Source organism: Hirundo rustica, chromosome 32 (assembly GCF_015227805.2).
Source record: "Hirundo rustica isolate bHirRus1 chromosome 32, bHirRus1.pri.v3, whole genome shotgun sequence".
Lineage (NCBI taxonomy): Eukaryota > Metazoa > Chordata > Aves > Passeriformes > Hirundinidae > Hirundo > Hirundo rustica.
The window spans coordinates 361,378-432,186 of NC_053481.1; the positions used below are offsets into that span (position 1 = coordinate 361,378).

Consider the following 70,809-nt stretch of genomic DNA (forward strand, 5'->3'; position numbering starts at 1 on the left):
GAGATGAAAAATTCTTTGCCTTTGAGTCATGCATCTTTAAAATGTGACACCTCAATATGTGAAAGTCTACCGCCTATATGCAGTCACAGGAAAGGCTACGTGATATAGGAGGTCCTCAACTGCAAAAGTTCCTGGGTGGGCTGCTTTTGTGAGACGTGGAGGCAACAAGCAGACTGTTTCTCCTGTGAAAAGTTACCAGAACAAATAAGGAAAACCTTCTCTCTCCTAAAAAACTGAATGAAACACTATTTTATAAGTAGTACTGACCTGGAGTTTTAAGTTTTGCCTCTTTGCATTCTTTGTAAGAAAGTCAACAGTTTCTAAGGGAAGGGAAGGGTATTTTGGAAGTTTCATTTGATTCTTCTTTTTTTATAGTGTGTTAATAAACCTGTCTTTATGTCCCTTAAGTTTCATCCTGCTCTGCTTCTCTCCTAATCATATCTTACAGTAGAACAAAAAATAATAAATTATTCTATTAAACATTAAACCACTACAGGTAAATTGAATAGACTTCCTTTCCTCCATATATTCTTTGTTTCCAGAGGTCACAGTGAAGACGTTGAGTGCGGCTTTGACGGAGGGAGTGAAGGTGGTGGGGAGTAGTGGGGACAGGAGCCACAGGGATGTGGGACAGACATCAGAGGGGCCCAGGCAGCTGGCAGGGGGCAAGGCCTGTCCCCCTGGCCCAGCAGCAGCCCCGTGCCCTGTCCAAGGTGCTCCTACCAGGGGCTCGGCCCCAGAGGCAGGGGGAGAGCCCAGTTCTGGGGGCGGCATTTCTGCCCTGACCCCCGTCCAGCCCAGCCTCCCCCGTGTGTGCAGTGACCGCTGGCACGGGCTGCACTGGACAGTGTGACCTGCTGGGGACATTGAGAGCTGCCCCACTGTGACACTGCCCTTGGCATTTCACAGGCACCAAACAAATCACAGCCAGCCCAGCCCACTGTCATGTCCCACACACCAGAGAGCATCACAGCCAGCCCTGCTCCTTGTGGTGTGACAGGCACCAGAGCACATCCCAGCTCTGATCCTTGTGGTGTCAGAAGCCCTATGAGTGCATCAAGCGTGAGAAGAGTTTCTCACAGAGCTCAACCTTGAACGAACACCAACAGAGGCACCGCTAAGGGAAGACCCATGAGTGCCACGAGGGCAGGAAGAGCTTTGTGTGCTGCTCCATCCCCCATGGGAGGATCAGCGCTGGATGATCCCCAGGGATCCCAGGCGGGCAGAGTGATCCGTGGCACCGGTGATCTGTGTTGGGAGGACACCTGGCTGGGGGCTCCACATCCTCCTCTCTCCCCGTGGCAGGATTCTCTTTTTGTCCTTTCAATACACCCAAAACAGAGTAAAAGTAAAGATTTTGGACTAAGACAAGGACGGGGACATGGGGGGACCTACCAGGGGATGTGGGCGCAAGGGAACTGAGGGTTCCTGGCAGGGACTTGGGGGTTGCTCAGGGCTTTCAGCTCCCCAGGCCAAGGAGATCCAGCTGCTCTGGGAGACACTGGCAGAGGTTCTGGGGCAGCTGATCAAGGACCCCCTGCCCTGGAACTCTCAGAATGTCCCCTCATCCCAGTTCCCAGTGTCCCCTGTCCAGGATGCCCCTCTCCCAGCTGTCCCCTTTGCCCCCCACCAGTTCAGTGTCAACCCAGTCGTGCTCACGGGCTGTCCCCATCTCCAGATCCCATTCTTGTAAACATTCCCAGTCCCTGTTCCATATTCTCTGGTTGCCATTCCCATATTCCCAATTCCATGTTCCCTGCACTGTGCCCATTCTCATATTCCTGCTCCCCTTGTCAGGCCCACATTTCCATTTCTATATTCCTTCTCCTGTTCCCATATTCCAAGTCCTGTTCCGGTATTCCCATCTCTGATCCCAGTCCCATCTTCCTAATCCCCAGCCCATGCTCTCCCTACACTTCCTGTTGCCAAATTCCCTGTGTTGTCCCCATATTCCTACTCCCAGACCATTCCAGGTCCTTTGCCCATATTCCTGGCCCCAATCCCAGACCCAGTTTGGTACTCACTGTGCCATTCTTAGTCCCTGTGCCATTCCCAATGCCATTCCCCAGGGCCACCTCTCACATGGGGCCCTGAGGGCTCCACATCTCGGGCTGGCGGTGGCACACGAACCGTTCAGCCCCGCTGCTGTCCTTGGCCAGCTGCAGAGAGCACAAGGCTTTGGCCATTTCTCAGAGGCCTCCAGCTGGCCAGAGCAGCCCCTCCTGCCAGCACCCGCTGTGCCTCAGAGCCCTCCCTCATGCTGGGGACATGGAGCGGACATGGGCCTGCAGGAGGCTCCTGTTCTTGAGACAGGAGCAAGGCTGCAGCTCCGGCCTTTGGGCCCTGGGCCGCAGCAGCCCAGGGGAGGCCCAGCTGTAGAGCTCGCAGCCCCGGATGGGTTTCAATGGAACACTTTGGAACATTAATCCCCATCCCATGTTCTCTCTGCTGTCGCTGTTTCCATATTCCCGGTCCCTGTCCCCATTCCCGCTCCCTGTCCCCATTCCCGGTCCCCTCTCCCCTCACCAGACGCCGCCGCCATCGCTCCGGCCCTCCCGTAACCACGGAAACACCGCGCTGCTCCCGACCACCAACCACAGCGCGCCATCGCTCCCGTATTTGCATAACCACGCCCCACGGCCTGCCCCCGCCCCTCCCCGCCTGCAGCCGCCTCCGGGCGCTGTTTGCTCCCAGTTCCCTCCCAGTGCTCCCAGTAAAAGCGATACTGGGAGGGAAAGCGCTCCCAATTCCTTCCCGCTGCTATCAGCATCGCTGTCGGTGCTCCCAGGATCGCTCCCCGTGCCGCGCGGATTGCGCCCGCTTTGGAACCCCCACCCAGGGCAGAGCGCAGCTGCTTTTAGGTGTCGGCACCGCCCGGGCCGGGCTGGGAGCGGAGGAGGAGCGGAAGGAGGAGGAGGAGCGACAGAGGAGGAAGACCGGGGAAGGCGAAAGATAAAGAGCGGAAGGGCAGGAAGAGGAGGAGCAGGAAGAGGAGGGACAAAAGAGGAGGGAGAGGAAGAGCAGTACCAGCACAAACACCACGGGGTTGTCCCGCCCGCTCGCTCAGACCACAGGTCCCCCGGCTCCGGCAGTTTCGCCTCCCCGGAACCCGCAGGTGAACGGAGAGAGGGCGATCGCCCCAAATCCATCGGGGCGGGGGGGCTCCGAGAGGTTTTTTTTCCTGGGCAGGGCATGTTTGGATCTCGCAGGACCTCAAAGCCGAGCCGGAAAAGGACCTGGAGGGATCTTAGCGGGTCGCATGTGGCGATTGCAGGAGGGCAGAGCCTGGAGATGAGCTGGACACGGGGCCCTTGAGACTGAAAGGGGCACTGACTGCTGCAGCTGCACTTGGGCAGCGGGACCATCAAACTGAACACGCTCAGCCCTTATTTATCCCCACAAAACAGGATTTCCCGTTCCCAAACCTTGGCATGATCGAGGAGGAAAGGGCCACGAGGAAGAGGAAGATGGACCAGGAGCGCCAGGCAGGTGAGGAGAAGTCAGTGCCGCTTTTCCCCTCCCTCCTGCTCTGTCCCCCAGCCCAGCCTGTTCCCTGGCTGCAGGACAACATCTCCTTCCCCTTCCCTGTGCACGGAGGCAAATCCCATCCTCTCCTTGTCCTTCCTCCTCCAGACAAGGAGCTGAGCACGGAGACCAGGGAGGAGAAATCCCCGCGGCAGATCCTCGTGGAAGAGGCCGTTTTGAGCGGATCCGCAGCGCAGGAATCCAGCGGGGCGGAAAAGCCGCAGAAATCCCACACGAGGAGGGGCTGCAAACGCAGATCACGGGGATCTGAGGAGGAAAGATCCACCCTGGGCCGGGAAGGCGGCCAGAGATCGGAGCTGGGGGTTCCTGAGCAGCTTCAGGATGGGGAGAAGCCCCACAAGTGCTCGAAATGTGAGAAGAGCTTCAGGTGGAAATCGCTCCTTCTCCAGCACTGGAGAATCCACACGGGGGAACAGCCCTATGAGTGTGGGGAGTGTGAGAAGAGCTTCCTGTTGAGCTCGGATCTGATCAAACACCAGAGGATGCACACCGGGGAACGGCCCTATGAGTGTGGGAAGTGTGGGAAGAGCTTCCGTTTTAGATCCAATCTGATTACCCACCAGAGGAGCCACACCGGAGAGAGACCCTACGAGTGTGACCAATGCAGGAAGAGGTTTCAGTCCAGCTCCCATCTCCTCGTGCACCAGCAGATTCACACGGATGCAAGGCCCTTCTGCTGCCCCGACTGCGGGAAGGGCTTCAAGCAAAACTCCAGCCTTATCAAACACCGGAGCGTCCACACCGGGGAGAGGCCTTACGAGTGTCCCAAGTGTGGGAAGAGCTTCAGAATCAGCTCCCATCTCACTGTCCACCAGAGGAGCCACACAGGGGAACGACCCTATAAATGTGGGGAGTGTGGGAAGAGCTTCAGCCAGAGCTCCCACCTTATGTGCCACCAGAGAAGCCACACTAGGGAGAGGCCATACGAGTGTGATCAATGCAGGAAGAGGTTTGCCACCAGCTCCAATCTCCTCAAGCACCAGCGGACTCACACAGAGGACAGGCCCTTCCGCTGCCCTGATTGCAAGAAGGGCTTCAAGCGAAACTCCTGCCCTCGTCAGCCACCGACGCATCCACACTGGGGAGAGGCCCTACGAGTGTCCCGAGTGTGGGAAGAGCTTCAGCGATAGCTCTGCCCTGCTCGTGCACCAGAGGATCCACACCGGGGAACGGCCCTACCAGTGTGCAGAGTGTGGGAAGAGCTTTAACCAGAGCTCCCACCTGATTATCCACCAGAGGAGCCACACTGGGGAGAGGCCCTATGAATGTGACCAATGCAGGAAGAAGTTTCAGTCCAGCTCCAGTCTCCTCCTGCACCAGCGGATTCACACAGATGAGAAGCCCTTCCGCTGCCAAGACTGTGGGATGGGTTTCAAGTACAACTCCAGCCTTGTCATCCACCGGCGCGTCCACACTGGGGAACGGCCCTACAAGTGTCCTAAGTGTGGCAAGAGCTTTTCCAGGAGCTCCCGCTTGACCCAACACCAACGGAGCCACCACTAAGGGCAGCCCTGTGAGTGCCCTAAGTGCAGGAAGAACTTTGTGCACTCCTCCAGTCCCACCCCCATACATGGATCCACACTGGATGATCCCCAGTGACCCCCGGTGGGCAGAGCCCTGGTGGTCCGTGGTGCTGGTGATCCGTGTTGGGAAGATATCTTGCTGGGGGCTCCACATCCTCTTGGCCCCCTGTGGCCTGGATTTTAATTTCATTTCCCTTTTTCCTTCCAAAACACCCCAAACTGGCATAAAAATAAAGATGTTGAACTAAGACAGGTACGGGGATATGGAGGAATCTTCAAGGGGATGCTGCATGCCAGGGCGTTGAGGGTTCCTGACAGGGACTTGGGGGTTGCCCAGGGCTTTGAGCATCCCAGGCCAAGCAGCTCTGGTGTACTGGTGGAGGTTCTGGAGCAGCAGATGACAGATCCACTGCCTGGGAAATGTCCCTTGTCTAGGATCCCCCTCTCCTTGCTGTCACTCCCCTTGCCCCCTGCCCGTTCTCATGTCACCCCTCTCCTGGTCCCATCCTGCTCCCATCCCAATCCATATCCCTTTCTCAGTCTCATTCCCTGTCTCTTACTCTGTGTCTAGTTGTTGTTCCCATATTCCTAGTCCCATATTTCCTGCCCCGTTCCAGTTCTCGTATTCCCATTCCCCTTGCCAGGCTTGCATTTCCATTTCTATATTTCCAGTTCCGTTCCCATATTCCAGTTCCCAGTCCCGTTGCCATGTTCTCATTTCTGATCCTGCTCCCGCCTTCCTAATCCCCAGCCCATATTCTCCCTGTGGTTGCTTTTTCCATGTTCCATGTCCTGTTCCCATATTCCCATTGCCAGTCCCATTCCCGGTCCCTGTCATTTCTAGTCGCATTTCAGTCCATCTCCATATCCAGGCTGTATCCCATATTCCCTGACCCAATCCCATATTCCTGGGCCCTGTCTCTTTATTTCTAGTACCAATCCCTGTCCCGATCCTTTATTCCTCATCCTTGTCCCCACTCCAGGTCCTTGTCCCATATTCCTTGTCCCTGTCCCCATTCCAAGTCCCAGTCCAGTATTCCTGGTCCCATTTGTGGTCCCTTTCCCCATTCCCTATATCATTTCCAGTCTCATTCCCAGCCCCTGTCCCCATTCCCAGTTCCAATTCCTAATGCCTGTCCCCATTTCCAACACGATTCCCCGTCCCATTCTTGGTCTCTCTCTCCATTCCCTCTCCCCATTCCCGGTCCCTGTCCCCATTGCTGGTCCCCATTCCTGGTTGTTGGTGGTTAGATTTGTTTCTTTCTTACTTAGAGAATTTTTCCCATGAATTGCTAGGAAACTAACTACTGGGTGCTCGAGCAGAACCAAGGGGCCAAAGGAGAGGAATTGTAGCACATAGCTACAATTCTTTTGTCTCTGGGAGTTTCCCCCGGAGAGGGGAGATAAACAGACTTTTTGGACCAGGTAAAGGACAGGGCTGGGAGCAGCTTCTCTCTCTTGCTCTCAGCATCGGAGAGAGGATGGCCAGGCTGCTGCTTGCTGCGGGAGAAGTCCACTGCCAACAGAAAGTCCGATCCTGGGAAATCTACCATCATCTGCTCGTGTGTCCTGGAATTCTGAGCTCCTCCGCCTGCCCTGCTGGAGCTGGGCCAGCCCTGTCCCGCCATCGCGGCTTCTTCGGCACTGCTCTTTGTGCTAGGCTGTAGTCCCGCACTGCCCTGCCCTGCCGAGGCATCCTGCCTTTCCAGCGACCAGCCCAGGACTTTCCACTGTTGCAGCTTGGTGCTCTGAGAGTCCTGCAGGGGCACTGACACCAAATTGTCCTGGGTTTTGTGAAGCAAAGCCTTTGAGGTTCTTGGTTCTGTTTTGTTGTTAATGACTGTAGTTATTGTTTGTTTTGCTTTGTTTTACATACCAGTAAAGAACTTTTATTCGTATTCCCATATCTTTGCCTGAAAGCCTCTAATTGCAAGATTATAATAATAGGAAGGGAGGATGTTAATATCCTCCATTCCAAGGGCAGCTCCAGCTTTCCCTAGCAGACACCTGTCTTTCAAACCAAGACACTGGTCCCATTTCCAGTCCCTATCCACATTCTCTGTTGATTACCTATCCCCAGTCCCTGTCCCCATTCCCAATCCCATTCCCAATGCCATTCCCCAGGGCTGCCTCTCACATGGGGCCCTGAGGGCTCCACAGCTCGGGCTGGCGGTGGCACACGAACCGTTCAGCCCCGCTGCTGTCCTTGGCCAGCTGCAGAGAGCACAAGGCTTTGGCCATTCCTCAGAGGCCCCCAGCTGGCCAGAGCAGCCCCTCCTGCCAGCACCCGCTGTGCCTCAGAGCCCTCCCTCATGCTGGGGACATGGAGCGGACATGGGCCTGCAGGAGGCTCCTGTTCTTGAGACAGGAGCAAGGCTGCAGCTCCGGCCTTTGGGCCCTGGGCCGAAGCAGCCCAGGGGAGGCCCAGCTGCAGAGCTCGCAGCACCGGATGGGTTTCACTGGAACACTTTGGAACACTAATCCCCATCCCATGTTCTCTTTGCAATCGCTGTTTCCATATTCCCTGTCCTGTTACCATATTCCCATTCCTGGTCCCATTCCCGGTCCCTGTCCCCTTCCCCGCTCCCATTCCTGGTCCCAGTCTCGTATTCCGTGCCTCAGTCCCAGTCCCAGTTCCAGTCTTGTACTCCCTGTCCCATTCCCAGTCCCAGTCACAGTCCCAGTCGCATATTCTTCATCCCATTCCGATCTACATCCCCATTCACGGTATGATTCTAGATCCCTGTCCCTAGTTCCGGTCGCATTCCTTGTCCCGGTCCCGGTCCTTGTCCCTATGCCCGGTCCAATTCTCGGTCTCGGTCCCGTAGTTCCGCTCGCTGTCCCCATTCCCGATCCCATTCCCGGCCCCATTCCCGGTCCCGTTCCTAGTTCCTGTCCCCACTCCCGGTCCCATTCCCGGTCCCTGTCCCCTCTCACCGGACACCACTACCATCTCTCCTGCTCTCTCCGCGGCCCTCCCGTCACTCAAGGAAACCCCGTGCTGCCCCCGCCCACCAATCACAGCGCGCGATCGCTCCTGTATTTGCATAACCACGCCCTTGGGTTTGCTTCTTCCCAGTTCCCTCCCAGTGCTCCCAGTAAGAGCGATGCTGGGGGGGAAAGCGCTCCCAACTCCTTCCCGCTGCTCTCAGGATCGCTCCCGGTGCTCCTGGGATCGCTCCCAGTGCCGCGCGTGGCGGGACCGCTTTGGAACCACCCCAGGACAGAGCGCGGCTGCTTTTGGGTGTCGGCACCGCCCGGGCCGGGCTGGGAGCGGAGGAGGAGCGGGAGGAAGAGGAGGGACAGAGGAGGACGAGGAAAGGCAGGAGCGGCACGAAGAGGAGGAGGGCCAAAAGAAGAGGAGAAGGGGGAGCAAGAGCAGCAGGACCCGAACGCGGTTCCTCCGCCCGCCCGCTCAGCCCGCATTTCCCCTGGCTCCGGCAGCATCGCGCCCCCGGAACCCGCAGGTGAGCGGGGAGGGGGAGATGGCACCTAATCCATCGCGGGGTCTGTGGGAGGGGTTTTTTTCGGGGCAGGGCATGACTGTGTCTTGCAGGACCCCAAAGCCGAGGCGGAAATGGCCCTGGAGGGATCTTGGCCTGTGCCATGTGGCGATCGACCGGCAGCGGCGGGCAGCGGGGCGATATCGGGTTTGGGGATGGCCGGGAGAGCCGGGGGGGAACGCGGGAGCCGCGGAGCGGGGAGAGCGCAGAGGGGCGATCCCGGAGCTGGGGGACCCACGGCAGCGTGGAGGGGTGGGAGGAGACTGGACATAAGCGGGCTCCAGGCCCCCCGAGGCTGAAAGGGGCGCTGACTTCTGCAGCTGCACTTGGACAGCGGGACCATCAAACCCGAAGCGCTGATCCCTTGTTTCCCCCCTAACCAGGCTTTCCCCTTCTAAAATCTTGGCCCGATGCAGAACGAGGATGCAGCGAGGAAGAGGGCCGGGGATCCCCAGGCAGGTGAGGAGGAAGTCAGTGCCCCTTTCCCCCTCTCTCCTGCTCCACCTCCCAGCCCAGCATGGCCTCTGGCTGCAGGACAACCCTGCTGCCGACACCGTCCTGCCGGGGATGCATTTGCAGGGATCTCCATCCCCTTCCCTGCGGCACGGAGGCAAATGCCATCATCTTCTTGTCCTTCATCCCCCAGACAGGGAGCTGAGGACGGAGTCCACGAAGGACAAATCCCCACACCAGATCCTCATGGAAGAGGCCGTTTTAAGCAGCTCCACAGCGCAGGAATGCAACGGGGAGGAAAAGCCCTGGAGATCCCGCACGAGGAGCGGCTGCAAACGCAGATCACAGGGATCTGAGGAGGAAAGATCCACCCTGAGCAGGGGAGGTGACTGGAGATGTGGCCAGAGCTCAGAGCTGGGGGTCCCTGAGCACCTTCACGATGGGGAGAAGCCCCACAAGTGCTTGAAATGTGAGAAGAGCTTCAGCCACAGATCCTCCCTGATGCGCCACTGGGGAATCCACACTGGGGAGAGGTCCTACAAGTGTGGTAAATGCAAGAAGAGGTTCCAGTCCACCTCCTGTCTCCTTAAGCATCAGCAGGCTCACACAGAGGAGAAGCCCTTCTGCTGCCTTGAGGAAAAGCCCTTCTGCTGCCTTGAGTGTGGGATGGGCTTCAAGTACAACTCCAACCTCGTCACCCACATGCGCATCCACACCAGGGAGAGCCCTTATGAGTGTGACCAATGCAAGAAGAGATTTCCCACCAGCTCCCGTCTCCTCGTGCACCAGCGGATTCACACAGATGAGAAGCCCTTCCGCTGCCCCGACTGCGGGATGTGTTTCAAGCACAAGCCGTCGCTCATCAACCACCGGCGCATCCACACTGGGGAGAGGCCCTATGAATGTCCCGAGTGTGGGATGAGCTTCTCACAGAGCTCCACCCTGGTTGCCCACCAGAGGAGGCACACCGGAGAACGGCCCTACGAGTGTGTGGAGTGTGGGAAGAGCTTCAGGACGAGCTCTGAACTGATCATCCACCGGAGAAGCCACACAGGGGAACGGCCCTATGACTGTGATGAGTGTGGGGAGAGTTTCAGCCGGAGCTGCCACTTGATCTGCCACAAGAGGAGGCACAAGGCCCCTGTGGCCCACAAGAAATGGCCCAACGAGTGTGGGAAGTGTGGGAAGACCTTCAGGTGGAGCTCTGAACTGATTGTCCACCAAAGGAGCCACACAGGGGAACGGCCCTACGAGTGCAGGGAATGTGGGAAGAGATTCATGTCAAGGTCCCACCAGGTTGCCCACCAGAAGATCCACACAGGGGAACGGCCCTACAAGTGTGACCAGTGTAAGAAGACGTTTCCCACCAGCTCAAATCTCCTTGTACACCAGCGGATTCACACAGATGAGAGGCCCTTCCGCTGCCACGACTGCGGGAAGGGCTTTAAGAGCAATTTCACTCTCATCAGCCACCAGCGCATCCACACTGGGGAGAGGCCCTTTGAGTGTCCCAAGTGTGGGAAGAGCTTCTCGAGCAACTCAGCCTTGACCAAACACCAACAGAGGCACCTCTGAGGGAATCCCTGTCAGTGCCCTGAGAGCAGGAAGAGCTTCGTGTTCTGTTCCAACTCCATCCCCCATGGGAGGATCTGCACTGGATGATCCCCAGTGACCCCCGGTGGGCAGAGCCCTGGTGATCCGTGGTGCCAGTGATCTGTGTTGGGAAGACACCTGGCTGGGGGCTTCACATCCTCCTGGCTCCCTGTGGGCATCTGGACACATCCACAGACCAGCATCAGAAATCCATTGTGGAGAACGATTTGTTGACTTCTAACCCCAGAAAAATCTCACTTCGCATCTTCTGGTGACATCAAGAAATGCTGCATGACCTTGGAGGTCTTCTCCCACATAAATCCATTGTTTCAATTCTCTCTGTCCCATGAACATCTTCCACAGCAAACAGGGACGGACTGGGATCAAAATCCACCATTTTGGATTCAGTGGGGTACCAACCCCTCCAAAAAGGTTTTCCCACTCACCCGAGCACATGGATGCTCTGCTGGCAGGGACACATAAATCCTTTTGTTTTGGCCTTGAAACAAAAAGGTTTCCGTTCATCTCTTTGAAAGCCCTGAAACTGGCGTCAAAATAAAGACATTGAACTAAGGCATGGATGGGGACATGTGGGGGACAAGGACATGGGTGGGGCCATTGGGGGACATGGATATGGGTGGGGACATAAACAGGGTCGTGAACTAGGACAGCATCAATGCCACCACCTGTGCCACCACAGTGCCACCAGCACCTTCATCTCAGCCATGGCGAAGCGCTGCCCGATGCAGTTCCTGTCACCACGTCCCACTGTCACCACCGTGCTGTTCCAGCTGAATGTCACCCCCTGCCCAGGGTGGGACAGGGAACTTGTTCAGCTGGTGACAAATGTCCCGGAATCGAGTGACAGCCACCCAGGTGTCTCAGGGCCACTGTGCTCAGGGGACCCCAATCAACCCTGGGGACAGGGCAAGGGTCAGTGTCTCCTGTGGGGTCAGGTAGCCAACGCTGAGTGTCATTGGAGGGGTTCTGGTGGCAGCATCCCCACAGGTGTGGTGACATTGTCCCCTGATGAGTATCCTGATGGCATTGTGTCCCCTACTCTCCATATGTCCCCATGCCCCACTGGTTCTCTTTCACCTCTCTGTGTGTCCCTGTCCCCACTGTGAGTCCCTGTCCCCATCTCCCCTTTGTCCATGTCCCCTACCCCCAGTGTAGCCAAAGTCCCCGAGGTCCCAGGGCCATCAAGATGTCCCGGTGTCCCACAGGGTGTCCCCTTGTGCCTCAGGATGTTCCCGTGGCTGCTGCTGACACTGAGCATCTTCCACTGTCCCGTCACAGGTAGGGACATCCCACGACACCCTGTGACACTCCACAACATCCCATTGACACCCTTTGTCCTCTGATTTTGGGTCCTTCCCCTCTCCCCCATTTTAGGTCCTTTCCCCCTGTTTTGGGTCTCTTCTCCCTATTTTCTGCCTTTTCCTCTCTATTTTGGATCCTTTCCCTCTTTCCCCATCCTTTCCCCCAATTTTGGGTCCCTTTCTCTTGACTTTGGCACATTTTGGGGTGCAGCCCCCCACCTTCAACCCTCAGCCTCCATCCCCTGTCCCCACAGGCATGTCCCCAGCTGTGTCCCCAACTGTCCCCCCATGCCACACGGACTTGGTGCTCGCCATCCTGGATGCCCTTGAGTCCCCAGTCCAGGACTGTGGATCTCCTCTTCCAGGAAATTCAGAGCTGGACAGGCTTCCTGGGGACATCGATGGCCCCAGGGCTCGGGGTGGGTGGCCTGGTGGGGTTGGTGGGAGGGGGTTTGGGGTCATCTTGGGGCTAACTGTGGGTATTGTCCACTCTGCTGTGAGGAGCGGCCCCCAACCAGGGAGTCTGGGATGGACGAGGACAGGAGAGGTTGGATGCTGGTCCAGATGGACACCAGAGCCAGGGATCCCACTCTGGATGGGCACTGGTCCAGATGGGCACCAGACCCATGGATTCCAGATGAACTCTGTTCTGGACAGCCCTGGCCCACCACCCTGACCCACCAGCCCATTGCAGCAGCCCCAACCCCAAAACCCCCCAAAATAAACCCAATATCAGAACATCAAAGCCAGTTGGTACGTGCAGAGCAAGGGGGAAACTGAGGCACAGGCTGGACATGTCTGTGGTGATGGGAAGGGACATCATGACCCACCCTGGAGACCCCTAAATGAGCATGCACCCCCCCAAATTGTCATCCAAGGACACTGAGCTGTCACATCGGGGGAACTCCAGGAGCCACCACAACTCTGCAGTCTCTTTGTGGGCTGACACACAGTGTCTCCCCTGGTGTCACCAGCGTGTCCTCAGTGGGAGAAGGGACATCACCTCGAGGACAAGGAAGAGAAGGAGAAGGAGGAGGAAGAGGTGAGGGTGTGACTGAAATTCCTGCCTGGTCACAGCGGGAAGCCGCGACAGGAACAGGGCCGAGCGCGTGCGCAGCAGCGGAGGTACCAAGGGGGACTGGGGGTAGGGACACGGGGACAGTCCCCAAAGTCTCTAAGGTCACTTTGGGAAATGCAGTGCACAGGGGGTGCGGGGTCATGCGGTGTTCTCAGGGGGATGTGGGGGGTGGAAGTAGTGAGGGTGACCCCAGTAATGTTGTTCCCTCCCACCCCCCACCCCATCCTGTAGGATGTGGGCCACCCCCTGCTTTGGGGCGCTTGTGACAAATAATCTCATTAGTGCCGACACCACCTCCACATTCAGGGTGGGAATACTTACAGGGTCTCCCACCTCTTAATTTAACTGATCTGGAAATAACTTGGATATCCCAGTTGCCATGTATGGCACTGTTTGGTAGCAGTGTGCTGACCTTGACCATCTCTGCGTTCAATCCGGTTTAGGGCTATACACTCTACATCCTCTCATTCTCTCACTAAGATTCCCTACCTCTCATTTCCATCACCAAGCTCTGCCTGAGGCCTCCTCATACCATCTGACTTGGTGGTGAGCAGCACCACTGCCTGCAGCTTCTTTTCCTTCTCCTGATCATGCTCAGCAACAATACAGCCTTCCCCAAAGCCTGCTCTCCCTCTCCAGGGGATTTCAATCCCCTGAACAACAGACAGCCCTCTGCCTGTGGCACCAGGGCTTAGGAGGATCATTTACCCTTAGGAAAAGCCCTGGTTCCCAGGATCCCTGCACTTCCTCTTCTGCAACTTCTTTCTGCTCCCCAGCAGCTGCTGCCCACACTTCTGCTGTCTCTGCCTGCCCTTCCACAGCCTCTCCCTTTTCCTTAGGTGCCTCTTCTTCTCTTTCTTCCACTGCCTGCTCTCCTGCCTCTCCCTTCTCTTCCACAGCCACTTCTCCAGCTTCCTCTCCTTGTCCCACACTTCTGTCTTTTTCTCCTTCTCCTCTGTCATGGGTTAGTACAGTTTGGTTTTTTAGTTATAGAGGAATGTAGTATGATTTTCTGGGTCAGGACCTGGAAATTGCTTTAGAAAGGACAGGGACCTATCAGAGGGTTAGTTGGAATATTGGCATCTGTTTTGACCACTGAAAATTGTTGGCTATGACTTTGGGAAGTACCATATAAACCCCCTTGGTTTGCTGTAGGTGGGTCTTTTTCCTTTTTTCCTTTGGCCAGAGAGAGACAGGTAACATCCAGCTGGGCCTGCTGGTCTCCCCTTTTTGGGGTGGAGCTGGCCTGAGGCCTGGCCGGATTCCATCGGCTCCCGGGTGTGGGGGGAAGGAGAGGTTGTTGCTTTACAACAACTACCTTCTCTAAACTTCCCTGGAGCAGACAGAGATCTCTGCCGGGCCCCTGATAAGAGCTATAGGCACCATCTAGGCTGAGGCTGCCCCAATTTACACCAAGGGGTGGGCTGAGAAGGCATTTATGATCCTGCCTGGGTTTTTTGTGATTCCAGACTGGCCGGGTGCTCTGATCTCTGATGTTTTTGTGAGTTCTTCCTCCCTCATCAGCTCGGCCTTGAACATCTAACACCATGAGCTACAGAGGAAGAGACAAAGACTCTGGGCAGATTTAACCCTTTCCTGGCAACATGAAGCTTCCAGAGCTTGGCCCTTCTCTGAGAGAGTAAGAAAGGACAGAGTGAACATAAAGAACAAATAGCATGAAGTCAGTAGAGTGAAAGTGAAAAGACTGTTGGAACAGGGGGTTGAAGAGTTGGTTGTTCCATTCTTATTTGAGCCCATGGAAATGAACTCTATATTTAGATTATTCCTTTAAATCATGGGAAAGATATGCATTTGGGGAGATGATTGTTTAGATTTGTGTATGGATTTGAGCAAAGGTGTTTGTGATGGACTAAGTAATATTAATCCTATAAGATGCTTAAACAGAGATAAAGATGAGAAGCTCTCTGCGCCAGTGAAGAAGGGAGAAGATATCTCTGTATCTTGAGATGAAGAATCCTTTGCTTTGGAGTTATTCATCTTTAAAAAGTGACACCCCAGTATGCAAAAGTCTACGACCCATGACCCATAAGCAGCTTGGGAACCTGCTAATGGGAGGGGTCACAAAGGCAGGTTTCTCCAGGCGGTTGTTTTTGTGACAGTTAAAAACCCACAAGAGACTAATTCTAAGTTGTCAGTGGGATCCATGACTCTGAGAGAGACTCTTCCCATAAAGAATTGATGAAAGACTATTGTCAGATAGTGAAACTGACTGAAAATTACAAGTTTTGTCTCTTTATGTTGTTTTGTAAGAAAGTGAACAGTTTGTAAAGGGAGGGAAGAGTGTTTTCGAAGTTTCATTCTCTTTTAGTTTTTTTCCAACTTTCTTATTCTGTTCTTTTAGTGTGTGTAAATAAAACTATTTGTTCATTTTTAAGGTTGAGCCTGCTTTGTTTTTCTCCTAGTCTCTCTCCCACAGAAAAACAGTGAGTACTAAGACCAGAATTTAGTGAACGTGAAACCACTACATCCTCATCCTCCTCACCCTACGGATTCCTGTCCTGACTTCGTCACTCTCCTGGCTTCTAAAAGTTCCCAAGCCTGATCTCACCTCTCCCTTTCACCCACTAATTCTTCCTGCACTTTCCTAACTCTTAACTCTTCCTGATCTGAACTGCTGTCCATGTCCTTGTGCTCACCCTTTGTGCTGGCTCCTCATCCTGTCCATGTACCCAAAATTTCTTCCAATGCCTTCTCCTGCTCTGCAGCCTTATGCAGCCCAAGGTGCATTTGTCTACTAAGGCCCCTTTCCATAATCAGCAGAGATTCCAATTTTGCTCTCCATCCAAATGTTTTAGCAAGGAGTCATGAATCCCTTTATCCTTTTGAGCTGCCATTGATGCCTTAGGATTTCAGCTTTTTTATTTTTTGTATATTTGCAATCCAGCAATTCTTTCGTGTATAACTCTAAACTCCATACAGAGTGTTTTCTGCTGCCTCCTCATTTTGGTCAGACAAAACAATTCCTCTCCAGGCCTGGGAATCAAGGACACCTCACTGTCTCAGGCCCTGAGAAATATAAACAAAAGTGAGCTGGGGTGAGGAAAGCTGGGGTAAATTACTTCATTACCTGAAGCTGTAGTTGGAAGATTAACCCCCAATGTGCAAATGGACCAAAGTTATAAAAGTATGAAAACCTGAGACCCGTCGTCCATTTTTGGGTGTAGCCCCTGGGGGGGCTTTGTCTGCCTGAAATGTGCATGAGGACCCTTCAACAAATACAACTGCTTTTTATTCCCTTAATTTTGTCTGGCCTCTGTTTTTAGGTAGTCCCAAAAAGGCATCAGTCCAATGCCCTCTCTTTTCCCTCCTCTCCCTCACCTTTCCTATCGTGCCCTGAATCCCCAACTCCTACCTCCAATCTTGGTTTGTGGGGTCCCACTCCCCTCCCACTCCTTTTGGGGATCCCACCCCACTTTTCCTCCCTCTCCCCCACATTTCCTATGGCCTCCCCTATCCCGTACTCCACGCTCACCCAAGTTCCCTTGGCTCCCAGCTGAAGGGTCTCCCAGCACCACCAGTATGGCCCCAGCTGCTCCCACAGGCCCCATCCGCAGCTCTGGGCAGGTGCTGACACCCCAAAAGCAGCCGTGCTGTGCCGTGGGAGGATCCAAGATCATCCAGCACTGCTTGATGCTATCTGAAGAAATGATTTGACAGAGCAGGTGAGACATTTTTGGAGTTTAAAGTCAACGGATCTCCTGTTCCCAATCAATTTCTGATGTCTCTGTCCACATGCATGTTCCTTCCTTTGCATTCATCCAGGTGCCTGCGAAGAACCAGCCAGGTGTCTTCCCAACATGGATCACCAGGAATGTGGGACACCAGGGCCCATCCAATGGGGGTCCTCTGATGGGGGATGGAGTTGTGCAGTGCACAAAGCTCTTCCTGCAGTCGGGGCCCTCACAGGGCTTCCCTTACCAGTGGCTCTGTTGGTGTCTGGTCAAGTCAGAGCTCCTGGAGAAGCTCTTCCCACACTCAGGACGCTCAAAGGGCCTCTCCTGGTTGTGGATACACCAGTGGGTGAGGAGGCTGAAGTTGCAGGTGAAGCCCTTCCCACAGTCGAGGCAATGGAAGGGCCTCTCTCCTGTGTGTGTGTGCTGCTGCTTGAGGAGATGAATGGCTCCAAGCCTTCTTCCCACACTTGGAACGCTCATAGGGCCATTCCCCAGTGTGGATCTTCTGGTGGGAGGTCCAATTGGACCTAACGCGAGGCTCTTCCCACATTCCAATCACATGTCAGGCCATTCCCCGGTGTGCATGTGCCAATGGTGATGAGGCTGGAGCTGTCTCTGAAGCTCTTCCCACACTGCATACAGTTGTAGGGTCATTCTCCAGTGTGGATCTTCTGGTGCCAGAGCAGGTGGGAATTGTTACTGAAGTTCCTCTCCACATTCCCAGCACTTACAGGGCCATTCCCTAGTGTGCACCCACTGGTGGTAGAGGAGGTTGAAGCTCCAGTTGAAGAGCTTCCCACATTCCAAGCACTTGTGGGGCTTCTGTCCCACATGAAGCTGCTGAGGTACCAGCAGGTCCGAGCTCTCGTGAAAGCTCTGGCCATGTCCCCAGCCTAGGGAGGGTCTTTCTTCCTTGAAGCACCCTGAGCTGGGTTTGGAGCCCGTCCTCATGCAGGATCTCCAGGGCTTTTCCTGCCCCTTCGATTCCTGTGTCACAGAGCAGAATGGCTCAAAACGCCCTCTTCCACATTGTTCTGCCATGGGTATTTGTCCTCCCTGGTCTCCGACCTCAGCTCCTTGTCTTGGGGAGGAAGGACAAAGAGAGGAGGGGATTTGCCTCTGTGCTAGAGGGAAGGGGAAGAAGATACCCCCAATGTGGAGGCCAGTGCACCTCCTAAACCAGAGCATCTGTGACTCCCTTGGAGGAGTGTCCCTTATTTGGAACAAGTCCCTTAATATTAGGAGGAGAAGAAGCTGCCCTCTCCCAGAGTTCTTTGGGTTTTGTTCAAATGCACCCCAGTTCTGCTCTCCCATTTGGCCCGTTGGCCTCCCTGCCCCTTTCTCCCTTGCATGTCCTTCCCTCAAATGTTCTCCCTTCCCCGAGGCCTCATTGGCCCTGATTTGGTGCAATCCTCCACCCATGTTCCACCCCTCTTCCCCCTATTGGTTTTCCTTGTGCCTTACCCTGCCTCCGCACCACTTTCTCCCTCACCCATTGAACCTTGTTCTCAGCTCCACCCCTGATACCTCATATGTAAACTCCGGTCCCTCACTTGTGCTCCTGTCTTCTGTCCCTGGACCACTTTATGTGAACATGGAATAAAAACCTCTCAGTGGAACTCTATACAAAGACCCTCCCCTTTCTTACTGATGAGGGATTTATTATAGCTATCCAGTGTGAGTATTGAGTGATTGAGTTAGTGGTGACTCCTGGTGGCTCTCCACTTGGGAATGCTTTGGAGGGTTGTGGCACCTTTCTACCTCCACCCATTGCAACACCCCAATGTGTCCCAAGCAGTAAGGCATCAGCAGCGGGGTTGTCCTGCAGCCAGGGGCCATGCTGGGCTGGGAGATGGAGCAGGAGAGAGGCAAAAAGGCGCTTACCTCACCTCACCTGCCTGGGCCTCCAGGGCCATCTTCTTCTTCCTCACAGACTCCTCCTCCTCCATCCAGTCAAGCTGTGGGAATGAGAAGTCTTAGAGGGGGAGAAAAAAAGGTGTGGGAGCATTTGGTTAAGGATTCCTCCTGCCCAAACCCATCTCTAGAAGTCACCAGGCATTTTGTGTCCATAAAACCATCCAGACCACCAAGATTCAGCCCATAAAGACTCCAGACCACCACGATTTAGCTGAAAAAGCCCTTGGAAATACCATTATTGGATGGATCATGATCAACCCAAAAGAAACCTCTCCAAGACTTCCTCCTCTCTGGTCTCTCCACTTTGGACTTCAGGGGCTCCTGCATGGATTGAGGGTTCTCCTCTCTGGGGTCCCCACCCTCTCCAACCACACTCCAACTCCAAGCCAACTACACTCCAACAGAGAAGGAAATTTTAGCAGCCTATGGAGGAGTCCAAGCCGCCTCAGAGGTAAGAGGCACTGAAACACAACTCCTGCTGGCACCTCAACTACCAGTGCTGGAGTGGATGTTCAAAGCACAGGTTCCCTGTACCGACCTTTCACGATCTGCTAATGCAAGTGGGGGTTGTGTTGGTTCTTTTATCAATCTCAGAGCGCAAAAGACACAGCAGGGGACAACAACAGTTTACTCAACAACCATGCACTTTTATTGAGTGCCATCACAGTATGCGATAGAGGGAGAGGAAGAAAGAGAGAGAGAGGATTATAGCTACCAAGAAAGAAGAATGGAGTCCTTGTGGCAATGCCAATAGACGTGTCTTCCCATGGGGTGTTCACAAAATGGGGTTAACTCAAGGGGTCCTTTTTATAGTCTTTGTCAAAGCGACAGGCAGTTGGCCAAAGGGTGGGGAGAACCTTTGAGAGAACAGGTACGGGACAGACCAGTCCTCTGCAACAAGCACAGCCAGTCCACCGTGACCTGCCCGTTGTTCTTGCACGGGTTCCCATGGGGATTCACACCAGTTTTTTGGTCCAGCAAACACTCCTGCAGGCAACACTTGGCAGACATCCCACCTCAGCCAGGCCAGAACTCCTGTGTTGGGGTTTCAGGGTTTCATTCTCTGTCCTTGGTGAAGGTCGTGAGGCCGATGAAGGATCTTCGGACCATCTCTTATGCCACCATGCCAGCAATGCCACATGGAGTAAGTGGACTGCTCTTATCACACAGTGCACCCCTATTGGAAAACTGAATCGGCCTGGGATTTTGGAGATAATTACAAATTGGCCAGAAGGAGAAAACTTGAGTCTCACTGATGAAGAAGAACAAGAGCAAGTGACACGGGCTGAAGAAGCTCCACCATACAACCAACTTCCAGCAGAAGAAACACGTTACGCTCTTTTTACAGATGGTACTTGTTGCATTGTAGGGATGAAAGTGGCAAGCAGCTGTATGGAGTCCCACACAACACGTCGCAGAAGCTACTGAAGGAGAAGGTGGGTCAAGCCAAGTCACTGAGCTCAAAGCCATTCAATTGGCCCTGGACATTGCTGAAAGACAGAAGTGGCCAAAGCTCTACCTCTACACTGATTCCTGGATGGTAGCCAATGCTCTATGGGGATGGCTGGAGAAGTGGAAAAAGGCCTACTGGCAGCGTAGGGGAAAACCAATCTGGGCTGCAGATGAGTGGAAGGACATAGCCACTCGGGTAGAGAAGCTACCTGTGAAAGTCCGCCATGTAGATGCCCATGTCCCCAAGAGTCGGGCAAATGAGAAGCACTGAAACAACGAGCAGGTAGATCAGGTTGCAAAGATAGAGGTGTCAAAAATAGACTTAGATTGGCAACACAAGGGAGAGTTGTTCCTAGCTCGATGGGCCCATGATGCCTCAGGTCATCAGGGCAGAGATGCCACCTATAAATGGGCATGAGACCAAGGGGTGGATCTAACCATGGACAGTATTTCTCAGGTTATCCATGACTGTGAGATGCGTGCTGCAATCAAGCAGGCCAGGCGGGTGAAGCCCCTATGGTATGGCGGGCGGTGGTCCAAGTATAAGAGTGGGGAAGCCTGGCAGATTGACTACATCACCCTTCCCCAAACCTGCCAAGGCAAGCAGTCCAAATATAACTATGGGGAGGCCTAGCAGTTTACACTGCCCCAGACATGCAAGGTAAGTGCTATTTATTCACAATGATAGGAGCCACCACAGGATGGCTGGAGACCTACCCTGTGCCTCACGCTACGGCTCCTAACACCATTCTAGGCCTTGAAAAGCAAGTTCTTTAGAGGCATGATACTCCTGAGAGGATTGAGTCAGACAATGGAACTCATTTCAAGAACAGCTTTATCAACACCTGGGCTAGGGAACATGGCAGTGAGTGGGTGTACCATATCATGCACCAGCTTCAGGGCAAGTGGAGAGGCACATTGACTATTAAAAACCACCCTGAACGCACTGGGTGGGCAAATCTTTCAAAAATTGGGAGCAGCATCTAGCAAAGGCCACCTGGTTAGTTAACACACGTGGCTCCACCAACAGAGCAGGCCCTGCCCCGTCTGAGTTCTTGCATACAGTCCACAGAAATAAAGTCCCAGTAGTACATGAAGTTTGTTATGGAAGACAGTTTGGATCAAATCTGCTTCAAGTACAGGCAAACAGACAAATCTGTGGATTGTCTCTGCTCAGGGACCAGAAAGATGGAGCCACAAAATGTGTACCTCAGGGACATCTGATTGTTGGATGAGAACCATGTGTAAATATCACTGTTTGCTGAATGTCAATGCCATTGTCTGTATATAGCTGTATACTGTGTATATATATATATACACATACATGCATGTACAAGGTATGTGTGTGCAGAGTTAGCATTTGTTTAGTTTTTTTAGTTTTGATAGTAAGTTGATGATATGGGGATAATCCGTGGACTGAGTGTCCTAGGGTGACTTTATAATGTTTGTATCCCCAACCATCTCTTCTGCTTGTGCTCTATATTGTGCTTTGTACCTTTAAGACTGGTTTTGGGAGTGAAGCGGGGAAAGACGAACCGCCAAGGTTGTTTTGAAAAAACTGCCTGACTCCTCCACATTCTTCTCCAGACTGAGTGATTGGCTGAGGCTCGGAAAGACTGCAGGACAGAGATCTTTTTGCTTTTAGTTAGTGTTGGGGGTTAGGTTTGGTTTTGGGTTTTTTCCCTATAGAACTTTTCCCCCCATAAGTTGCAAAGAGATTAAACACTAATGCTTAGAGGGTTCTTGACCCACACAAAAGAAGTGGCCAAGGGTGGGAGAAGATCAGGTAGGTTTGGGGGAGGGAAAGGCACAGCGCTCTGGGAGCTGGGTGTGCTTTTCTCATTCTCTTGGCATCGGAGAGGTCGGGCGGGCAGCTGTTTTACTACGTGAGGAGCCCACTGTTAACGGAGGGTCTGGTTCTGGGACTTTTACCACCATCCATCATCTGCTGGAGTGCCCAAGAATTCGGAGCTCCTTCGCCTGCCCCGCTGGAGCTGGGCCAGCCCTGTCTGGCTGTCACGACTTCTTCAGCACTGCTCACTTTGCTGGGACACCCCCTTTTTGCCTGCTGGGACACCCCCCTACCTGCCGGGAACCCTCGCTGTTCCATCCATCAGCCTGGGAGTGTCCCACCGTTCCAGCTCGGTGCTCTCAGGGTCCCAAGGGATCAGACTGCCTGGGGCTTGTGAGACAAAGCTCCTTGAGGTTCCTGGCTCTGTTTATTATTAATGCTGTAGTTGTTGTTGTTTGTTTGCCTTGTTATACTTACTAGTAAAGTACTGTTATTCCTTTTCCCATAGCTCTGACTGAAAATCCTCTTTAATCTTCTAATTGAAATAACTTAGAAGGAAGGGATTGGAATTCCCCATTCCTAGAGAGGCCCTGCCCCTCCCTGGCAGATACCAGTCTTTCAAACCAAGACAGAATTTGCTACCCAATGTGGGGCACAAGGGCATTGAGAGGAAAAAGGAATAACAGTTCTTAAGTGCCCACATTCTTGTGTACTGGATATCATGTAGTCTGGCTTACCCTGCTTCCGGTGGCATGTGGTGGTGACCGTATTTCTCCCATTTGCAGGCCTTTATCTAAACACGGGCCCTGTAACTAAGGCTACTGTGGCTGTCATCCAGTTTCCTATATGGATTAACAAGATGAGGAATTTGTGGATTTTTATCTTCCTCTGGAAGGCAGGCACATGGATTCAGGGCTATCATACACTAACTGTGTGTTTCTGGGGTTATTTTAACAATGGTACCTACTGTGAGGAAATGACACCAGGGGAAACCTTTTCCCAACCCTTCACCCAGCTCTTTGGGTCTACCCCACCAGTCTTTGAAGGGTTCAAATCTCTGAATGCTAATGATATCATACAGTGGCTGGTGTTGCTGGTATGCCTGTTCTGTTTAGCATTTAGAGATAAGGGGAGACTGACCTGGATAACAACCCTGATAACCACCCTAGGGAATAAGGATACTGCCCCACAGCCTGACCCTGCCCCACAGCCTGACCCTGTCCCACAGCTTGACCCTGCCCCACAGCCTGACCCCGCCCCACAGCCTGACCCCACCCCACAGCCTGACCCTGCCCCACAGCCTGCCTCAGGAATAAACCACCCAGATTGGGTGAAATAGATCCGTGAGATGGGCCAGATGCTGAGAGAGTACCTTGCTCCTGTACTAGCCTCATTAGCCCCAGCTGCTGGGAAACCCTCCCCCTGCCCCGACAAAGGAGAGTCTCATGGTGCAGCAGCAGAACCCACAGACGTTACAACCGTCCAGGTTCCTGCTGAACCACAGGGGCAGCCACAGCCAGCAGCAGTGGCCCCTGTGGAAACAAAGAAGTACAAAGTGAAATCAGAGCACCCAGGCAACAAGGATAACAAAGGAGGGCCCTCACAACCCGCAGGTGAGTCAGAGGTTGATATCATCATTGAGTCCCTGACATATGAAAGTCTCCGTAATCTGCAAAAAGATCTTGCATGACGGGGATATGAGGCTTATACAGCCTGGTTACTTCATGTCTGGGACCTTATCGGTACAGGCATGCAACTAGATAGTGGTGAGGCAAGGAATTTGGGACCCTTGACCCAGGACTCAGGTGGTATATTTTTTGGTATAAAATCACAAATATGAAATGAAGCTGAGAAAGTCAACAACGTTAAAAAACAAGCTTCTCCCACTGGCAATGTCTTCGAATTTCGTGAACCAAGGAAATAGGGAGACCTGGCAGCAGCAGCTTCACACACAGCAATGACACAGAACAGGACATATTATAACTTCTCGTTGCAATAAAGAACTTTTGTTTCAAGTTCTACTATAGCCACGATTAATATGGAGCAAAGAAGACAAAAACATACTAGTAACAATAATAACTATAATATTAATAGCAAAATAGAGACAATCGCAATAAGAAGAATTAATAATGGGAATGAAAAACCCTACCATACTTATACTAGGATGGCATGGCCTGGTTTTGGTAAGGGTGGGCTCTAGGAGTGCCTTCTGGGAGAGGCTGCTGGAAGCAGCAGCTCCGTTGTGTCCTGCAGAGGCCACGCCAGCCGGGTCCATGACGGACCGGCCGCAGGCTAAGGCTGGGCCAGTTAGAAATGGTGTTAACACCTTTGGGATAACAGATTTAAGGAAAAGAAAATTGCTTATCATGGAGTTATAACTGATCAGGGAAGAGCAGGGTAAGAACATGTGAGAGGAACAACTCTGCACACTCCCGGGGCAGGGCAGGAGGAGGGGCAGGAGCTGCTGCAGGTGCTGGAGCTGATTGCCCTGAGATTCTGTGCTGCAGTCCCTGGTGAGGCAGCTGGGCCCCTGCAGCCCATGGAGGGCACTGGAGTGCAGAGATGCACCTGCAGTGCCTGCAGGAGCCCCTGCCAGAGCAGGGGGATGCCTGAGTGGAGGCTGTGACCCCATGAGAAACCTGTGCTGGAACAGCGACCTGGCAGGGACCTGAAAACCCGTGGAGAGAGGAGCCCATGCTGTAACAGGGTCCTGGTAGCACTTGTGAATTCATGGTAGAGTGACCCCCCTTGCAGCAGTTTGTGAAGAACTGCTGTCCATGAGATGAACTCATGTTGGAGAAGTTCATGGAGCAGTGTTCCAAGGTGGGACCCCGGGAAGAGCAGGGGAATGACTCCTCTCCCTGAGAGGCAGGAGAAAATGTAATGAACTGACCTGAATCCCCATTCCCTGTCTCTCTGCACCCACTGGGGGACAAGATAGAGCTGGGAAGGAGGGAGGGATGGCCAGAAGGTGCTTTTAAAGTGTTATTTTACTTTCCACTATCCTGCTCTGATTTTGATAGCAATAAGTCCAACTGATTTCTAGAATTTCAAACCTGTTTTGCCCATGATGGGATATGGGACAGGCATCAGAGGGTCCCAGGCAGCTGGCAAAGAGGCAAGGCCTGTCCCCCTGGCCCAGCAGCAGCCCTGTGCCCTGCCCAAGGTGCTCCCACCATGGGCTGGGCCCCAGAGGCAGGGGGAGAGCCCAGTTCTGGGGGCGGCGTTTCTGCCCTGACCCCCGTCCAGCCCAGCCTCCCCCGTGTGTGCAGTGACCGCTGGCACGGGCTGCACTGGACACTGTGACCTGCTGGGGACATTGAGAGCTGCCCCACTGTCACACTGCCCTTGGCATCTCACAGGCACCAAACAAAACACAGCCATCCCAGCCCACTGTCATGTCCCATGCACCAGAGAGCATCACAGCCAGCCCTGCTCCTTGTGGTGTCACAGTCCCTAAGAGTGTATCAAGTGTGAGAAAAGCTTCTAAGAGCTCCACCATAACCAAACACCAACAGAGACACCACTGAAAGAAGCCCCGTGAGTGTCCCGAGTGTGGCAAGAGCTTTGTGTGCTGCTTCACCAGCTCCAGCCCCCATGGGAGGATTCGTGCTGGATGATCCCCAGTGATCCGTGGTGCCGGTGCTCCATGTTGGGAAGACACCTGGCTGGGGGCTCCCCATCCTCCTGTCTCCCCAAGGCCTGCATTTCTTTTCATTTCTTTTTGTGCTTTCAAAACACCCAAAACCAGGTGAAAATAAAGATGTTAAACTAAGTCATGGATGGGGATACGGGGGGATCCCCCAGGGAATGTGTGGCATGCTGGGTACAAGAGAGTTGAGGTTTCCTGGCAGGGACTTGGGGGTTGCTCAGGGCATTGAGGTCCCCAGGCCAAGCAGCTCCGAGTGCTGTGGGAGACCCTGGCGGAGGTTCTGGGGCAGCTGATCAAGGACCCCCTGCGCTGGACCTGTCCCCATGTCCCCCTGTCCCACTTCCTAGTGTCCACTGTCCAGGATCCCCCTCTCCCAGCTGTCGCTCCCCTTTGTCACCCCACTCCTGGTCCCATCATGTTCCCAAGCCAGTCCGGATCCCATTCCTATAATCATTCCCAGTCCCTGTCCTGTATTCTCTAGTTGCCATTCCTATGTTCCTAATTCCATATTCCCTGTCCTGATCCCATTCTTGTGTTCCTGCTCCCCTTGCCAGGCCTGCCCGTTCAGCCCCGCTGCTGTACTTGGCCAGCTGCAGAGAGCACAAGGCTTTGGCCATTCCTCAGAGGCCCCCAGCTGGCCAGAGCAGCCCCTCCTGCCAGCACCCGCTGTGCCTCAGAGCCCTCCCTCATGCTGGGGACATGGAGCGGACATGGGCCTGCAGGAGGCTCCTGTTCTTGAGACACGAGCAAGGCTGCAGCTCCGGCCTTTGGGCCCTGGGCCGGAGCAGCCCAGGAGAGGCCCAGCTGCAGAGCTCGCAGCCCCGGATGTGTTTCACTGCAACATTTTGGAACACTAATCGTCATCCCATATTCTCTCTGCTGTCGCTGTTTCCATCTTCCCTGTCTCGTTCCCATATTCTCATCCGCGTGTCTATTCCCATCCTCCTCTCCATTCCAGGTCCCCTCTCCCCTCACCAGACGCCGCCGCCATCGCTCCGGCGCCCCTGGGGCCCTCACCTGACCGGGGAAACCCCGCGCTGCTCGCGCCCACCAATCACAGCGCGCCATCGCTCCCGTATTTGCATAACCACGCCCTCTAGATTGGTACCGCCCCTCCCCGCCTGCAGCCGCCTCCGGGCGCTGTTTGCTCCCAGTTCCCTCCCAGTGCTCCCAGTAAGAGCGATACTGGGAAGAGAAGTGCTACGAATTCCTTTCCGCTGCTTTCAGGATCGCTCCCGGTGCTCCCAGTATCGCTCCCAGTGCCGCGCGGGGCGGGGCCGCTTTGGAACCACCGCAGGGCAGAGCGCGGCTGCTTTTAGGTGTCGGCACCGCCCGGGCCGTGCTGGGAGCGGAGGAGGAGCGGGAGGAAGAGGAGGGAGAGAGGAAGAAGACAAGCCAAGGCAGGAGGGGCCGGAAAAGGAGGAGCAGGAATAGGAGGGACAGAGGTGGAGTAGAAAGAGGAGGGGTGGGAGGAAGTTGTCCCTTCGGAGCCCGCCGGTGAGTGAGGAGGGGGAGCTCGTCGCAAAACCATCGGGGTGTCTCTGGGTGAGTTTTTTTCGGGCCAGGGAATGTTTGGATCTTGCAGGACCCCGAAACCGACCCGGAAATGGCCCTGGAGGTATCTTGGGGGGGGTCCTATGTGGCGATGGCCCAGTACCGGTGGGAAGCGGGGCGATATCGGGTTTGGGGATCGCCGGGAGAGCCGGGGCGGAACGCGGGAGCCGCGGAGCGGGGAGAGCGCAGAGGGGCGATCCCGGAGCTGGGGGACCCACGGCAGCGTGGAGGGGTGGGAGGAGACTGGACATAAGCGGGCTCCAGGCCCCCGAGGCTGAAAGGGGCGCTGACTTCTGCAGCTGCACTTGAGCATCAGGACCATCAAACCCAACACGCTCAGCCCTTGCTTTCCCTGCTAAACTAGGAATTCCCATTCCTAAACCTCGGCCCAATGGATGAGGACGCTGAGAGGAAGATGATCTGGGAGCCCCGGGCAGGTGAGGAGGAAGTCAGTGCCCCTTTGCCCCTCTCTCCTGCTCCATCTCCCAGCCCAGCCTGGCCCCTGGATGCAGGACAACCCTGCTGCCGACACCGTCCTGCCGGGGATGCATTGGGGGGGATCTCCTTCCCCTTCCCTGTGTCACGGAGGCAAATCCCATCCTGTTCTTGTCCTTCCTCCCCTAGACAAGGAGCTGAGGATGGAGACCAGGGAGGACAAATCCCCATGGCAGAACCTCATGGAAGAGGCCGTTTTGAGCGGCTCCGCAGCGCAGGAATCCAACGGGGAGGAAAAGCCCCAGAGATCTCACATTAGGATGGGCTGCAAACACAAATCACAGGGATCTGAGGAAGAAAGATCCACCCTGGGCCAGGAAGATGACCAGAACTCAGAGCTGGGGGTTCCTGAGCAGCTTCGTGATGGAGACAAGCCCCACAAGTGCTCAAAATGTGAGAAGAGCTTCAGGTGGAGATCCTCCCTTATCCGACACTCAAGAATCCACAGAGAGAAATGGCTCTATGAGTGTGGGCAGTGTGGAAAGAGCTTCAGTTCGAGCTCCAGCCTGATCCACCACCAGAGGAACCACACCAGGGAGAGACCTTATGAGTGTGATCAATGCAAGAAGAGGTTTCCCACCAGCTCCCGTCTCCTCGTGCACCAGCGGATTCACACGGATGAGAGACCCTTCCGCTGCCCCGACTGCGGGATGTGTTTCAAGCACAACTCATCCCTCATCAACCACCGGCGCATCCACACTGGGGAGAGGCCCTATGAGTGTCCCGAGTGTGGGATGAGCTTCTCACAGAGCTCCACTCTGATTTCCCACCGGAGGAGCCACACGGGGGAACGGCCCTACGAGTGTGGGGAGTGTGGGAAGAGTTTTGGCCGGAGCTCCACCCTGATTGCCCACCAGAGGAGCCACACCAGGGAGGGGCTCTACGAGTGTGGTCAGTGTAGGAAGCGCTTCAGCTGGAGCTACCACCTGATCCGCCACCAGCTGATCCACACTGGGGAGAGGCTCTACCACTGCGATGAATGCAAGAGGAGTTTTCAGACCAGCTCCTGTCTCCTCAGGCACCAGCGGATTCACACGGATGAGAGGCCCTTCCGCTGCCCTGACTGCGGGAAGGGCTTTAGGGAGAAGTCTGCCCTCATCAACCACCAGCGCATCCACACCGGGGAGAGACCCTTCAAGTGTTCCGAGTGTGGCAAGAGCTTCACCCACAGCTCTACCTTGACTCAACACCTACGCAGGCACAACTAAGGGATGCCCTATGAGTGCCCTGAGTGCAGAAAGAGCTTCATGCACTGCTCCAGCTCCATCCTCCATGGAAGGATCCACACTGGATGAACCCCAATGACCCCGGTAGCAGAGTCCCAGTGATCCGTGGTGCCGGTGATCCGTGTTGGGAGGACACCTGGCTGAGGGCTCCACATCCTCCTGGCTCCCCATGGCCTGCATTTTCTTTTCATTTCTCTTCGTCCTTTCAAAACATCCAAAACTGGGGTAGAAATAAAGATTTTGAACTAAGACAAGGATGGGGACATGGGGGGATCTTCCAGGGGATATGGGGGATGCTGGATGCCAGGGAGTTGAAGGTTCCTGGCAGGGACTGGGGGTTGCTCAGGCCTTTGGGCTCCCCAGGCCGAGTGGCTCCAGCTGCTCTGGGAGACCCTGGCACAGGTTCCGGGGCAGCTGATCAAGGACCCCCTGCCCTGGAACTGTCCTCATGTCCCCCCGTCCCGGTTCCCAGTGTCTCCTGTCCAGGTTCCCCCTCTCCCCGCTGTTACTTGCATTGCCCCCTGCTCTTTCCCGTGTCACCCCACTCCTGGTCTCATCCTGCTCCCATCCCAGTCTGGATCCCATTCCTGGTCTCATTCCCTGTAGCTGTCCTGTATTCTCTGGCTGGCTACCATTCCCATATTCCCAGTCACGATTCCCTGCCGCGTTCTCATACTCCTGGTCCTGCTGCAAGTCCTGCAATTCCATTTTTTCATTCCCTGTCCCATTCCCATATTCCTGATCCCAGTCCCGTTGCTGTGTTCCCATTTCTGATTCCTGTCACACCTTCCTAATCCCTATCACATATTCTCTCTCCAATTGCTGTTTCCATGTTCCCTGTCTCGTTGCCATATTCCCATCCCTGGTCTCATTTCTGGACCCTCTCCCATAATCCCAGTCACTGTCTCCATTCCCCATCCCATTCCTGCTCCCAGTCCCATATTCCCTGTCCCGTTCTTGGTCCCTGTCCCCATTCCAACTATCATTCCCAGTCCCTGTCTCATATTTCCAGTCCTATTCCCAGTCCCCATCCCCATTACCAATTCTTGTCCCCATCCCTGGTGCCATTCCCCGTGCCACTCCTGGTCCCAGTCCCGTATTCCCCGTTGGATTCCCAGTCCCTGTCTCGTATTCCCTGTCCCTTTCCCAGTCCCAGTCTGGTATTTTAGGTCCCCTTCTTGGTCCCTGTCCCCATTCCCATTATCATTCTGAATTGCTGTCTTATTTCCATTCTTATATTCCCAGTCTCTGTCCCCATTCCCAGTCACTATCCAGTGCCATTCCTGGTCCCATTCCCAGTTCCATTCTGGTATAGCTGGCCCAATTCTTAGTACCTGTCCCCATTCCTAGTATTATTCCCAGTCCCTGTCTCTTATTTCCAGTCCCATTCCCGGTCCCATTCCCATATTCCATGACCCTGTCCCCACTCCCAGACTCAGTCCCATATTCCCGGTCCCTGTCCCCATTCCTAGACACATTCCCCATCCCAGTCCCGTATTCTGAGTCCCTGTCCCAATTCTCTTTCCCAGTCCCATATTCCTGGTTCCATTCATGGTCCCTGCCCTCATTCCCAGTATCATTCTCACTACTTGTCTTGTATTTCCAGCCCATTTCTGATCCCTGTCCTGATTTCCGGTCCCTGTCCCCATTTCTGGTCCGTGTCCCCTTTCCCAGTCCCTGTCCCCATTCCCAAACCCTTTCCCTATTTCCTGTCCCATTCCCAGTCCCTGTCCCCATTCCCAAACCCTTTCCCTATTCCCTGTCCCATTCCCGGTCCTTGTCCCGAATTCCCAGTGCTGTACCCCAGGGCCACCTCTGACATGGGGCCCTGAGGGCTCCACATCTCGGGCTGGCGGTGGCACACGAACCGTTCAGCCCCGCTGCTGTCCTTGGCCAACTGCAGAGAGCACAAGGCTTTGGCCATTCCTCAGAGGCCCCCAGCTGCCAGAGCAGCCCCTCCTGCCAGCACCCGCTGTGCCTCATGTTGAGAATGGGCCAGGAGACCAGCTCCAGAGTGATTTCAGCCTTTGTTAAAAGAACAGCCTGGGAAGAGGAGGCCCAGCGCACCATGCTGCTGCTCCAGTGGCGACTCGGAGGAGGAGGCAATCAGCTCCATCTCTGTATGGCGGATCTCGGTCTTCTCGCCTCACAAGAGTCTCCAGGAAGACACTTGCTGGCTCTTGGTCCAGGGGTGTCATGCTGATCAAGTGCAGTTCAGGTCATGGCAACAAGGTGAAAAGCTTTGGTTGGTGGTCTGACGTTCTTTACTGTTTTCTTCATCTAAAGGTGTTGTTTAGATCTTTATTGGTACTAGGGCTCATTGGTTTTAGAGGTTTTTGTCTGCTAATTTAGCTTCTGCCAGATACTAGGCCTTATGGGAGTCTTACGTTTGCATCTGCCATCATGGGTACAAAGGGAGCAGCAGGGCGATACTCGATGGTGAGGCAGGATACGAGCTAGGAACTAATTAACTTACATAACTTATGAGACATTTACAGAACATTCTGACAAACAACTGTGTAACTTAACATTGAAATGGGTAATTAACCTTTAGAAACTTTATTTTTTACAATTCCCCCCTCTAATTCTTTGATCGGGCTCCAGCCTTACATCAATTTGCAGTTTCTGACTCTCGGAAATAGTGTTTTCTCAATTTTTGGTACCGATCATAAACCTTTTTGGCGTTTTTGTGTTCTTGTTCTTGGCTCTCTACCTTCATAATGCTAGTTTGTCTCTGATTGGTCATTTCTGGGATTTGTATACGTGCTTGGATTGTGGAAGTTACTACTCGAACCAGGCAAGGGAGTAGGCAGGGTAGAAACAGTAAACTTGTTAATGCACAAGCTATAATAAAAGCCGCTTTTTTCCACCAACTAGTATCTACTAGGGGAGTCCACTCTTGGGTATTGACATATGTTATCTTGCATATCTCTTTGGAGATGTTTTTGATCAGTTCGCTTTTGTCATTGATCTCTAAGCAGCACTCTGAGGAAACAAATTTGCCACATATTCCTCCTTCATCAGCTAGTAAATAATCTACAGCAAGCCGAATTTGAGAGATTGCTGCTCTGGTCTGGGTTAATTGGTTACTCATGTCGTCAAGGGTGAGGGTTGTTTTGGTGGAAAAAATTTCTAGTACTGCTTGGAGTCGGATAATTCTATTGAGCATATAAATCGGGGTGCAGTATCCCTAAGACCCATCTTGGCCCAAGTGACTGGCCCATAAGTTTTCATTCTTTTTTCTGGGGTCCAGATTTTGCCTTTCTATTTTTGGGTACTCCCCATGTCAATTATATTTCTTCTCTTTCGGTTGGTTTTTCTTAAATCATCGTGTAGTGGAACTCCCAGATTTGACCCTGATTCTTTTGGGAGTAGGAAGAAGGCGGGTTTAATGATTGCTATGGTGCAACTCCCTGCCCCATCTCCTGGGAGTTTGGTGTATGCTGTGCTTCTACAAATCCAAAACAAATTGGGGCTTCCCAAAATGCATCTTTTATTTCTGAGGGATATTCCCAGTATTTGGACAATTTTCTTATTCCCCAGAAGGGGTTTATCCCTTTTTCGGCGCATTCATGCAGCCTGTACCCCTCGTGGTAAATGCACCCTTTTTCGTTCTTCTCAATGGACCAGTATCGATTTGGCTCTCGGGGAATCCACCTAGTGCTTAAATCTTTTGTTGTATTTTTTACAGGCCATTTTTCCTACTAGGGTCTTAGACCTTTTCCCTCATAATACATTCTTCACCAATACCTTTGACCTTAAGTCCCATTCCTCCTTCCTTCTTTGCCCTGTGATTTGAGGTTCTTGTTCGACTTGTTTCCATTTCAATCTCTCTAGTGGTCTCAGACTAATCCCAACCCAAGGTTAAATTTCTGTCATTTGGGTATTTCCCCAAACCCAACAGTTGGTTAAATTTAACTCCTTACTGATCCTCTCAACTAAATCTATGAATAAATTTTTCCCCAGGGGTATTTCTAAGTCTTCTTTTTTTAAAAATTTGGTTACCACTGTTAGTTTTTCTTCTACTAGGTCTGTTAATCGTTCTTGGTTGGCTTCATGTTTGCAGCAGAACTAGGCATCTCTTACAGGGCATTCCCCAAGCAAACACTGCTTAAACGAGGCTGTATTTCTTGCAATCCAATAAACTTTCCCATCTTCTTGACAGGTGGCTAACTGGGAGTGATTAAAACAGCTGTGGTTTATGTTGCTATGGACTCTTATTAAAGACCCGAGATTTTCCCCATCATCGAGAGGGTGATAGCACTCAGTACATGCTGTTTCTCTACTCTCTAGGGTGCTACCCACGAGCAGGGCTAACACCAGCCCTCCCAAGAGTCCGGTATGAGCCATTTCTGGTGTGGCGGACTTCACTTGCTCTCCCGGTCTTGCCTCCTGGGACTGGGGAATTCTCGGGGAGGGGGGGGTGGGTAACAGAGATTTTTCTTTATCCTCACTTCTTTATTAATTTAGTGGTCCTTAGGAAATGCTCTGTAGCAGATTTAGTCCACATCAAAGTTGGGGTCTTTAGAAGAGGTATTTTAATTCTTAAGAACAGTACAACTTTCGTTAACAATAAGGACTTTGACAAACTTGAAAACTCCGGAAATATTTATCAAACTATTATAAACTGACAACAATAATTATAAATATCAAACCACAAAAATTACTAGAACCCTTTAACTGGTATATCAATCTTTAACATATTCTAAAACCAGTTTGTCGGTCTGTGGTGATCTTTAGCTGATATTTGGCTTTCTCTTAAGAGTCACTTTAAGGTTTCCCAAGCCTTGAACTGTGACCCACTTGGGATGATCTGTAGGTGGTACTGCTGGGTCTAATCTGTTGTCAGGGGGTGACACTGGTCCTTTTACTCAGGTGATATGGATCCAGCCTTCTTCTTGCGTTCGCACTGTGGTGTGTGTGGTAACACCTGGAAGGGGCCTTCAAATTTGGGGGTGAATGGGGAGTTATTCCTTTTGATCAGTACCCAATCCCCAGGGCTAATCTGGTGCACCTTTGTGGTCAAGGGGAGAGGTCTGGGGGAGATATCCCTTATTCCTAAGACTCTCTAGTGTTTTCCCAATGGTTTCTAAGTATTTCCGGCTTGGTGTCTCCCCTTCTAAATAATCCCCTGAGCTGTGTGGAGTTCTTAGGAAAGAGAGGCCAAACATCATTTCATAGGGGGAGACCCCTACGTCTGACTGAGGTCTCGTTCTGATTCCTAGGAGGGCGAGGGGTAATCACCTGAGCCAGTTCATTTGAGTTTCAGCAATTAGTTTTGTTAGCACATTTTTGAGGGTTTTATTCATCCTTTCCACCCTTCCAGAGCTCTGGGGATGCCATGGGGTGTGCAGCCTCCATTTCATCCCCAGGGCCTCAATGACTTTGTGTAAAGCTTGGGCAACAAAGCGTAGTCCTCTGCCTGAGCCGATGTTATTGATTAGCCCGTACCAGGGAATGATATGTTCTAAAATTATTTTTGCGACCACTTCTGCTGTTTCTTTCTTGGTTGGGAAGGCTTCTACGCAGTGGGTGAGGTGATCTACTACTACTAGCAAATGTTTATATCCTTGCATAGGGGGCATCTCAGTGAAATCTATTTGGACGTTTTGGAATGGTCTCAGGGCTAGCTCCCTTCCCCCAGGTGCGATCTTTCTCATTACCTTTTGGTCTACCTTTTGACAGATTATGCATCCTCTAGTTACTGCTTTTGCCAAATCATATGCCCCAATAGACAGGTTTTCCCTTAGAAAGTGGTTTCATAATCCTTGCATTCCCCAATGGGTTAATTTGTGTATTTCTGTTAGCATTCTTGGGGCTAGAGCCTTATTTAAAAACTTGCTCCCATCAGGTGTCAGCCACTCCCCTTGCTCCCCATGACGTAGTCCTAATTCCTTTATTGCTTTTAATCCTTTCTCACTGAATAATGGCTCTTCTTTTCACTCCTTTTCACCTGGTGTTCTATCTAGCTTAAGGATTCTCATTGGCTCCCCCAAATCTAGAGCTGCTTCTTCAGCTATCTGATCAGCCAGTTGATTTCCTCTCACTTCAAAGGTATCCGCTTTCTGATGTCCTCTTATATGCACCACCGCTATTTCTGCTGGTTTAGGCAGGGATTCTAATACTAACCTTATTAATTCCTCATGCACTAGGTTCTTTCCCATTGAATTTAAGCATGCACGCTCTGCCCAGAATTTTCCAAAGGTGTGGACAAACCCTAATGCATATCGCAAATCAGTACAGATGGTCCCTTGATCTCCTTCTAGTGGATCTAATCCCCTTTTCAATGCATAGACCTCACAGCACTGGGCTGACCAGTTGGAAGGCAATTTCCCTTTTTTCTACAATTTCCATGGTTTTCCCCTCTGTTACAGCAATTACAGCATATCCTGAAGTTCTTTTCCCTTCTACTACTCTCGAGGCCCCATCAATGAATAATATTTTTCCATGAGGCAGGGGTACATCTTCCAGGTCTTCTCTTACTTTAGTTTGTAAGTTTACAAGTTCAAGACAGTCATGTTCCAACTTGGGTAAAGGTTCTCAGGAGAGAAACTGTGCTGGATTTAAACTTTTAGAGGTGATTACTTCTAAGTCATCCGTATTCATTAAGATGATTTCATACTTTAATATTCTAGAGTCTGTCAGCCATTGCGGGGCTCTTTGGCTTAGGACTATTTTAAGATCGTGCGGTGTATGGACTTTAACATTTCTCTGCGGGGTAATTTCTGGGTCTTTTCTATTAGGACAGCTGCAGCAGCAGTTGCTTGGAGACAGGTTGGCCACCCTCTAGCCACTGGGTCTAAGACCTTTGAAAGGTAGGCTACTGGCTTTCTGCACCCTCCCCACTCCTGGGTTAACGCCCCATATGCAATTCCCCCTTCTGTGTTTATAAACAAGTCAAACCCTTTCCTGAGGTCAGGCAGACTCAGGAAAGGTGCTGAGGATAGATATCGTTTAAATCTTGTGGCTGTTCTTCATCCTTAGCTGTCCATCTCACAGGTTCAAGATCTACTAATTTATCATAGAGAAACTTGACACTTTGGGTATACCGATCTAGCCACAGTTTGCAATACCCAAATAGGCCTGAGTTTTCTTATCTCTCTTTTGGTTTGGGGGGCTGCTATAGATAAGATGCCTGAGATTCTTTCAGGGCTTAACTTCTTATATCCTCCTCCAGTTATGTGGCCTAGATAGGTAACCTCTGATTCTACAAATGGTAACTTGTCTCGCATACTCTTAGGCCTTTCTTTTATCCCTAAGAAATTCAGAAGTGGACTGCTGGTCCCCCTGACCTCACTCTGTTCCTCACCAGGTATCAAAAGGTCGTCTACATACGCTAGAATTTGCACTTTACTCTCAGGGGTAAACTGTTCCAATAATTCCTCTAATGCCTGCCTGAAGAGGTTTGGGGACTCTGTAAACCCTTGGGATAGGCATGTCCACCTTAGCTGTTGTTTCCTTCTCCTGTCAGGGTTACTCCCATTCAAATGCAAACCAGTCTCGGCATTCTTTTGCTAAAGGCCATGCCCAAAATGCATCTTTTAGGTCAATGATTGTTAAACCAGGTGTGTTCTCTTGGGATTCCGCTTAAGAGAGTGTAGGGTTTGGACACCACAGGGTGCCTGGTGATGGTGCTTTTCTTTATTTCCCTTAGCTCCTGAACTAATCTGTATTTGCCTTCTGCCTTCTTGACTGCCAGTATGGGGGTGTTATGGGGAGACATGCATGGTTCTAAAATACCTTCTGTTAATAGATGTTCAATTACGGGTACTAATCCTTCCCTACCTTCTGGGGATATTGGATATTGCTTAACCTGGATGGGAGGGGTATCTTTTTGAATTTCTGCCTGTATTGGTGGAATGTCTAGATAAACACATCTTCCTTCTTCTGCCCACACTTCTGGATTTATCTCTTCTATGTCCCCTTGAGTTAGCCTCATAATTGGGGCTATCATCTTCCCATCTCTCGGCATGATTCCCACCCCACCCCTAGACCTGTAGGTCTCTTCCTAATAGGTTACTTTCTAAATTGAGTAGATAGATAAAGTCAGCAAAGCATTGTCTTCAGTTCCCTCTTATTTCGACATTCGCAACTATTGAGGCTTTGAATGGTTTTCCTTTTGCTCCTAACACTTGGCAGACCTTTCTCCCAATGGTGACTCCTGCTGAGAGTTTTCTTATGCTAGATCAATCTGCTCCTGTATCGACTAGAAACTCAAATTCTTCATTTTGGGGACCCACTTCAAAATTTACCAGGGGCTCCTCTTGATCACTCACTGGGTCCCCTAGTGTGTAAAGCCCCTGACACCCCTAATCATCACCCCTTAAAATCTTCTCTAGGGTCTCCTGTTCTTGAGCAATCACTTCATCAAACAAAAGTTTTTTACGAGTTCTCAGATGTCCTACCTCTCCCCAGTAGTAACACTTTCTGTTGTCTAGTGGTATTCCAGGTTTCCTGGTATTATTACTGTCTTTATTGGCCCTGGGTGACCCAGATCTACCCTTATGTTCTCTGACTGGGAGCCTTGGTGTTGGGGGTGAGGTTTGGGGGTTTTTTTTCCCATAGAATTCCCCCCCCTTCCCCCATGAGTTGCTAAGAGACTGATGCTTAGACAGTGCTTGACCCACACAAAAGAAGTGGCCAAGGGTGGGAGAAGATCACTTAAGTTTGGGGGAGGGAAAAGCACAGTGCTCCGGGAGCTGAGTGTGCTTTTTGCTGCTCTCGGCATTGGGCATCGGAGAGACATGGTCAGGCTGCTGTTTGCTGTGTGAAGAGTCCACTGTTACCAGAGGGTCCGGTCCCAGGAATTCTACCACCATCCATCATCTGCTGGAGTGCCCAGGAATTTGGAGCCCCTTCGCCTGCCCCGCTGGAGCTGGGCCGGCCGCGTCCAGCCACCACGGCTTCTTCAGCACTGCTCACTTTGCCGGGCCACCCCCTTTCTGCCTGCCGGGACACACGCCCCTTTTGCCTGCAGGTGACAACCTGCCATTTCCAGCCATCAGCCCCGGAGTGTCCCACCGTTCCAGCCTGGTGCTCTTGGGGAGGGGCCCAAGAGATCAGACTGCCCCAGGCTTGTGAAACAAAGCCCCTCGAGGTACTTGGTTCTGATTATTATTACTGTAGTTGTTGTTGTTTTGTTTGTCCTGTTAAATTTACTAGTAAAGAACCATTATTTCTTTCCCCATATCTGCCTGAAAAAACTCCTTTAATTTTCTAAATTGTAATAACTTGAGAGGAGGGATTGGAATTCCCCATTCCTAGAGAGGCCCTGCCCCTCCCTGGCAGATACCAGTCTTTCAAACCAAGACAGAATTTGCTACCCAATGTGGGGCACGAGGGAATTTAGAGGAAAAAGGAATAACAGTTCTTAAGTGCCCACATTCTTGTGCACTGGATATCATGATCTGGTTTACCCTGGTGCCGGTGGCATGTGGTGGTGACCGTATTTCTCCCATTTGCAGGACTTTATCTAAACACGGGCCCTGTAACTAAGGCTACTGTGGCTGTCATCCAGTTTGCTATATGGGTTAACAAGATGAGGAATTTGTGTATTTTTAACTTCCTCTGGAAGGCAGGCACATGGATTCAGGGCTATCATACACTAACTGTGTGGGTTTGAGGTTATTTTAACAATGGTACCTACTGTGAGGAAATGACACCAGGGGAAACCTTTTCCCAACCCTTCACCCAGTTCTTTGGGTCTACCCCACCAGTCTTTGAAAGGTTCAAATCTCTGAATACTAATGATATCATACAGTGGCTGGTGTTGCTGGTATGCCTGTTCTGTTTAGCATTTAGAGATAAGGGGAGACTGACCTGGATAACCACCCTGATACTTACCCTAGGGGATAAGGATACAGCCCCACAGCCTGACCCCGCCCCACAGCCTGACCCTGCCCCACAGCCTGACCCTGCCCCACAGCCTGCCTCAGGAATAAACCACCCAGATTGGGTGAAGGAGATCCGTGAGATGGGCCAGATGCTGAGGGAGTACATTTCCCCTGTAGTAGCCTCATTAGCCCCAGCTGCTGGGAAACCCTCCCCCTGCCCCAACAAAGCAGAGTCTGATGGTGCAGCAGCGGAACCCACAGACGTTACAACCGTCCAGGTTCCAGCTGAACCACAGGGGCAGCCACAGCCAGCAGCAGTGGCCCCTATGGAAACAAAGAAGTATAAGGTGAAATCAGAGCACCCAGGCCACAAGGGTAAGAAAGGAGGGCCCTCAGATCCCACAGGTGAGTCAGAGGTTGAGATCATCACTGAGTGCCTGACATATGAAAGTCTCCGTAATCTGCAAAAAGATCTTGAATGACGGGGACATGAGGCTTATACAGCCTGGTTACTTCAGGTCTGGGACCTTATAGGTACAGGCGTGCAACTAGATAGTGGTGAGGCAAGGAATTTGGGACCCTTGACCCAGGACTCAGGTGGTATATCTTTTGGTATAAAATCACAAATATGAAATGAAGCTGAGAAAGTCAACAACATTAGAAAACAAGCTTCTCCCACTGGCAATGTCTTCGAATTTCCTGAACTAAGGAAATAGGGAGGCCTGGCAGCAGCAGCTTCACACACAGCAATGACACAGAACAGGACATATTATAACTTCTCGTTGCAATAAAGAATTTTTGTTTCAAGTTCTACTATAGCCACGATTAATATAGAGCAAAGAAGACAAAAAAATACTAGTAACAATAATAACTATAATATTCATAGCAAAATAGAGACAATCACAATAAGAAGAATTAATAATGGTAATGAAAAACCCTACCATACTTATACTAGGATGGCATGGCCAGCTTTTGGTAAGGGTGGGCTCTAGGAGTGCCTTCTGGGAGAGGCTGCTGGAAGCAGCAGCTCCGTTGTGTCCTGCTGAGGCCATGCCAGCCGGGTCCATGACAGACTGGCCGCAGGCTAAGGCTGGGCCAGTTAGAAATGGTGTTAAAACCTTTGGGATAACAGATTTAAGGAAAAGAAAATTGCTTATCATGGAGTTATAACTGATCAGGGAAGAGCAGGGTAAGAACATGTGAGAGGAACAACTCTGCAGACACCCGGGGCAGGGCAGGAGGAGGGGCAGGAGCTGCTGCAGGTGCTGGAGCTGATTGCCCTGAGATTCTGTGGTGCAGTCCCTGGTGAGGCAGCTGGGCCCCTACAGCCCATGGAGGGCACGGAGTGCAGAGAGGCACCTGCAGCGCCAGCAGGAGCCCCTGCCAGAGCAGGGGGATGCCTGAGTGGAGGCTGTGACCCCATGAGAAACCTGTGCTGGAGCAGGGACCTGGCAGGGACCTGAAAACCTGTGGAGAGGAGCTCACACTGGAGCAGGTTCTCATGCTCCCAGCTTTGGTGGGAGTCTGGCATCCAGCCAGAGTAGTGTTAGTTTAGTACAGACAGTAACAACCAATTGTTGAATGGCTTTCAAGATGGATGACCAGAGTAGCCAGTTAAATACCCCTCTGTGTCACACAAGCATAAAATCAGCCCGGGAAGCTGTCTTCCTTGCTGCTGGCCACAAGGTAACTCTGGGGTGGCAGGGGGCCTGCTCAGGCCCCGCCGCCCTCTGGGCGGCCAGGCTGGGCCCGGCCAGGCCTCCGGGAGCCGCTGCCCACACAGGGAGCGGCCCGGGCCGCTTGAGCCCCCTTTCCCCTGGCCAGGCTTTGCAGCAGCTAGTAGCAGAGAAAGCAAGCCTGAAATTTCCTTACAACTTTGAGCTGAGCCACCCTAAATGAGACCGCGTGGAAGGGAAAACATCCACCAGCCCCCCCAGTCAGCATGCCTTTGCAGCCCTGCAGCTCGGCAGAGATCATGTTACCACTGCAGGCCTGAGAAAATTTAACTCTTTCCTAACACGGATGAAGCTTTTAAAGTTCTAACAGTTCTCAAAGAGAGAAAAGGCCAAATTAGAGATATGTAAAGAGACAATATCAAAATATCTAAGTCACTGAAAGAAGAGTGTCTCCTGTGGTTGAAGAGATGAAAAGTTGCCTTAGTTCTAGGCTGAAACTTCCTACGAGTTGTGGTAACAAACTGTAATATGAATATGCTAAAGTAGTCCTTTAAATCACGGACAATATGAATTGGGGAGATGATTTGTGAATTTCTTTGGGGCAAAGGTATTTGTGATTTACTGAATGAATATTAAACTAGAAGCTGTAATTTAGTGATCTTGTAAGATGTTTGAACAGAGAAAGATAAGAAGAGTTCTGTGCTAGTGAAGAATTGAGAAAATATCTCAGTTCCTTGAGATGAAAAATTCTTTGCCTTTGAGTCGTGTATCTTTAAAATGTGACACCCCAATATGTGAAAGTCTACCGCCTATATGCAGTCACAGGAAAGGCTACGTGATATAGGAGGTCCTCAACTGCAAAAGTTCCTGGGCGGGCTGCTTTTGTGAGACGTGGAGGCAACAAGCAGATTGTTTCTCCTGTGAAAAGTTACCAGAACAAATAAGGAAAACCTTCTCTCTCCTAAAAAACTGAATGAAACACTATTTTATAAGTAGTACTGACCTGGAGTTTTAAGTTTTGCCTCTTTGCATTCTTTGTAAGAAAGTTAACAGTTTCTAAGGGAAGGGAAGGGTGTTTTGGAAGTTTCATTTGATTCTTGTTTTTTAATAGGGTGTTAATAAACCTGTCTTTATGTCCCTTAAGTTTCATCCTGCTTTGCTTCTCTCCTAATCATACCTTACAGTAGAACAAAAAATAATAAATTATTCTGGTAAACATTAAATCCACTACAGGTAAATTGAATAGACTTCCTTTCCTTCATTTTTTCTTTGTTTCCAGAGGTCACAGTGAAGACGTTGAGTGCGGCTTTGACGGAGGGAGTGAAGGTGGTGGGGAGTAGTGGGGACAGGAGCCACAGGGATGTGGGACAGACATCAGAGGGGCCCAGGCAGCTGGCAGGGGGCAAGGCCTGTCCCCCTGGCCCAGCAGCAGCCCCGTGCCCTGCCCAAGATGCTCCCACCAGGGGCTGGGCCCCAGAGGCAGGGGTAGAGCTCAGTTCTGGGGGCGGCGTTTCTGCCCTGACCCCTGTCCAGCCCAGCCTCCCCCGTGTGTGCAGTGACCGCTGGCACGGGCTGCACTGGACACTGTGACCTGCTGGGGACATTGACAGCTGCCCCACTGTGACACTGCCCTTGGCATTTCACAGGCAGCAAACAAATCACAGCCAGCCCAGCCCACTGTCATGTCCCACGCACCAGAGATCATCACAGCCAGCCCTGCTCCTTGTGGGGTGACAGGCACCAGAGCACATCCCAGCCCTGCTCCTTGTGGTGTCACAGGCACCAGAGCACATCCCAGCCCTGCTCCTTGTGGTGTCAGAAGCCCTATGAGTGCATCAAGCATGAGAAGAGTTTCTCACAGAGCTCAACCTTGAACGAACACCAACAGAGGCACCGCTAAGGGAAGACCCATGAGTGCCACAAGGGCAGGAAGAGCTTCGTGTGCTGCTCTATCCCCCATGGGAGGATCCGTGCTGGATGATCCCCAGGGATCCCGGGTGGGCAGAGCCCTGGTGATCCGTGGCACCGGTGATCTGTGTTGGGAGGACACCTGGCTGGGGGCTCCACATCCTCCTCTCTCCCCATGGAAGGATTCTCTTTTTGTCCTTTCAATACACCCAAAACAGAGTAAAAGTAAAGATTTTGGACTAAGACAAGGACGGGGACATGGGAGGATCTACCAGGGGATGTAGGCGCAAGGGAGTTGAGGGTTCCTGGCAGGGACTTGGGGGTTGCTCAGGGCTTTCAGCTCCCCAGGCCAAGGAGCTCCAGCTGCTCTGGGAGACACTGGCAGAGGTTCTGGGGCAGCTGATCAAGGACCCCCTGCCCTGGAAATCTCAGAATGTCCCCTCATCCCAGTTCCCAGTGTCCCCTGTCCAGGATGCCCCTCTCCCAGCTGTGCCTCCCCTCTGCCCCCCACCAGTTCACTGTCAACTCACTCATGCTCACGGGCTGTCCCCATCTCCAGATCCCACTCTTGTAAACATTCCCAGTCCCTGTTCCATATTCTCTGGTTGCCATTCCCATATTCCCAATTCCATGTTCCCTGCACTGTGCCCATTCTCAAATTCCTGCTCCCCTTGCCAGGCCCACATTTCCATTTCTATATTCCTTCTCCTCTTCCCATATTCCAAGTCCTGTTCCGGTATTCCCATCTCTGATCCCAGTCCCATCTTCCTAATCCCCAGCCCATGCTCTCCCTACGCTTCCTGTTTCCATATTCCCTGTGTTGTCCCCATATTCCTACTCCCAGGCCATTCCAGGTCCTTTGCCTGTATTCCTGGCCCCAATCACAGACCCAGTTTGGTACTCACTGTGCCATTCTTGGTCCCTGTCCCCATTCCCAGTCCCATTCCCAATGCCATTCCCCAGGGCCACCTCTCGCATGGGGCCCTGAGGGCTCCACAGCTCGGGCTGGCGGTGGCACACGAACCGTTCAGCCCCGCTGCTGTCCTTGGCCAGCTGCAGAGAGCAAAAGGCTTTGGCCATTCCTCAGAGGCCCCCAGCTGGCCAGAGCAGCCCCTCCTGCCAGCACCCGCTGTGGCTCAGAGCCCTCCCTCATGCTGGGGACATGGAGCGGACATGGGCCTGCAGGAGGCTCCTGTTCTTGAGACAGGAGCAAGGCTGCAGCTCCGGCCTTTGGGCCCTGGGCCGCAGCAACCCAGGGGAGGCCCAGCTGCAGAGCTCGCAGCCCCCGATGGGTTTCACTGGAACACTTTGGAACATTAATCCCCATCCCATGTTCTCTCTGCTGTCGCTGTTTCCATATTCCCTGTCCTGTTACCATATTCCCATTCCTGGTCCATTCCCGGTCCCTGTCCCCTTCCCCGCTCCCATTCCTGGTCCCAGTCTCGTATTCCGTGCCTCAGTCCCAGTCCCAGTTTCAGTCTTGTACTCCCTGTCCCATTCCCAGTCCCAGTCACAGTCCCAGTTGCATATTCTTCATCCCATTCCCGATCTACATCCCCATTCACGGTATGATTCTAGATCCCTGTCCCTAGTTCCGGTCCCATTCCTTGTCCTGGTCCCGGTCCTTGTCCCTATTCCCGGACCAATTCTCGGTCTCGGTCCCGTAGTTCCGCTCCCTGTCCCCATTCCCGATCCCATTCCCGGCCCCATTCCCGGTCCCATTCCCGGTCCCTGTCCCCTCTCACCGGACACCACCACCATCTCTCCTGCTCTCTCCGCGGCCCTCCCGTCACCAAAGGAAACCCCGCGCTGCCCCCGCCCACCAATCACAGCGCGCGATCGCTCCCGTATTTGCATAACCACGCCCTTGGGTTTGCTTCTTCCCAGTTCCCTCCCAGTGCTCCCAGTAAGAGCGATGCTGGGGGGTAAAGCGCTCCCAATTCCTTCCCGCTGCTCTCAGGATCGTTCCCGGTGCTCCTGGGATCGCTCCCAGTGCCGCGCGGGGCGGGACCGCTTTGGAACCACCCCAGGACAGAGCGCGGCTGCTTTTGGGTGTCGGCACCGCCCGGGCCGGGCTGGGAGCGGAGGAGGAGCGGGAGGAAGAGGAGGGACAGAGGAGGACGAGGAAAGGCAGGAGCGGCACGAAGAGGAGGAGGGCCAAAAGAAGAGGAGAAGGGGGAGCAAGAGCAGCAGGACCCGAACGCGGTTCCTCCGCCCGCCCGCTCAGCCCGCATTTCCCCTGGCACCGGCAGCATCGCGCCCCCGGAACCCGCAGGTGAGCGGGGAGGGGGAGATGGCACCTAATCCATCGCGGGGTCTGTGGGAGGGGTTTTTTTCGGGGCAGGGGATGACTGTGTCTTGCAGGACCCCAAAGCCGAGGCGGAAATGGCCCTGGAGGGATCTTGGCCTGTGCCATGTGGCGATCGACCGGCACCGGCGGGCAGCGGGGCGATATCGGGTTTGGGGATGGCCGGGAGAGCCGGGGGGGAACGCGGGAGCCGCGGAGCGGGGAGAGCGCAGAGGGGCGATCCCGGAGCTGGGGGACCCACGGCAGCGTGGAGGGGTGGGAGGAGATTGGACATAAGCGGGCTCCAGGCCCCCCGAGGCTGAAAGGGGCGCTGACTTCTGCAGCTGCACTTGGGCAGCGGGGCCATCAAACCCGAAGCGCTGATCCCTTGTTTCCCCCCTATTCAGGCTTTCCCCTTCTAAAATCTTGGCCCGATGCAGAACGAGGATGCAGCGAGGAAGAGGGCCGGGGATCCCCAGGCAGGTGAGGAGGAAGTCAGTGCCCCTTTCCCCCTCTCTCCTGCTCCACCTCCCAGCCCAGAATGGCCTCTGGCTGCAGGACAACCCTGCTGCCGACACCGTCCTGCCGGGGATGCATTTGCAGGGATCTCCATCCCCTTCCCTGTGGCACGGAGGCAAATGCCATCATCTTCTTGTCCTTCATCCCCCAGACAGGGAGCTGAGGACGGAGTCCACGAAGGACAAATCCCCACACCAGATCCTCATGGAAGACGCTGTTTTAAGCAGCTCCACAGCGCAGGAATGCAACGGGGAGGAAAAGCCCCGGAGATCCCGCACGAGGAGCGGCTGCAAACGCAGATCACAGGGATCTGAGGAGGAAAGATCCACCCTGGGCCGGGGAGATGACTGGAGATGTGGCCAGAGCTCAGAGCTGGGGGTCCCTGAGCACCTTCACGGTGGAGAGAAGCCCCACAAGTGCTTGAAATGTGAGAAGAGCTTCAGCCACAGATCCTCCCTGATGCGCCACTGGGGAATCCACACTGGGGGAGAGGTCCTACAAGTGTGGTAAATGCAAGAAGAGGTTCCAGTCCACCTCCTGTCTCCTTAAGCATCAGCAGGCTCACACAGAGGAGAAGCCCTTCTGCTGCCTTGAGGAAAAGCCCTTCTGCTGCCTTGAGTGTGGGATGGGCTTCAAGTACAACTCCAACCTCGTCACCCACATGCGCATCCACACCAGGGAGAGCCCTTATGAGTGTGACCAATGCAAGAAGAGATTTCCCACCAGCTCCCGTCTCCTCGTACACCAGCGGATTCACACAGATGAGAAGCCCTTCTGCTGCCCCGACTGCGGGATGTGTTTCAAGCACAAGCCGTCGCTCATCAACCACCGGCGCATCCACACTGGGGAGAGGCCCTATGAATGTCCCGAGTGTGGAATGAGCTTCTCACAGAGCTCCACCCTGGTTGCCCACCAGAGGAGGCACACCGGAGAACGGCCCTACGAGTGTGTGGAGTGTGGGAAGAGCTTCAGGACGAGCTCTGAACTGATCATCCACCGGAGAAGCCACACAGGGGAACGGCCCTATGACTGTGATGAGTGTGGGGAGAGTTTCAGCCGGAGCTGCCACTTGATCTGCCACAAGAGGAGGCACAAGGCCCCTGTGGCCCACAAGAAATGGCCCAACGAGTGTGGGAAGTGTGGGAAGACCTTCAGGTGGAGCTCTGAACTGATTGTCCACCAAAGGAGCCACACAGGGGAACGGCCCTACGAGTGCAGGGAATGTGGGAAGAGATTCATGTCAAGGTCCCACCAGGTTGCCCACCAGAAGATCCACACAGGGGAACGGCCCTACAAGTGTGACCAGTGTAAGAAGACGTTTCCCACCAGCTCAAATCTCCTTGTACACCAGCGGATTCACACAGATGAGAGGCCCTTCCGCTGCCACGACTGCGGGAAGGGCTTTAAGAGCAATTTCACTCTCATCAGCCACCAGCGCATCCACACTGGGGAGAGGCCCTTTGAGTGTCCCAAGTGTGGGAAGAGCTTCTCGAGCAACTCAGCCTTGACCAAACACCAACAGAGGCACCTCTGAGGGAATCCCTGTCAGTGCCCTGAGAGCAGGAAGAGCTTCGTGTTCTGTTCCAACTCCATCCCCCATGGGAGGATCTGCACTGGATGATCCCCAGTGACCCCCGGTGGGCAGAGCCCTGGTGATCCGTGGTGCCAGTGATCTGTGTTGGGAAGACACCTGGCTGGGGGCTTCACATCCTCCTGGCTCCCTGTGGGCATCTGGACACATCCACAGACCAGCATCAGAAATCCATTGTGGAGAACGGTTTGTTGACTTCTAACCCCAGAAAAATCTCACTTCGCATCTTCTGGTGACATCAAGAAATGCTGCATGACCTTGGAGGTCTTCTCCCACATAAATCCATTGTTTCAATTCTCTCTGTCCCATGAACATCTTCCACAGCAAACAGGGACGGACTGGGTCAAAATCCACCATTTTGGATTCAGTGGGGTACCAACCCCTCCAAAAAGGTTTTCCCACTCACCCGAGCACATGGATGCTCTGCTGGCAGGGACACATAAATCCTTTTGTTTTGGCCTTGAAACAAAAAGGTTTCTGTTCATCTCTTTGAAAGCCCTGAAACTGGCGTCAAAATAAAGACATTGAACTAAGGCATGGATGGGGACATGTGGGGGACAAGGACATGGGTGGGGCCATTGGGGGACATGGATATGGGTGGGGACATAAACAGGGTCATGAACTAGGACAGCATCAATGCCACCACCTGTGCCACCACAGTGCCACCAGCACCTTCATCTCAGCCATGGCGAAGCGCTGCCCGATGCAGTTCCTGTCACCACGTCCCACTGTCACCACCGTGCTGTTCCAGCTGAATGTCACCCCCTGCCCAGGGTGGGACAGGGAACTTGTTCAGCTGGTGACAAATGTCCCGGAATCGAGTGACAGCCACCCAGGTGTCTCAGGGCCACTGTGCTCAGGGGACCCCAATCAACCCTGGGGACAGGGCAAGGGTCAGTGTCTCCTGTGGGGTCAGGTAGCCAACGCTGAGTGTCATTGGAGGGGTTCTGGTGGCAGCATCCCCACAGGTGTGGTGACATTGTCCCCTGATGAGTATCCTGATGGCATTGTGTCCCCTACTCTCCATATGTCCCCATGCCCCACTGGTTCTCTTTCACCTCTCTGTGTGTCCCTGTCCCCACTGTGAGTCCCTGTCCCCATCTCCCCTTTGTCCATGTCCCCTACCCCCAGTGTAGCCAAAGTCCCCGAGGTCCCAGGGCCATGTCCTTCAAGATGTCCCAGTGTCCCACAGGGTGTCCCCTTGTGCCTCAGGATGTTCCCGTGGCTGCTGCTGACACTGAGCATCTTCCACTGTCCCGTCACAGGTAGGGACATCCCACGACACCCTGTGACACTCCACAACATCCCATTGACACCCTTTGTCCTCTGATTTTGGGTCCTTCCCCTCTCCCCCATTTTAGGTCCTTTCCCCCTGTTTTGGGTCTCTTCTCCCTATTTTCTGTCTTTTCCTCTCTATTTTGGATCCTTTCCCTCTTTCCCCATCCTTTCCCCCAATTTTGGGTCCCTTCCTCTTGACTTTGGCACATTTTGGTGTGCAGCCCCCCACCTTCAACCCTCAGCCTCCATCCCCTGTCCCCACAGGCATGTCCCCAGCTGTGTCCCCAACTGTCCCCCCATGCCACATGGACTTGGTGCTCGCCATCCTGGATGCTCTTGAGTCCCCAGTCCAGGACTGTGGATCTCCTCTTCCAGGAAATTCAGAGCTGGACAGGCTTCCTGGGGACATCGATGGCCCCAGGGCTCGGGGTGGGTGGCCTGGTGGGGTTGGTGGGAGGGGGTTTGGGGTCATCTTGGGGCTAACCGTGGGTATTGTCCACTCTGCTGTGAGGAGCGGCCCCCAACCAGGGAGTCTGGGATGGACGAGGACAGGAGAGGTTGGATGCTGGTCCAGATGGACACCAGAGCCAGGGATCCCACTCTGGATGGGCGCTGGTCCAGATGGGCACCAGACCCACGGATTCCAGATGAACTCTGTTCTGGACAGCCCTGGCCCACCACCCTGACCCACCAGCCCATCGCAGCAGCCCCAACCCCAAAACCCCCCAAAATAAACCCAATATCAGAACATCAAAGCCAGTTGGTACGTGCAGAGCAAGGGGGAAACTGAGGCACAGGCTGGACATGACTGTGGTGATGGGAAGGGACATCATGACCCACCCTGGAGACCCCTAAATGAGCATGCACTCCCCAAATTGTCATCCAAGGACACTGAGCTGTCACATCGGGGGAACTCCAGGAGCCACCACAACTCTGCAGTCTCTTTGTGGGCTGACACACAGTGTCTCCCCTGGTGTCACCAGCGTGTCCTCAGTGGGAGAAGGGACATCACCTCGAGGACAAGGAGGAGAAGGAGAAGGAGGAGGAAGAGGTGAGGGTGTGACTGAAACTCCTGCCTGGTCACAGCGGGAAGCCGCGACAGGAACAGGGCCGAGCGCGTGCGCAGCAGCGGAGGTACCAAGGGGGACTGGGGATAGGGACACAGGGACAGTCCCCAAAGTCTCCAAGGTCACTTTGGGAAATGCAGTGCACAGGGGGTGCGGGGTCATGCGGTGTTCTCAGGGGGATGTGGGGGGTGGAAGTAGTGAGGGTGACCCCAGTAATGTTGTTCCCTCCCACCCCCCACCCCATCCTGTAGGATGTGGGCCACCCCCTGCTTTGGGGCGCTTGTGACAAATAATCTCATTAGTGCCGACACCACCTCCACATTCAGGGTGGGAATACTTACAGGGTCTCCCACCTCTTAATTTAACTGATCTGGAAATAACTTGGATATCCCAGTTGCCATGTATGGCACTGTTTGGTAGCAGTGTGCTGACCTTGACCATCTCTGCGTTCAATCCGGTTTAGGGCTATACACTCTACATCCTCTCATTCTCTTACTAAGATTCCCTACCTCTCATCTCCATCATCAAGCTCTGCCCAAGGCCTCCTCATACCATCGGACTTGGTGGTGAGCAGCACCACTGCCTGCAGCTTCTTTTCCTTCTCCTGATCATGCTCAGCAACAACACGGCCTTCCCCAAAGCCTGCTCTCCCTCTCCAGGGGATTTAAATCCCCTGAACAACAGACAGCCCTCTGCCTGTGGAACCAGGGCTTAGGAGGATCATTTACCCTTAGGAAAAGCCCTGGTTCCCAGGATCCCTGCACTTCCTCTTCTGCAACTTCTTTCTGCTCCCCAGCAGCTGCTGCCCACACTTCTGCTGTCTCTGCCTGCCCTTCCACAGCCTCTCCCTTTTCCTTAGGTGCCTCTTCTTCTCTTTCTTCCACTGCCTGCTCTCCTGCCTCTCCCTTTTCTTCCACAGCCACTTCTCCAGCTTCCTCTCCTTGTCCCACACTTCTTTTTCTCCTTCTCCTCTGTCATGGGTTAGTACAGTTTGGTTTTTTAGTTATAGAGGAATGTAGTATGATTTTCTGGGTCAGGACCTGGAAATTGCTTTAGAAAGGACAGGGACCTATCAGAGGGTTAGTTGGAATATTGGCATCTGTTTTGACCACTGAAAATTGTTGGCTATGACTTTGGGAAGTACCATATAAACCCCCTTGGTTTGCTGTAGGTGGGTCTTTTTCCTTTTTTCCTTTGGCCAGAGAGAGACAGGTAACATCCAGCTGGGCCTGCTGGTCTCCCCTTTTTGGGGCGGAGCTGGCCTGAGGCCTGGCCGGATTCCATCGGCTCCCGGGTGTGGGGGGAAGGAGAGGTTGTTGCTTTACAACAACTACCTTCTCTAAACTTCCCGGGAGCAGACAGAGATCTCTGCTGGGCCCCTGATAAGAGCTATAGGCACCATCTAGGCTGAGGCTGCCCCAATTTACACCAAGGGGTGGGCTGAGAAGGCATTTATGATCCTGCCTGGTTTTTTTTTGTGATTCCGGACTGGCCGGGTGCTCTGATCTCTGATGTTTTTGTGAGTTCTTCCTCCCTCATCAGCTCGGCCTTGAACATCTAACACCATGAGCTACAGAGGAAGAGACAAAGACTCTGGGCAGATTTAACCCTTTCCTGGCAACATGAAGCTTCCAGAGCTTGGCCCTTCTCTGAGAGAGTAAGAAAGGACAGAGTGAACATAAAGAACAAATAGCATGAAGTCAGTAGAGTGAAAGTGAAAAGACTGTTGGAACAGGGGGTTGAAGAGTTGGTTGTTCCATTCTTATTTGAGCCCATGGAAATGAACTCTATATTTAGATTATTCCTTTAAATCATGGAAAATATATGCATTTGGGGAGATGATTGTTTAGATTTGTGTATGGATTTGAGCAAAGGTGTTTGTGATGGACTAAGTAATATTAATCCTATAAGATGCTTAAACAGAGATAAAGATGAGAAGCTCTCTGCGCCAGTGAAGAAGGGAGAAGATATCTTTGTATCTTGAGATGAAAAATCCTTTGCTTTGGAGTTATTCATCTTTAAAAAGTGACACCCCAGTATGCAAAAGTCTACGACCCATGACCCATAAGCAGCTTGGGAACCTGCTAATGGGAGGGGTCACAAAGGCAGGTTTCTCCAGGCGGTTGTTTTTGTGACAGTTAAAAACCCACAAGAGACTCATTCTAAGTTGTCAGTGGGATCCATGACTCTGAGAGAGACTTTTCCCCTAAAGAATTGATGAAAGACTATTGTCAGATAGTGAAACTGACTGAAAATTACAAGTTTTGTCTCTTTATGTTGTTTTGTAAGAAAGTGAACAGTTTGTAAAGGGAGGGAAGAGTGTTTTTGAAGTTTCATTCTCTTTTAGTTTTTTTCCAACTTTCTTATTCTGTTCTTTTAGTGTGTGTAAATAAAACTATTTGTTCATTTTTAAGGTTGAGCCTGCTTTGTTTTTCTCCTAGTCTCTCTCCCACAGAAAAACAGTGAGTACTAAGACCAGAATTTAGTGAACGTGAAACCACTACATCCTCATCCTCCTCACCCTACGGATTCCTGTCCTGACTTCGTCACTCTCCTGGCTTCTAAAAGTTCCCAAGCCTGATCTCACCTCTCCCTTTCACCCACTAATTCTTCCTGCACTTTCCTAACTCTTAACTCTTCCTGATCTGAACTGCTGTCCATGTCCTTGTGCTCACCCTTTGTGCTGGCTCCTCATCCTGTCCATGTACCCAAAATTTCTTCCAATGCCTTCTCCTGCTCTGCAGCCTTATGCAGCCCAAGGTGCATTTGTCTGCTAAGGCCCCTTCCATAATCAGCAGAGATTCCAATTTTGCTCTCTCATCTTGCTCTCCATCCAAATGTTTTAGCAAGGAGTCATGAATCCCTTTATCCTTTTGAGCTGCCATTGATGCCTTAGGATTTCAGCTTTTTTATTTTTTGTATATTTGCAATCCAGCAATTCTTTCGTGTATAACTCTAAACTCCATACAGAGTGTTTTCTGCTGCCTCCTCATTTTGGTCAGACAAAACAATTCCTCTCCAGGCCTGGGAATCAAGGACACCTCACTGTCTCAGGCCCTGAGAAATATAAACAAAAGTGAGCTGGGGTGAGGAAAGCTGGGGTAAATTACTTCATTACCTGAAGCTGTAGTTGGAAGATTAACCCCCAATGTGCAAATGGACCAAAGTTATAAAAGTATGAAAACCTGAGACCCGTCGTCCATTTTTGGGTGTAGCCCCTGGGGGGGCTTTGTCTGCCTGAAATGTGCATGAGGACCCTTCAACAAATACAACTGCTTTTTATTCCCTTAATTTTGTCTGGCCTCTGTTTTTAGGTAGTCCCAAAAAGGCATCAGTCCAATGCCCTCTCTTTTCCCTCCTCTCCCTCACCTTTCCTATCGTGCCCTGAATCCCCAACTCCTACCTCCAATCTTGGTTTGTGGGGTCCCACTCCCCTCCCACTCCTTTTGGGGATCCCACCCCACTTTTCCTCCCTCTCCCCCACATTTCCTATGGCCTCCCCTATCCCGTACTCCACGCTCACCCAAGTTCCCTTGGCTCCCAGCTGAAGGGTCTCCCAGCACCACCAGTATGGCCCCAGCTGCTCCCACAGGCCCCATCCGCAGCTCTGGGCAGGTGCTGACACCCCAAAAGCAGCCGTGCTGTGCCGTGGGAGGATCCAAGATCATCCAGCACTGCTTGATGCTATCTGAAGAAATGATTTGACAGAGCAGGTGAGACATTTTTGGAGTTTAAAGTCAACGGATCTCCTGTTCCCAATCAATTTCTGATGTCTCTGTCCACATGCATGTTCCTTCCTTTGCATTCATCCAGGTGCCTGCGAAGAACCAACCAGGTGTCTTCCCAACATGGATCACCGGGAATGTGGGACACCAGAGCCCATCCAATGGGGGTCCTCTGATGGGGGATGGAGTTGTGCAGTGCACAAAGCTCTTCCTGCAGTCGGGGCCCTCACAGGGCTTCCCTTACCAGTGGCTCTGTTGGTGTCTGGTCAAGTCAGAGCTCCTGGAGAAGCTCTTCCCACACTCAGGACGCTCAAAGGGCCTCTCCTGGTTGTGGATACACCAGTGGGTGAGGAGGCTGAAGTTGCAGGTGAAGCCCTTCCCACAGTCGAGGCAATGGAAGGGCCTCTCTCCTGTGTGTGTGTGCTGCTGCTTGAGGAGATGAATGGCTCCAAGCCTTCTTCCCACACTTGGAACGCTCACAGGGCCATTCCCCAGTGTGGATCTTCTGGTGGGAGGTCCAATTGGACCTAACGCGAGGCTCTTCCCACATTCCAATCACATGTCAGGCCATTCCCCGGTGTGCATGTGCCAATGGTGATGAGGCTGGAGCTGTCTCTGAAGCTTTTCCCACACTGCATACAGTTGTAGGGTCATTCTCCAGTGTGGATCTTCTGGTGCCAGAGCAGGTGGGAATTGTTACTGAAGTTCCTCTCCACATTCCCAGCACTTACAGGGCCATTCCCTAGTGTGCACCCACTGGTGGTAGAGGAGGTTGAAGCTCCAGTTGAAGAGCTTCCCACATTCCAAGCACTTGTGGGGCTTCTGTCCCACATGAAGCTGCTGAGGTACCAGCAGGTCCGAGCTCTCGTGAAAGCTCTGGCCATGTCCCCAGCCTAGGGAGGGTCTTTCTTCCTTGAAGCACCCTGAGCTGGGTTTGGAGCCCGTCCTCATGCAGGATCTCCAGGGCTTTTCCTGCCCCTTCGATTCCTGTGTCACAGAGCAGAATGGCTCAAAACGCCCTCTTCCACATTGTTCTGCCATGGGTATTTGTCCTCCCTGGTCTCCGACCTCAGCTTCTTGTCTTGGGGAGGAAGGACAAAGAGAGGAGGGGATTTGCCTCTGTGCTAGAGGGAAGGGGAAGAAGATCCCCCCAATGTGGAGGCCAGTGCACCTCCTAAACCAGAGCATCTGTGACTCCCTTGGAGGAGTGTCCCTTATTTGGAACAAGTCCCTTCATATTAGGAGGAGAAGAAGCTGCCCTCTCCCAGAGTTCTTTGGGTTTTGTTCAAATGCACCCCAGTTCTGCTCTCCCATTTGGCCCGTTGGCCTCCCTGCCCCTTTCTCCCTTGCATGTCCTTCCCTCAAATGTTCTCCCTTCCCCGAGGCCCCATTGGCCCTGATTTGGTGCAATCCTCCATCCATGTTCCACCCCTCTTCCCCCTATTGGTTTTCCTTGTGCCTTACCCTGCCTCTGCACCACTTTCTCCCTCACCCATTGAACCTTGTTCTCAGCTCCACCCCTGATACCTCATATGTAAACTCCGGTCCCTCACTTGTGCTCCTGTCTTCTGTCCCTGGACCACTTTATGTGAACATGGAATAAAAACCTCTCAGTGGAACTCTATACAAAGACCCTCCCCTTTCTTACTGATGAGGGATTTATTATAGCTATCCAGTGTGAGTATTGAGTGATTGAGTTAGTGGTGACTCCTGGTGGCTCTCCACTTGGGAATGCTTTGGAGGGTTGTGGCACCTTTCTACCTCCACCCATTGCAACACCCCAATGTGTCCCAAGCAGTAAGGCATCAGCAGCGGGGTTGTCCTGCAGCCAGGGGCCATGCTGGGCTGGGAGATGGAGCAGGAGAGAAGCAAAAAGGCGCTTACCTCACCTCACCTGCCTGGGCCTCCAGGGCCATCTTCTTCTTCCTCACAGACTCCTCCTCCTCCATCCAGTCAAGCTGTGGGAATGAGAAGTCTTAAGAGGGGGAGAAAAAAAGGTGTGGGAGCATTTGGTTAAGGATTCCTCCTGCCCAAACCCATCTCTAGAAGTCACCAGGCATTTTGTGTCCATAAAACCATCCAGACCACCAAGATTCAGCCCATAAAGACTCCAGACCACCACGATTTAGCTGAAAAAGCCCTTGGAAATACCATTATTGGATGGATCATGATCAACCCAAAAGAAACCTCCCCAAGAGTTCCTCCTCTCTGGTCTCTCCACTTTGGACTTCAGGGGCTCCTGCATGAATTGAGGGTTCTCCTCTCTGGGGTCCCCACCCTCTCCAACCACACTCCAACTCCAAGCCAACTACACTCCAACAGAGAAGGAAATTTTAGCAGCCTATGGAGGAGTCCAAGCCGCCTCAGAGGTAAGAGGCACTGAAACACAACTCCTGCTGGCACCTCAACTACCAGTGCTGGAGTGGATGTTCAAAGCAGAGGTTCCCTCTACCGACCTTTTACGATCTGCTAATGCAAGTGGGGGTTGTGTTGGTTCTTTTATCAATCTCAGAGCGCAAAAGACACAGCAGGGGACAACAACAGTTTACTCAACAACCATGCACTTTTATTGAGTGCCATCACAGTATGCGATAGAGGGAGAGGAAGAAAGAGAGAGAGAGGATTATAGCTACCAAGAAAGAAGAATGGAGTCCTTGTGGCAATGCCAATAGACGTGTCTTCCCATGGGGTGTTCACAAAATGGGGTTAACTCAAGGGGTCCTTTTTATAGTCTTTGTCAAAGCGACAGGCAGTTGGCCAAAGGGTGGGGAGAACCTTTGAGAGAACAGGTACGGGACAGACCAGTCCTCTGCAACAAGCACAGCCAGTCCACCGTGACCTGCCCGTTGTTCTTGCACGGGTTCCCATGGGGATTCACACCAGTTTTTTGGTCCAGCAAACACTCCTGCAGGCAACACTTGGCAGACATCCCACCTCAGCCAGGCCAGAACTCCTGTGTTGGGGTTTCAGGGTTTCATTCTCTGTCCTTGGTGAAGGTCGTGAGGCCGATGAAGGATCTTCGGACCATCTCTTATGCCACCATGCCAGCAATGCCACATGGAGTAAGTGGACTGCTCTTATCACACAGTGCACCCCTATTGGAAAACTGAATCGGCTTGGGATTTTGGAGATAATTACAAATTGGCCAGAAGGAGAAAACTTGAGTCTCACTGATGAAGAAGAACAAGAGCAAGTGACACGGGCTGAAGAAGCTCCACCATACAACCAACTTCCAGCAGAAGAAACACGTTACGCTCTTTTTACAGATGGTACTTGTTGCATTGTAGGGATGAAAGTGGCAAGCAGTTGTATGGAGTCCCACACAACACGTCGCAGAAGCTACTGAAGGAGAAGGTGGGTCAAGCCAAGTCACTGAGCTCAAAGCCATTCAATTGGCCCTGGACATTGCTGAAAGACAGAAGTGGCCAAAGCTCTACCTCTACACTGATTCCTGGATGGTAGCCAATGCTCTATGGGGATGGCTGGAGAAGTGGAAAAAGGCCTACTGGCAGCGTAGGGGAAAACCAATCTGGGCTGCAGATGAGTGGAAGGACATAGCCACTCGGGTAGAGAAGCTACCTGTGAAAGTCCGTCATGTAGATGCCCATGTCCCCAAGAGGGCTAATGAGAAGCACTGAAACAACGAGCAGGTAGATCAGGTTGCAAAGATAGAGGTGTCAAAAACAGACTTAGATTGGCAACACAAGGGAGAGTTGCTCCTGGCTCAATGGGCCCATGATGCCTCAGGTCATCAGGGCAGAGATGCCACCTATAAATGGGCATGAGACCAAGGGGTGGATCTAACCATGGACAGTATTTCTCAGGTTATCCATGACTGTGAGATGTGTGCTGCCATCAAGCAGGCCAAGCCGGTGAAGCCCCTATGGTATGGCGGGCGGTGGTCCAAGTATAAGAGTGGGGAAGCCTGGCAGATTGACTACATCACCCTTCCCCAAACCCGCCAAGGCAAGCAGTCCAAATATAACTATGGGGAGGCCTAGCAGATTACACTGCCCCAGACATGCAAGGTAAATGCTATTTATTCACAATGATAGGAGCCACCACAGGATGGCTGGAGACCTACCCTGTGCCTCTGTTGAGAGCTTATCAGAGCAGTGGCTTGCAGAAAAGGGACATGACATGATTAAACTAGTAAGAATTTAGGCCTCAAGGATATGCTATCCTTGAAGGAAGGCTTAGGTGAAGAACAGGATGTAAGCCGGATGTGAAATTAGTCAAGTATGGGAAAACTAAAGATATGATGTACTGACTTTAACTGTTTTGCAAAAATTAAGGTCGTCGCTAAGTAATGCTTGCGTTAATTAGTTATGTCCAATGATGAGCTTGGCTTTTGCAATATGTATGAGCTAATTATGAAAAGTATAAAAATGTAATGCAACCTTAATAAAGTGAGATCTGCTGACCATGACAGCATGAGGCATTTCTCCCGCGGCTCCGGTAACCCGACCCCGACATCTGGTGCCCAAACAGGCTTCTCCCCCTCCCTCCTCAGAGCTGCGTTGGGCTCAGGTCCTCTGCGACGGTGATTTTTTCACCCGGGGTGAGCACATAGGTGTGCCCTGCTGACACACGCTGCCGACGCCTGGAGGGTTGCGACGGTACCGGTGAGCATGGACAGGCAAGCAGCGTATGATCTCTTCGCTTCCCTTTTAAAAAGGCGGGGTGTGAAGGGTCTTGATTTAGATAAGGATCTTCCTTCTCTCCTGGGGCATGCTGCCTCTTATGGGTTCTTTGCTAACCCTCATGCTGTGCATGAATTAGCAGAATGGCGTAAATATGGGGACAAGTTGTGGGAATTAGTTTTAGATGATGATAAACCTGCCAAGAAAATGAGCAAGTTTTGGAAGATTGTACAGAATGAACTGCTTAAATGTGAGGCTGAGAAGCAGGCGGTTGTAGCTGCTAAGGAAGCACAGGGGAAAAATAAGATTTATTATGGTCACCCTTCTGATCCTAATCTCCCGGGGGTGGCTTTTGTTGACTTGCCCCCACCACCGCCGCCGCCGACGGCCCCGCCACTGCCCTCTAATGCCGACCCCCTGTCTCCCACGCCTCCTGACCCCCCCGCCATGGAGCCGTTCCCCGGAACCCTTTCGGACCTCGCGGAGGCTATGGCACAGGGCAGGAGAGAGACATGGGTGGCTCTGGCGCAACAGGGGTGGCAAAGGGAAGACCCTGAGCTTGCGGCGGCTGCCCAAGAACAGATTGATACTTGCGCTTTTCCTGTTATTTTTCAACCTAATCCGCAAGGGGGCCAAAGAGCTGAGCTTGTAAATCTTGACTGGAAGCTGCTTTCTCAGCTTAGAGCTACTGTAGCCAGCTACGGAGTTACGAGTGAGCCTGCTAAACAAATGTTAGAGTTTTTGTTTAATGCCAACCTCCTTTTGCCATCGGACATTAGAGGGATCTCTAAACTTATTTATACGCCACATCAGCGGCTACTATTTGAGGCTCGCTGGCGAGAAGAGGCAGCCATGAGTGCTGCCTTGCCGCGACCTCAGGGTGATCCCTTGACAGGACTTACAATGGATGAACTCATGGGGCAAGGACCATTTCATCGAATCGAGGCACAGGTAGCTTTAGGACAGGAGAAGTTAAGAGAGGCTATGGCAGTAGCAAGAAGAGCGATGGGCAAAATCAGAGCTCCAGGCGGTACCCCCATATATATGGGAATCAAACAAGGTAGAGATGAACCCCTAGGATCTTTTGTTGATAAAATAATTGAAGCATTAAGCAAGGCAGGTATTGCTGATCATATGCAGGATGCTTTAGTTAAGCAATGTATTTTACAAAATGGGAATGCTAATACCTGTTCCCTTATAGCTGCAACCCCAGGTCATTGGAATGTGCAGGATTTGTTAGACAAAGCTGAATCCATGCCTTCAGGCACTCAAGTTTTTATGGTAGAAGCTCTTCAGAAAATAGGGGAGGGACTGCAGCAACAAGCGCAGGCTTTTAGGGAGCAAACCACCTCAGCACATACTCAGGTTTTAGCTGCCCTCGCACCCCTCCAAGCAGCGACGGCGCGTCAGCGCTCTAATACAGGAGGAAGAATGAAATGTTTTCGCTGCGGAAAATTGGGGCATATCCGTCGTGAGTGCAACGCTACCGGTATCTGGTGCGAGAAATGCCGCTCTAACACCCATAACAGTGCCGCCTGTGCCCGGTCCGGATCGGGAAACTGCAAAACCAGCGCGAAGTTGGGCCGCGCCAAGACACAAGTAGCTCCAGCTGCTCTGCCGACAACCAGCTCGTGCCAGCAACCTCCGGCAGCCTCGGACTGGACCTAGCAGCAGCAGTAACTGTTACCTTGTTTAACAACAGCCCACATGTCGTTTCTACCGGAGTTTTTGGCCCCATTATTGTTAATGGACAGCCTACAGGAGGACTTATTTTAGGTCGCTCATCGGGATCGGTGCTAGGCCTGTTTATTGAACCAGGAGTTGTAGACCTGACTCCGAAGGAGAAATTTTTGTTATTGCCAGTACTCCTTATCCACCAATGAAAATTCTAAAGGGTCAGAGGATTGCTCAATTTGTACCTCTGCCACAATTGACTGCGAACATTTCGCCAGGATCCAAGGAGCCACAGTTTTACCGCAAGGCATGCGCAATTCACCTACATTGTGTCAACTATATGTTGATACAGCCTTACAGCCTGTCAGGAGAGCCTTACCTGACACAATCATTTATCATTACATGGACGATATTTTGTTTGCTCAGAGTAACCCATTTGATGTATCCCAAGTACAATTTATTGTCGCTACATTGACTGACTATGGTTTAACTGTGGCCAGAGAAAAAATTCAACTACAAGCCCCATGGAAATATTTGGGATGGACCATCACGCAAAAACAAGTGCGCCCACAAAAACTTACCATTCAGACTGAACCGACTACCCTACATGAAGCGCAGCAATTGTTAGGGGATTTACAGTGGCTCAAGCCCATAGTAGGCATCCCAAATACACTTTTAGAGGAACTGCGTCCCCTGCTAAAAGGTACTAACCCATCTACTCCTATTACACTGACACCTCAACAGAAAACTGCGCTTCAAAACATTTTATGGTGTGTTGCCAACGGTTTCGTTACACGCTATAACCCCTCCAGCCCCATTTCTTTAACAATCTGGAATAGCAAAAATCATTTGCTAGGGGCAATTATGCAGGAAAAGAAAACGGGGGAGAGCGCAGAAAAGGGGAAAGACTTAGGAATAATAGAATGGTTAAGCCCTCCTTTGCAGCAAAGAAAAACAATAACACAAAAAATTGAAAAATTAGCTGGCTTAATTGTCAAAGGCCGTCTTCAAGCAATCGAACTTAGTGGCAAAGAGCCTGATGCAATACAACTACCAATGGAAAAAGCATCTTTGGACTGGTTCTTGCTTAACTCTAATAACCTTGCTGAAGCACTATTGCAATCACCCAGTTTGACTACTACAGGCCCCCTCAAACCAAAATTGTTGCATTGGTTCGGAGAATGGCAGCTGATAACTAAGCCGTTAAGAGAAGATCACCCCATTCCTGGAGCAACTACAGTGTTTACTGATGCCGGGAAGCGTTCCCGCCGAGCAGCGGCGACATGGAATGAAAATGGACAATGGCACGATCACATTATCCTGGCAACACCACAAGATAACCTTCAAACATTGGAACTCCTAGCTGTCCTATGGGTGTTCCAAACCTTTTGGGGACCCGTTAATGTTGTTTCTGATTCTCTTTATGTGGTTGGAGTTGCTTCCAGGATTGAAGACGCTAGCCTAAGGGAAGTAAATAATCCTCGATTGGGTGAACTGTTTGTACAGCTCCAACGAACTTTACAAATGAGAGAATGTCCGTATGCTATTATGCATGTCAGAAGCCACAAATGGACAGAAGGTTTAGGAGAAGGGAACGCTCGAGCTGACCGATTAGTGGCTATTAGTCAGCAAACTGTTTTGCCCCGCACCTTACAAGCCAAAGAGAGCCATAATATTTTTCATCAGAATGCAAAAGGGCTAGCACGAGAATTCAATATTTCAGTTAATGAAGCAAGGGCGATTATTAGAATATGTTCTGTGTGCAGCCATCATAACGGAGGGGTGGGATTAGGATTAGGGGTAAATCCGAAAGGATTGTCTCCAAATGAACTATGGCAAATGGATGTCACGCATGTTCCTGCTTTCGGGAGGCTTAAGTATGTGCATGTCACCATCGATACATTTAGTCACTATTTGTGGGCTACAGCACAAGCAGGGGAACAAGCCAAACATGTTGAAAAGCACCTTAACAGCTGTATTGCAGTAATGGGTGTACCTCAGAACATTAAAACAGATAATGGGTCGGCATACTGTAGCCAGCGCATACAACAACACATGCAGTTTTGGAATATTAAGCACACACGGGGAATCCCGCATGTATCCACGGGCCAGGCTGTAGTGGAGAGGGCTAACGGGACCTTGAAACGCTATTTGCTCAAATTCTCAGACATTACAGATCCAAAAGAGAAGTTATTGAGATGCTTATTTGTGTTAAACCATTTGCGTCTTTTTGGAGATAGGACAGTCCCTCCTGTTATTACCCACTTCCAGACAGCGTCCCCTCCCACACCGCCTATTTTTGTCCAGTATAGGGACCTAAAAACAGGAATATGGCAGGGCCCTGCACAAGTGCTTTACTGGGGCCGAGGATATGTTTGTGTTTCGTCCCCAACAGGTCCCGCCTGGATTCCTGCTAGATGGACGTGAGCCGCAATAAATGAACAGCCCCAAAGGGAGGAGGCTTCATCGCTTAAGAAAGACGCTCCAACCACTGCTGATACAGGCTGACAGCCTGTCGGGACTGACTGGGACTCAGTTCGTGATTAACTCTGAAGAAGACGTGCAGTTTAGACTTCTTCCAGCTTTAAATGCTTGTTTGCGCTGTTTGCCACGGTGCTGTTTGAACTGTAATCAAATTAATCATAGTGCTTGGCTTAAGCTTTTATGTGGCAATTGCAGAAAAAATTATTGGATTTCACAGGGAGCTTTGGGAAGAGGACTGTGGTGTTTGACTTGTTCATTTGAGTGGCAGAGAGATTCCCCTCAAAGAGCGTTAATAGAACTGACAGGGCTGCCATAGATTTTTTGCTTTTGGCTCAGGGTCATGGGTGCGAAGATTTCGAAGGTATGTGTTGCATGAATATATCGGATCACTCTGAGTCTATTCATAAAAAATTACAGGATTTAAGAGATAATATGAAGAAGCTAACTGTCACATCAAATTCCTTAGACAAGTGGTTGAATTCCTTAGGAATAACAGGATGGCTTGAAGGATTGATTAAAATGTTTGCCGGCCCTGTGCTTTTGTTATTGTTAGTGTTGCTTTTAGGACCATGCATTTTCCAATGTATACAACGCATGATAATGTCAATGGTAGAGAATGTAAAAATGTCGATATTTGCCATAAAAGAAAACGGGGGAAGTGTTGAGAGCTTATCAGAGCAGTGGCTTGCAGAAAAGGGACATGACATGATTAAACTAGTAAGAATTTAGGCCTCAAGGATATGCTATCCTTGAAGGAAGGCTTATGTGAAGAACAGGATGTAAGCCGGATGTGAAATTAGTCAAGTATGGGAAAACTAAAGATATGATGTACTGACTTTAACTGTTTTGCAAAAATTAAGGTCGTCGCTAAGTAATGCTTGCGTTAATTAGTTATGTCCAATGATGAGCTTGGCTTTTGCAATATGTATGAGCTAATTATGAAAAGTATAAAAATGTAATGCAACCTTAATAAAGTGAGATCTGCTGACCATGACAGCATGAGGCATTTCTCCCGCGGCTCCGGTAACCCGACCACGACATGCCTCACGCTACGGCTCCTAACACCATTCTAGGCCTTGAAAAGCAAGTTCTTTAGAGGCATGATACTCCTGAGAGGATTGAGTCAGACAATGGAACTCATTTCAAGAACAGCCTTATCAACACCTGGGCTAGGGAACATGGCAATGAGTGGGTGTACCATATCATGCACCAGCTTCAGGGCAAGTGGAGAGGCACAATGACTATTAAAAACCACCCTGAAAGCACTGGGTGGGCGAATCTTTCAAAAATTGGGAGCAGCATCTAGCAAAGGCCACCTGGTTAGTTAACACACATGGCTCCACCAACAGAACAGGCCCTGCCCCGTCTGAGTTCTTGCATACAATAGACGGAAATAAAGTCCCTGTAGTACATGAAGTTTGTTACGGAAGACAGTTTGGATCAAATCTGCTTCAAGTACAGGCAAACAGACAAATCTGTGGATTGTCTCTGCTCAGGGACCAGAAAGATGGAGCCACAAAATGTGTACCTCAGGGACATCTGATTGTTGGATGAGAACCATGTGTAAATATCACTGTTTGCTGAATGTCAATGCCATTGTCTGTATATAGCTGTATACTGTATATATATATATATATATATATATATATATATATATATATATACACACATGCATGTACAAGGTATGTGTGTGCAGAGTTAGCATTTGTTTAGTTTTGATAGTAAGTTGATGATATGGGGATAATCCGTGGACTGAGTGTCCTAGGGTGACTTTATAATGTTTGTATCCCCAACCATCTCTTCTGTTTGTGCTCTATATTGTGCTTTGTACCTTTAAGACTGGTTTTGGGAGTGAAGCGGGGAAAGACGAACCGCCAAGGTTGTTTTGAAAAAACTGCCTGACTCCTCCACATTCTTCTCCAGACTGAGTGATTGGCTGAGGCTCGGAAAGACTGCAGGACAGAGATCTTTTTGCTTTTAGTTAGTGTTGGGGGTTAGGTTTGGTTTTGGGTTTTTTCCCTATAGAACTTTTCCCCCCATAAGTTGCAAAGAGATTAAACACTAATGCTTAGAGGGTTCTTGACCCACACAAAAGAAGTGGCCAAGGGTGGGAGAAGATCAGGTAGGTTTGGGGGAGGGAAAGGCACAGCGCTCTGGGAGCTGGGTGTGCTTTTCTCATTCTCTTGGCATCGGAGAGGTCGGGCGGGCAGCTCTTTTAATACGTGAGGAGTCCACTGTTAACGGAGGGTCTGGTCCTGGGAATTCTACCACCATCCATCATCTGTTGGAGTGCCCAGGAATTCGGAGCTCCTTCGCCTGCCCCGCTGGAGCTGGGCCAGCCCTGTCTGGCTGTCACGACTTCTTCAGCACTGCTCACTTTGCTGGGACACCCCCTTTTTGCCTGCTGGGACACCCCCCTACCTGCCAGGAACCCTCGCTGTTCCATCCATCAGTCTGGGAGTGTCCCACCGTTCCAGCGTGGTGCTCTTGGGGAGGGGCCCAAGAGATCAGACTGCCCCAGGCTTGTGAAACAAAGCCCCTTGAGGTTCTTGGTTCTGTTTATTATTAATGCTGTAGTTGTTGTTGTTTGTTTGCCTTGTTATACTTACTAGTAAAGTACTGTATTCCTTTTCCCATAGCTCTGACTGAAAAGCCTCTTCAATCTTCTAATTGTAATAACTTAGAAGGAAGGGATTGGAATTCCCCATTCCTAGAGAGGCCCTGCCCCTCCCTGGCAGATACCAGTCTTTCAAACCAAGACAGAATTTGCTACCCAATGTGGGGCACGAGGGAATTTAGAGGAAAAAGGAATAACAGTTCTTAAGTGCCCACATTCTTGTGTACCGGATATCATGTAGTCTGGCTTACCCTGGCTCCGGTGGCATGTGGTGGTGACCGTATTTGTCCCATTTGCAGGCCCTTATCTAAACACGGGCCCTGTAACTAAGGCTACTGTGGCTGTCATCCAGTTTGCTATATCGGTTAACAAGATGAGGAATTTGTGGATTTTTAACTTCCTCTGGAAGGCAGGCACATGGATTCAGGGCTATCATACACTAACTGTGTGTTTCTGGGGTTATTTTAACAATGGTACCTACTGTGAGGAAATGACACCAGGGAAAACCTTTTCCCAACCCTTCACCCAGTTCTTTGGGTCTACCCCACCAGTCTTTGAAGGGTTCAAATCTCTGAATGTTAATGATATCATACAGTGGCTGGTGTTGCTGGTATGCCTGTTCTGTTTAGCATTTAGAGATAAGGGGAGACTGACCTGGATAACCACCCTGATAACCACCCTAGGGAATAAGGATACTGCCTCACAGCCTGAGCCCGTCCCACAGCCTGACCCTGCCCCACAGCCTGACCCTGCCCCACAGCCTGACCCTGCCCCACAGCCTGCCTCAGGAATAAACCACCCAGACTGGGTGAAGGAGATCCGTGAGGTGGGCCAGATGCTGAAGGAGTACCTTTCCCCTGTAGTAGCCTCATTAGCCCCAGCTGCTGGGAAACCCTCCCCCTGCCCCGACAAAGGAGAGTCTGATGGTGCAGCAGCAGAACCCACAGACATTACAACTGTCCAAGTTCCAGCTGAACCACAGGGGCAGCCACAGCCAGCAGCAGTTGCCCCTATGGAAACAAAGAAGTATAAGGTAAAATCAGAGCACCCAGGCAACAAGGGTAAGAAAGGAGGGCCCTCAGATCCCACAGGTGAGTCAGAGGTTGAGATCATCACTGAGTGCCTGACATATGAAAGTCTCCGTAATCTGCAAAAAGATCTTGCACGACGGGGATGTGAGGCTTATACAGCCTGGTTACTTCGGGCCTTGGACCTTATAGGTACAGGCGTGCAACTAGATAGTGGTGAGGCAAGGAATTTGGGACCCTTGACCCAGGACTCAGGTGGTATCATTTTTGGTGTAAAATCACAAATATGAACTGAAGCTGAGAAAGTCAACAACGTTAAAAAACAAGCTTCTCCCACTGGCAATGTCTTTGAATTGCGTGAACCAAGGAAAGAGGGAGGCCTGGCAGCAGCAGCTTCACACACAGCAATGACACAGAACAGGATATATTATAACTTCTTGTTGCAATAAAGAACTTTTGTTTCAAGTTCTACTATAGCCACGATTAATATAGAGCAAACAAGACAAAAACATACTAGTAACAATAATAACTATAATATTAATAGCAAAATAGAGACAATCGCAATAATATAAATTAATGATGGTAATAAAAACCCCTACCATACTTATACTAGGTTGGCATGGCCTGGTTTTGGTAAGGGTGGACTCTAGGAGTGCCTTCTGGGAGAGGCTGCTGGAAGCAGCAGCTCCGTTGTGTCCTGCTGAGGCCATGCCAGCCGGGTCCATGACGGACCGGCCGCAGGCTAAGGCTGGGCCAGTTAGAAATGGTGTTAACACCTTTGGGATAACAGATTTAAGGAAAAGAAAACTGCTTATCATGGAGTTATAACTGACCAGGGAAGAGCAGGGTGAGAACATGTGAGAGGAACAACTCTGCACACACCCGGGGCAGGGCAGGAAGGGCAGGAGCTGCTGCAGGTGCTGGAGCTGATTGCCCTGAGATTCTGTGCTGCAGTCCCTGGTGAGGCAGCTGGGCCCCTGCAGCCCATGGAGGGCACTGGAGTGCAGAGATGCACCTGCAGTGCCTGCAGGAGCCCCTGCCAGAGCAGGGGGATGCCTGAGTGGAGGCTGTGACCCCATGAGAAACCTGTGCTGGAACAGCGACCTGGCAGGCACCTGAAAACCCGTGGAGAGAGGAGCCCATGCTGTAACAGGGTCCTGGTAGCACTTGTGAATTCATGGTAGAGTGAGCCCCCTTGCAGCAGTTTGTGAAGAACTGCTGTCCATGAGATGAACTCATGTTGGAGAAGTTCATGGAGCAGTGTTCCAAGGTGGTAGAGCAGGGGAATGACTCCTCTCCCTGAGGAGCAGGAGAAAATGTGATGAACTGACCTGAATCTCCATTTCCTGTCTCTCTGCACCCACTGGGGGACAAGATAGAGCTGGGAAGGAGGGAGGGATGGGCAGAAGGTGCTTTTAAAGCGTTATTTTACTTTCCACTATGCTGCTCTGATTTTGATAGCAATAAGTCCAATTGATTTCTAGAATTTCAAACCTGTTTTGCCCATGATGGGATATGGGACAGGCATCAGAGGGGCCCAGGCAGCTGGCAAAGAGGCACGGCCTGTCCCCCTGGCCCAGCAGCAGCCCCGTGCCCTGCCCAAGGTGCTCCCACCAGGGGCGGGGCCCCAGAGGTAGGAGGAGAGCCCAGTTCTGGGGGCGGCGTTTCTGCCCTGACCCCCGTCCAGCCCAGCCTCCCCCGTGTGTGCAGTGACCACTGGCACGGGCTGCACTGGACACTGTGACCTGCTGGGGACATTGAGAGCTGCCCCACTGTGACACTGCCCTTGGCATTTCACAGGCAGCAAACAAAACACAGCCAGCCCTGCTCCTTGTGGTGTCACAGTCCCTATGAGTGTATCAAGTGTGAGAAAAGCTTCTAAGAGCTCCGCCATAACCAAACACCAACAGAGACACCACTGAAAGAAGCCCCGTGAGTGTCCCGTGTGTGGCAAGAGCTTTGTGTGCTGCTTCACCAGCTCCAGCCCCCATGGGAGGATTCGTGCTGGATGATCCCCAGTGATCCGTGGTGCCGGTGATCCGTGTTGGGAAGACACCTCGCTGGGGGCTCCCCATTCTCCTGTCTCCCCAAGGCCTGCATTTTCTTTTCATTTCTTTTTGTGCTTTCAAAACACCCAAAACCAGGTAAAAATAAAGATGTTAAACTAAGTCATGGATGGGGATACGGGGGGATCCCCCAGGGAATGTGTGGCATGCTGGGTACAAGAGAGTTGAGGTTTCCTGGCAGGGACTTGGGGGTTGCTCAGGGCATTGAGGTCCCCAGGCCAAGCAGCTCCGGGTGCTGTGGGAGACCCTGGCGGAGGTTCTGGGGCAGCTGATCAAGGACCCCCTGCGCCGGACCTGTCCCCATGTCCCCCTGTCCCAGTTCCTAGTGTCCACTGTCCAGGATCCCCCTCTCCCAGCTGTCGCTCCCCTTTGTCACCCCGCTCCTGGTCCCATCATGTTCCCAACCCAGTCTGGATCCCATACCTATAATCATTCCCAGTCCCTGTCCCGTATTCTCTAGTTGACATTCCTATGTTCCTAATTCCATATTCCCTGTCCTGATCCCATTCTTGTGTTCCTGCTCCCCTTGCCAGGCCTGCCCGTTCAGCCCCGCTGCTGTCCTTGGCCAGCTGCAGAGAGCACAAGGCTTTGGCCATTCCTCAGAGGCCCCCAGCTGGCCAGAGCAGCCCCTCCTGCCAGCACCCGCTGTGGCTCAGAGCCCTCCCTCATGCTGGAGACATGGAGCGGACATGGACCTGCAGGAGGCTCCTGTTCTTGGGACAGGAGCAAGGCTGCAGCTGCGGCCTTTGGGCCCTGGGCCGCAGCAGCCCAGGGGAGGCCCAGCTGCAGAGCTCGCAGCCCCGGATGGGTTTCACTGCAACATTTTGGAACATTAATCGTCATCCCATATTCTCTCTGCTGTCGCTGTTTCCATCTTCCCTGTCTCGTTCCCATATTCTCATCCGCGTGTCTATTCCCATCCTCCTCTCCATTCCAGGTCCCCTCTCCCCTCACCAGACGCCGCCGCCATCGCTCCGGCGCCCCTGGGGCCCTCACCTGACCTGGGAAACCCCGCCCTGCTCGCGCCCACCAATCACAGCGCGCCATCGCTCCTGTATTTGCATAACCACGCCCTCTAGATTGGTACCGCCCCTCCCCGCCTGCAGCCGCCTCCGGGCGCTGTTTGCTCCCAGTTCCCTCCCAGTGCTCCCAGTAAGAGCGATACTGGGAAGAGAAGTGCTACGAATTCCTTTCCGCTGCTTTCAAGATCGCTCCCGGTGCTCCCAGTATCGCTCCCAGTGCCGCGCGGGGCGGGGCCGCTTTGGAACCACCCCAGGGCAGAGCGCGGCTGCTTTTAGGTGTCGGCACCGCCCGGGCCGTGCTGGGAACGGAGGAGGAGCGGGAGGAAGAGGAGGGAGAGGAAGAAGACAAGCCAAGGCAGGAGGGGCCGGAAAAGGAGGAGCAGGAATAGGAGGGACAGAGGTGGAGTAGGAACAGGAGGGGCGGGAGGAAGTTGTCCCTTCGGAGCCCGCCGGTGAGTGAGGAGGGGGAGCTCGTCGCAAAACCATCGGGGTGTCTCTGGGTGAGTTTTTTTCGGGCCAGGGAATGTTTGGATCTTGCAGGACCCCGAAACCGAGCCGGAAATGGCCCTGGAGGTATCTTGGGGGGGGTCCTATGTGGCGATGGCCCAGTACCGGCGGGCAGCGGGGCGATATCGGGTTTGGGGATCGCCGGGAGAGCCGGGGCGGAACGCGGGAGCCGCGGAGCGGGGAGAGCGCAGAGGGGCGATCCCGGAGCTGGGGGACCCACGGCAGCGTGGAGGGGTGGGAGGAGATTGGACATAAGCGGGCTCCAGGCCCCCGAGGCTGAAAGGGGCGCTGACTTCTGCAGCTGCACTTGAGCATCGGGACCATCAAACCAAACACGCTCAGCCCTTGCTTTCCCTGCTAAACTAGGAATTCCCATTCCTAAACCTCGGCCCAATGGATGAGGACGCTGAGAGGAAGATGATCTGGGAGCCCCAGGCAGGTGAGGAGGAAGTCAGTGCCCCTTTCCCGCTCTCTCCTGCTCCATCTCCCAGCCCAGCCTGGCCCCTGGATGCAGGACATCTCCTTCCCCTTCCCTGTGTCACGGAGGCAAATCCCATCCTGTTCTTGTCCTTCCTCCCCCAGACAAGGAGCTGAGGATGGAGACCAGGGAGGACAAATCCCCATGGCAGAACCTCATGGAAGAGGCCGTTTTGAGCGGCTCCGCAGCGCAGGAATCCAATGGGGAGGAAAAGCCCCAGAGATCTCACATTAGGATGGGCTGCAAACACAAATCACAGGGATCTGAGGAAGAAAGATCTACCCTGGGCCAGGAAGATGACCAGAACTCAGAGCTGGGAGTTCCTGAGCAGCTTCATGATGGAGTGAAGCCCCAAAAGTGCTCAAAATGTGAGAAGAGCTTCAGGTGGAGATCCTCCCTTATCCGACACTCAAGAATCCACACAGAGAAATGGCTCTATGAGTGTGGGCAGTGTGGGAAGAGCTTCAGTTCGAGCTCCAGCCTGATCCGCCACCAGAGGAACCACACCAGGGAGAGACCTTATGAGTGTGATCAATGCAAGAAGAGGTTTCCCACCAGCTCCTGTCTCCTCAGGCACCAGCGGATTCACACGGATGAGAGGCCCTTCCGCTGCCCTGACTGTGGGATGTGTTTCAAGAACAACTCATCCCTCTTCATCCACCGGCGCATCCACACCGGGGAGAGGCCCTATGAGTGTCCCGAGTGTGGGATGAGCTTCTCACAGCGCTCCACTCTGATTTCCCACCGGAGGAGCCACACGGGGGAACGGCCCTATGAGTGTGGGGAGTGTGGGAAGAGTTTCAGCCGGAGCTCCACCCTGATTGCCCACCAGAGGAACCACACCGGGGAGGGGCTCTACGAGTGTGGTCAGTGTAGGAAGCGCTTCAGCCGGAGCTACCACCTGATCCGCCACCAGCTGATCCACACTGGGGAGAGGCTCTACCACTGCGATGAATGCAAGAGGAGTTTTCAGACCAGCTCCTGTCTCCTCAGGCACCAGCGGATTCACACGGATGAGAGGCCCTTCCGCTGCCCCGACTGCGGGAAGGGCTTTAGGGAGAAGTCTGCCCTCATCGACCACCAGCGCATCCACACCGGGGAGAGACCCTTCAAGTGTTCCGAGTGTGGCAAGAGCTTCACCCAGAGCTCTACCTTGACTCAACACCTACGCACACACAACTAAGGGATGCCCTGTGAGTGCCCTGAGTGCAGAAAGAGCTTCATGCACTGCTCCAGCTCCATCCTCCATGGAAGGATCCATGCTGGATGAACCCCAGTGACCCCGGTAGCAGAGTCCCAGTGATCCGTGGTGCCGGTGATCCGTGTTGGGAGGACACCTGGCTGAGGGCTCCACATCCTCCTGGCTCCCCATGGCCTGCATTTTCTTTTCATTTCTCTTCGTCCTTTCAAAACATCCAAAACTGGGGTAGAAATAAAGATTTTGAACTAAGACAAGGATGGGGACATGGGGGGATCTTCCAGGGGATATGGGGGATGCTGGATGCCAGGGAGTTGAAGGTTCCTGGCAGGGACTGGGGGTTGCTCAGGCCTTTGGGCTCCCCAGGCCGAGTGGCTCCAGCTGCTCTGGGAGAGCCTGGCACAGGT

The 70,809-nt window shown here is 52.3% G+C and overlaps 2 protein-coding genes and 1 pseudogene across 2 annotated transcripts in view; all 3 read left to right on the forward strand.

The window, feature by feature from the left end:
* Positions 1–2,664: 2,664 nt before the first annotated feature.
* On the forward strand, positions 2,665–38,130 carry LOC120764593 (zinc finger protein 91-like). Its single transcript, XM_058423835.1, is given in 11 exon segments — positions 2,665–3,489; positions 3,634–4,595; positions 4,597–5,088; positions 8,149–8,536; positions 9,219–10,590; positions 11,865–11,917; positions 12,195–12,359; positions 12,915–12,982; positions 27,003–27,071; positions 27,445–27,517; positions 27,705–38,130. Coding segments are annotated over 11 exon segments (4,866 nt in total). The 5' UTR covers positions 2,665–3,431; the 3' UTR covers positions 28,871–38,130.
* Positions 38,131–44,140: 6,010 nt separating this feature from the next.
* Positions 44,141–47,155, forward strand: LOC120764602 (zinc finger protein 664-like; annotated as a pseudogene).
* Positions 47,156–68,302: 21,147 nt separating this feature from the next.
* LOC120764608 (zinc finger protein 239-like) overlaps positions 68,303–70,809 on the forward strand; it is a 6,451-nt gene continuing 3,944 nt past the window's right edge. Inside the window, exons 1-3 of the mRNA XM_040088615.2 lie at positions 68,303–68,719; positions 69,093–69,165; positions 69,309–70,809. The exon at positions 69,309–70,809 is cut by the window's right edge and continues 3,944 nt beyond it. Coding sequence (XP_039944549.1) covers positions 69,120–69,165; positions 69,309–70,387 — 1,125 coding nt within the window. The 5' untranslated portion in view covers positions 68,303–68,719; positions 69,093–69,119 and the 3' untranslated portion in view covers positions 70,388–70,809. The remainder of the gene's footprint in view (positions 68,720–69,092; positions 69,166–69,308) is intronic.